A 71,402-nucleotide genomic window follows, 5' to 3' on the forward strand; every position below is an offset into this window, starting at 1 on the left:
GTTGGCCACACCCAGCATGAACTCATTAGCATAATAGGCCACACCCAACAGCAGACACTCATTAGGATTGGCTACATTAGGGGTGTGTGGCCTAACATGCAAAGGAGTTCCTGCTCCAAAAAAAGCCCTGGGTTTTGAAAACAAACAAGGTTAACAGAATAAAAAGCAAAAGGTGGCTGTGGCTGGATAACCATACTTCTGGTAATGTGGGGTGTGGCCTAATATGCTAATGAGCTATGCTGTCAGGGGTGTGGCTGGATATGCTAATGAGTTTCTGCTTTTGGGTGTGGCCTATTATGCTAATGAATTCGCTTTTTCTACAAAAAAGCCCTGATTGTCTGTATCCCGTCCCCCAGTTGTCGGCCTCTCATTCTCACCCGTCCTGAGGTTTATGGATTGTCTGGTTTTACCCTGTATTTCCAGATGTCCAAACTCTCCATTATGGTCTCAAGCTGGAAGGGAAGTCTGAACCTTCCATTCCATTTTCGCTCTATAAAAAAAAATCATACAGAATACGCATAAGAAGATCTCCAGGGTAGGGTCATGAGGCTCTGCTTGTGCGTTTATGTGCTGCAATGTTTTGTTGGGATCGGGAGCCCCCGGAGGGGTTGTTTTTGAGTGACAAATTCAAGAAAAAAAGCCCCTTTCTGTTGTTTCTTGGGGTGGGACGGCAGTGAAAATAATCCCTATCTAGGCTCCCATATTCGTGGCCAGGATTCTGGCCCTGGAACTTTCCTCCAAGGCACTTCATAATATTGCTCTGGTGGGAAAACTCTATGGGGAGAGAAAAAGGGGAAACTTCCCTATGAAATGAATGGGAAAGGGAGTAAGATCGGGCAGGAAAAGGAGTGATTTCTGGCGGAGGAATACAGTTGTATAGGAACCAATGATCACAGCCCTTGGTGGAAGGATCGCGGAGCTGTCAGGAAGGAGCGATGCTTCAAATAAGCACTTCTGCGCATGCCCAGAAAACAAATTTTAAAAAGGATGCTGCCTGAGCACCCGCTCTGTGGTTACCACTCAGCAGTAATCTGAATGGTCAACCACGGGGTGAGCGCACAGTGAGGCGGGATAAGGGTAGTGTGTTTGGACAAAACTCTCCAGAACAAATAACACCAGATAAATTAGAGGCGTGGCCAGACTGCGCTAAGCCTGACATCTGACCACAGCCATGGAGTTGGAAGGGGCACTACAGGCTATCTAGGCCAACCTCCTGCTCAATGCAGGATCAGCCTAGAGCCTCTCTGATGAGTGTTTGTCCAGACACTGCTTAAAGACTGGGGGTGAGGAGGAGCTCACCACCTCCCTCAGCAGTTGATTCCACTGTTGCACAACTCTCCCTGTCAAAACGTTTCTCCTAATATCCAGCTGGAACCTTCCCACCCTTAATTTAAACCCCTTCTTGCGAGTCCTGTCCTCTGCTGCCAACAGGAACAGCTCCCTGCCCTCCTCTAAGCGACAGCCCTTCCAATACTTCAAGAGAGTCATTCTGTCCCCCCCTCGACCTCCTCTTCTCCTAACTGAACATTCCCAAGTCCCTCAGCCTTTCCTCATTGGGCTTGGTCTCCAGGCCCCTGATCGTCTTTGTCGTTCACTTCTGCACTTGCTTCATTCAAGGAGCTGTTCCTGTTGGCAGCAGAGGGCAGGGCTCAAAATAATGGGTTTAAATTAAGGGCGGGAAGGGACCGGCTGTAATTTAAGGAAAACTTTTCGACAGTCAGAGTTGTGCAAGAGTGGAATCAGCTGTCTAGGGAGGTGGCGAACTCTCCCTCCCTGGCAGTCTTTAAGGAGCGGCTGGACAGACACTTGTCGGGGATGCTCTAGGCTGATCCTGCATTGAGCAGGGGGTTGGACTAGATGGCCTCTATGGCCCCTTCCGACTCTGTGATTCCGTGAAAGTGAGCTGTACCTGAAGAAGTAAATGGTGACTCACGAAAGCTCCTCCCCTGCCACCAATTTGGCTAGTCTTCAAGGTGCTGCTGGACTCTTGCTCTTTTCTCCTGCTACAGACAGCCTCACGCGGCTACCTGTCTTGATCTATAAACTGACCTGATGACACTCAGCACACAGAAATACTGAAGGCATGAACCTCATTCCTTAATGTAAAATTGCCTTTTGTTTTTCACGTTCTCCAGAATGATAACAGCACAGGAGCCTTGTTTGGTGTAGTCGTTAAGTGCGTGGACTCTAATCTGGGAGAACCGGGTTTGATTCCTCACTCCTCCACTTGCACCTGGCTGGATGACCTTGGGCAAGCCGTAGTTCTGATAAGAGCTGTTCTTGAAAAAGAGCACTTTCCGTCAAGAGCTTTCTCAGCCCCACCTACCTCACAGGCAGCATTCCCTCTAAGCTGAGTTAGTGTGAGCGAGCTCACAGGTTTTTTAGCCTCTAGCTCACACATTTTTGTCTTAGCTCAGGAAGGAGGGCTCCAGAGCAAACTAATTTATGCAGCAGCCCAATCGCTCGCTCACAACTTTAATGCCAGTAGCTCACAAAGTAGAATTTTTGCTCACAAGACTCCACAGCTTAGAGGGAGCATTGCTCACAGGGTGTCTGTTGTGGGGAGGGGAAGGGAAAGTGCTCTGAGACTTCGTTGGGTAGTGAAGGTGGGGATATAAATCCAATATCTTCTTCTTCTTCTTTTTTAAATTTTTAAATTAATTTTCAAATTCAAATAAACACAAAACATAAATACAGTAACAAGTGTTATACAAGCAAACTCTTCACAACATCTCAGAAATACAAATTAGTGAAATAACAGTAAAGGCCACAAATCAAATCCCTTTATAGACATGACTCTTTAGCTTCCTATACAAAAGTAATGATGTCACGATATATATTGCGCTTAGTAGGCAGTAGTTGAGGGGAGTTTCCGATAACGTATTCCGTAAAAGGAAGCCAATTTTGTTAAAGCATCAGAGGTTGAATTATTGCCTTCAAAAGACCTAATGGAATCTGCAATCTTATCCATTGCTAACAATTCCCAAATCTTTGTAAACCACCTTGTGGTTGATATGGGAGAAGGGTCTTTCCAGCTCGCAGCTATAATCATCTTGGCTGCTAGGAGCAACATCGAAATCAATTCTCTATACATCCAAGGGATGTTCCAGTTTCTACAAAGGTCTAACAAAATTAACTCAGGAGAATTCTTCTTCTTCTTCTTCTTCTTCTTCTTCTTCTTCTTCTTCTTATTCTTCTTCTTCTTCACAGGGTGTCTGTTGTGGGGAGGGGAAGGGAAAGGGATTGTAAACTGCTCTCCTTTGGGTAGGGAAGGGTGGGGTATAAATCCCTCCTCCTCCTCCTCCTCCTCCTGATCTCACGAGGCAGGCCTGGTATTGAGTCAACTAATAATGGAAGGACAAGCAAGGATCCCGCCCCTCCTCCTCCTCCTCCAGGAAACAAATGGAATTGGGTGAGGTTCAAACTGGTTGGGAGAGGAAGAGCCAGAGAAGGCTCGTAGCCCAAGAGTGGCGGCGCAGCACCCGGCTGGGGATGGCGCTTGTGGGTGCGGGCGGGATGCTAGGCAGCAGCTCGGCAGATGGGCGCCCACCCCCTTCTGGCTCAGATCGCCCCTCTCCTCCCCACAACAGCCGGGCTCCCCCTTCGGCACCTCTGGGTGAGTCGCTTTCCCCGCCTCTTGCCGATCGCTGCTTCTTTTAACCTTGAATCCTTTTATTTATTTTTTAAGCCAGGTGTGTGTTCTGTTAGGAGGGGGGTGAGGCTCGAGAGAAACCTGACGATTCTCATCTCCAGATGTGCCTGGGTGGATTATCGGGCAGCCTGGCCGAACCCTTGCCCAGATCTTTGGAAAGGGAACGCTTCAAGTTGCCAGCTCCGTGTTGGGAAATGCTTGGAGATTTGGGAGGTGGAGAACGGTGGGGGTGGACCTCAGAGGGGTATAATGACCCTCCAAAACAGCCATTTTCTCCAGGGGGACTGATCTATGGACCCCGGCTGTTGGTTGTAATTTTGGGAGATCTCCAGGCCCCCCTCCCTGAGCTTGGCAATCCTAGGGACATTGTTGGGCTTAGGGTTGCCAGACCTTTCCCAGTGGAGATGGGGGTCCCACACTGACAGGCCCCACCTCCCTGCCACCAATCAGCTGGCCAACAGGGGTGAACTGTCCCCAGAAAAGAGGGAAATCTATCCAACGTGCAGCGACGTGTCTGCGTCACTGTTCAAATGACCCGGAAGTGATGTCATCACATACGGGATGTTGTGGGGAGACACTCTGGTCTTTGGGCAAAAACTCTATGGTAGAAGCCAAATTTACCATAGAGTTTTTCCCCTGAATACCAGAGCATCACCTGGACATTCCGGACGTGATGATGTCTTTTCTGGGTCACGTGGGTAGAAGAAGAGGAAGAAGAAGAAGAAAAGAAGAGGAGGAGGAGGAGAAGATTGGATTCATACCCCATTCTTTACTACCCAGAGGAGTCTCTGAATAGCTTACGATCTCCTTTCCTTTCCCTTCCCCTGTGAGGTAGGTGGGGCTGAGAGAGCTCTTTTGAGAACCGCCCTTGAGAGAACAGCTCTGAAGGAACTTGTAACTGACCCAAGGTCACACCAGCAGCTGCATGTGGAGGAGTGGGGAATCAAACCCAGTTCTCCCAGATTGGAGTATGCGCTCCTAACCACTACACAAAACTTGCTCTCTGGGTAGTGATGTAGACATGACTCTGTACGTCAGATAGGGACTGGCGACCCTAGTAGAGCTAGATGAATCAAGAGCCTGACTCTCTGTATGTAGCCCATTTCCATGTGGATACGAAGTCTCAGGGGCGTCTAGAAGCAAGCAGGCTCTTTCCAGCAGACAGTACCTGTTATGTATTCTGTATACATAAATGTCAGAGCGTGAATCTCACCCCTATCTAAACATGGCATCCTAAATGGACAAACCTGATTGGTTACTCTGCGCAGTAGGACCAATAAGGATACAGGAAAGATTCCGGAGGGAGATAAAGACCTTGGTTCTTATGTTACTGTTCTGATTGGTTGACAATGCAACAGTGGGTGTGGTTACGCCGGCCCGGACAGTTTAAAAGAGAGCCTGTTGCTCTCCTGTTTTTTGTTCGTTAGTACCTCGTTAAATAAAGCTGATTCACTTGTTCAAGAGCTGCTGCAGTAAGTCTCATACTTAACAGTACCCTTGCTAGTCCAGCATCAGGTTTCTTCAGGGAACAGCTTGGAGCCAAAGGATGCTTCAGTCCCGGCCAGCTCCAGCTAAGCCTCTTGACCCTCTTCCCTCTGTTGGTATCCCAAATCAACCTCCCTACAAATAGTTTCTCAGACCCTCCTACTGGCTGACTGTGTCACCTCCCAATGGGCCTGTAGCCACAGTGGGGGGGGGATTTGGGGCAGAGCCCCACCACGGGCTCGCCCTGCCCCACCCTGGGAGGATTCCAGACCCCCCACCCCCATGCGCCTCTCCCCAGCAAGCAGTTGGGAGGCTGGGGAAGGAAAGGGAAGTCGCCCTGACACTTCTGGTCAGTTTCACTCCGGGACGAACAGCTGCTCGGAGGGGAGTGAACCTGTAATGTATTGAAATGATTACATGAATCACCTCATAGGACTCCCATGTTAAGCTTCGAGCCAGACCAGGGCTCCTCTGAGCGAACTTCCTATTGGTCGCTTCGTAACAGCGACCAATCAGAACGATACCATTCCCTAGGAGGGAAAGACTCCCATTGGTCTTTATTCTAGCAATCTCATTGGTTGTTATTTGTAAATAGGCGTGGCTACATTAGCCCGGTTATGTTTAAAAGGAGCATAAGCTCCCACTGTTTTCTGTCCTGGTTTCTTACTGAGTTAGTGCTTGTTCGTTACTTCAAATAAAGCTGAATCACTTGCTGAATCACTGTACGAGTCCTTTGTTAGCGCGATCTAACAATTGGCGACGAAGGTGGGATGTTAGAGCAGGTAGGCAGCCCTGCGGACATCCACACTTCGGACTCGGAAGAAAGCGGGCAGAGCACAGCAGCCGATCCGGCGGAGGCGCCACCAGCTCCGGTGCCCAAGTCTCCCCCGATGGCTGGAAGCCAGAAGTTCGAGTGCTTCGAACCCTCCTCAGAAGACTGGGACTCCTACCTGTCCAGGTTCGAGTTCCATCTGGAGACCCACGACATCACCGATGAGGCGAAGAAACGAGCATGCCTCCTGAGTTCCTGCGGGAAGGGGACCTTCGACATAGCCAGGTCGTTGGTGGCCCCAACTGATATAAAGACTGTCACCTACGCTGACATCACGGAGAAGCTTAAGGCTCACTATTCTCCACAACCGTCGGAGATCGCCTGCCGGCACGCTTTTTACAAGCGGAACCAGGCCGGAGGCGAGACCATCGCAGATTTCGTGGCGGCCCTTCGCAAAGCCGCACGGCCATGTAATTTCCACAACGTGGAGGAAGCCCTCAGAGACCGTCTCGTCTGCGGTCTCAAAGATGAAAGGCTGCAACAGAGGCTGTTCGCCCGCACCACCCTGACCTGGGCAGTGGCCTACGAAGAGGCCGTGGCCGCGGAAGCAGCGGAGAAGTCCACGAAGGAGGTCCGCCAGCGGGTGGCAGAGCCCAGTATACACGCTCAACGAGACAGCGAGGGCGAAGACGCGGATGATGACGTCAACGCGGTTCGAGGCAAGCGGACCCCAGCGAAGACTACCAACGTCAAGCCTTGCTCCGGTTGTGGCGGGAAACACCAGCGCGACTCCTGTTGGGCTCGTGATGTCGACTGCAGAGCGTGTGGACGGCGTGGTCATCTGGCCAGAGTCTGCAGATCAGCAAAGAAGGATCCCTCAACTAACAACCGGTCAGCGCAGAGGGGCACTCCAGTCAGCACCCAAGGCAAGACCCGTTCCTCAGCATCGGAAGCAAGCTGCCAGTTGACGGCGACCTTGTCGAGCGCATCGGCCGTAAATCGCACCAGCAGCCAGGGCAAGATCACCGTGACTCCACTCCTCGACGGCCGACCCTGTACAATGGAGGTGGACTCAGGATCGTCCGTGACGGTGATTTCTGCCGCGTCCTGGCGCCAGTTGTTCCCGAACCGAAGCCGGCGGCGGCTCCAGCCTGCGGGAACCAGAGTGTCCGACTTCCAGGGCAACCGAATTCCCTTGGCCGGACGGGACTCTGTTACTGTTGAGTATAAGGGGAAATGTGTTAAACTGTCATTCCTGATTGCAGAGGGAGACCGGGTTAACCTGCTAGGGTTAGATTGGTTTGAGCCATTGGGCATTGGTATTTCTGGGATTAACAGGATGTCTGAAAATAAATGGGGCATGCTGTACGACCTGTTCCCTGATGTATTTGCCGAAGGGTTGGGGAGGTACAAGGGCCCCCCGGTTGCGTTTGACTTAGATCCGTCAGTCAAACCTATTAGGTTGAAGTATCGGAAAGTACCTGTGTCTCTCAAACATAAGGTGGAAAAAGAGATTGACAAACTAGTTGAGCAAGGGGTTTTAGAGCCAGTACCATACAGCAAATGGGAGACCCCGATCGTAACCCCTGTCAAATCAGATGGGTCCATACGACTATGCGCCGATTACAAATGTACGATTAACAAGGCGCTGCAGCAACATTCGTACCCGGTCCCGGTAATAAGCCACATTTTGGCTTCCCTGGGGGGTGGCAAGATTTTCGCCAAATTTGACCTGGCCCAGGCATACCAGCAGTTGCCTGTCACCCCGGAGGCTGCCGAGGCCCAAACAATTGTAACCCACCAAGGGGCTTTTAAAGTGAACAGGCTGCAATTCGGGGTCAACGTAGCACCTGGGATTTTTCAGGGCCTCATGGAACGTCTACTAAGGGGGGTACCTGGCACAGTGCCCTATTTTGACGACGTGCTGATTGCGGGCGGGTCTGAACAGGAACTACTGGACCGGGTTAAAGAGGTCCTCAGGCGTTTTCAAAATGCCGGTCTCAGAGTTAAGCGCTCAAAATGCACGCTCGGGGTGGAAAGTGTGGACTTCCTGGGGTTTCGCATTGACGCAGAGGGAGTCCACCCCACGGATGAGAAGGTATCTGCAATCCAAAACGCCCCCAGGCCGGTGAGTAAGAAGGAGCTCCAATCCTTTTTAGGACTCCTGAATTTTTATCATGCGTTTTTACCGCATAAGGCATCAGTGGCGGCCCCTTTGCACGCGCTTTTGCACAAGGAGGCAAAATGGAAGTGGGGGCAGGCCGAGGAAAAGGCTTTTGTGGGAGTCAAGGAGCTGCTGACATCTAATGCCGTACTCACGCATTATGATGAACACAAGCTCCTGGTGTTAGCTGCTGACGCTTCACCTTTTGGAGTAGGCGCAGTTTTAAGCCATCTGATGCCTGATGGGAGCGAAGCGCCTATCGCTTTTTATTCTAGATCACTATCTGCGGCAGAGCGGAACTATGCCCAGATAGACAAGGAGGGTCTGGCGTTGGTAGCGGCTGTCAAAAAGTTCCATGATTTTATTTTTGGCAGACGATTTTTGCTGGTCACTGACCACAAGCCGCTACTGGGGATTTTTGCGCCCGATAAGCAATTGCCAAACATCATGTCCCCACGCATGCTTAGATGGGCGATATTTTTGCAGGCTTATGATTTTGACTTAGAGCACCGGCCTGGGAAAGCGATTGGGCATGCGGATGCCCTCAGCCGGTGCCCGGTGCCGGACATTGGCGCAGACCCTGCCCCCGCCTGTGAGGTCTTGGCAATTGAGGAGCTTCCTCGACCCCCGGTATCATCCAGGGACATTGCAGCACACACGGCCAAGGATAGCGTGCTGTCCCGAGTATTAAACTGGGTTTGGAGGGGGTGGCCGGTTGGAAGCGTTGAACCGGAGTTCGGCCCTTACAAAAGCCGTCAAAATGAACTATCCATTTCTAAGGGCTGTGTATTATGGGGGAACAGGGTGGTGGTTCCTGACAAACTCAGGACGAGAGTGTTAGAGTCGCTGCACGAGGGTCACCCCGGTATGGTACACACCAAAGCGTTGGCCAGAGGGTATGTCTGGTGGCCGGGGCTGGACAAAGAGATCGAAGAATGGGTACGAGGGTGTCCCAAATGCCAGCAAGTCAGACCCGATCCCCCACAAGCTACACCCCAAGGCTGGGAGTCATCTGGTAAACCCTGGGCCAGATTGCATATAGATTTTGCTGGCCCTCTCCAAGGGCAAATGTTCCTAATTGTGGTGGACGCTATGTCCAAATGGCTGGAGGTCGTGCATATGAAATCGACCACATCACTTGCTGTGATCCATGCGCTCCGCCGACTTTTTGCCACCCACGGGTTGCCTGACGTCATCGTCAGTGACAACGGGCCTCAATTTGTGTCTGAGGAATTTAGGCTCTTCCTCACGAGTAATGGCATACGCCAAATGACTTCGGCCCCTTTCCATCCGGCATCTAATGGCCAAGCCGAACGGATGGTCAGGACGGCCAAAGAGGCCCTGGGTAAAATGGACGAAGGGGACTGGAGCCAGAGGCTGGGCTCCTTTCTTTTGCTGCAGCACACCACCCCCTGTAGTGCTACAGGCCGTAGTCCGGCCGAATTGTTAATGGGGCGGAGACTCACGACCCGTTTGAACCGAATGCACCCAGACCTCACTGAAGAGCAATCCGAGCGTACCACGGCGCAACCGAAGGTGCGCATGTTTGAAAAAGGGGACAAGGTTTTCGCACGAAATTATGCAAACGGGCACTTATGGCTTCCTGGGGTTATATCCGACTCTGTGGGTACTCGAATGTATGTGGTGCAGTTAGCTGACGGTCGAATATGGCGGCGCCACATAGATCAGTTAAGGAGACGTTGGGCTAGGGACAGCGCTGACTCTCCGACGGCTGAATCCCCTGATGTCGAGTGGACACCCCCAGAGCAGGCGGTGAGTACCGAAAGGCCCGGTACTGTCCCCGAGTCAGGGCAGAACCCTGTGTGCGGGGCTGAAATCCCAGTCGAGTCTGTGCCTGATCCAGGCTGTAGTGAACCCCACTCTGACCCACAACCTTGTCTGCCCATGGAGCCTGCACCGCTCCGCAGGTCCCAGCGTTCGCGGCAAATGCCGACTTATCTGAAGGACTATGAGTGTAAATACTGTTGGAATAACTGATGTACAAAGGTTGATTGTATGTATGTAAATAATAAAACAATTGGGATGATGGCTTAACTTAGGGGGGAGGAATTGTAATGTATTGAAATGATTACATGAATCACCTCATAGGACTCCCATGTTAAGCTTCGAGCCAGACCAGGGCTCCTCTGAGCGAACTTCCTATTGGTCGCTTCGTAACAGCGACCAATCAGAACGATACCATTCCCTAGGAGGGAAAGACTCCCATTGGTCTTTATTCTAGCAATCTCATTGGTTGTTATTTGTAAATAGGCGTGGCTACATTAGCCCGGTTATGTTTAAAAGGAGCATAAGCTCCCACTGTTTTCTGTCCTGGTTTCTTACTGAGTTAGTGCTTGTTCGTTACTTCAAATAAAGCTGAATCACTTGCTGAATCACTGTACGAGTCCTTTGTTAGCGCGATCTAACAGAACCTGACCGGAAGCTGCCGGGTGGCTTCCCTTCTCTTCCCCAGCCTTCCTGCCGCTGTGGGTAAGGAAAAGAGGGCTACCCCCACCCCACAAGCTGTTGGGGGATCTACCCTGTTTCCCCAAAAATAAGACCTACCCCCAAAATAAGCCCGAGGAGGATTTCTATGCATTTGTGGTATAAGCCCTAGTGTGTCTTCTTGAGAAAAAATAAATATAAGACAGTGTCTTATTTTCAGGGAAACACGGTAATTAAGTTCCCTGCTCCCCGCCCCCCCTATAGCAGCACCTGGTCAACCCTGGAGGGGTGAAGCTAACTGGGCAGGCTCATTCTCCCTCCCTCCTTTGGGGCGGTGCCGTGGAAGAAGAGGGTGGGGCAGAGGCAAACTGGGGAAAGGCCCTTTTCCAGGGCTGGTTTTCCCCCTACTAGTTTGGTATAGAGTGGTTAGGAGCGCGGACTCTAATCTGGGAGAACCGGGTCTGGTTCCCCACTCCTCTACCTGCAGCTGCCGGTGTGACCTTGGGTCAGTCGCAAGTTCTCTCAGAGCTGTTCTCTCAGGAGCAGTCCTCAAAAGAGCTCTCTCAGCCCCACCTGCCTCACAGGGTTTCTGTTGTGCGGAGGGGAAGGGAAAGGTGATTGTAAGCCGCTCTGAGACTCCTTCGGGTAGTGAAGGGCGGGGTATAAATCCAATCTCTCCTCCTCCTCCTCTTCCTCTTCAGGGAAGAGTAAATTCCATGCACCCAGGAACATCGATGTTCTTTTTTCTTTTACCCCTGACAACTCATCAGGCCCACCAATGACATTTCTGTGTTTGGCCAAAAATCTGGATGTGGTCAGGAGAGCCAGTTTGGTGTAGTGGTTAGGAGCGCGGACTCTGATTTGGGAGAACCGGGTTTGATTCCCCACTTCTCCACTCACACCTGGCTGGATGACCTTGGGCAAGCCATTGTTCTGATAAGAGCTGTTCTTTAAAAAGAGCACTTTCCGTCAAGAGCTCTCTCAGCCTCACTTACCTGACAGGGTGTCTGTTGTGGGGAGGGGAAGGGAAAGGAGTTTGTAAGCCGCTCTGAGACACCTTTGGGTAGTGAAGGGCGGGGTGTAAATCCAATCTCTCCTCCTCTTCTTCCTCCTGCCTATTCCATGGAAAGTCCATTCTGAGTCAGGGGACAGACATTGAACTCCATGTGAGGACACTGAGGGTAGAGCCGTTGGATGTAGTCCTGCTCGGATGTAAGCAATTTTGAATAGATGCGCAGCCCTACAGGAACCGGGACATCAAAAACTCATAGCATTATTGAGAGCCAGTGTGGTGTACTAGTTAGAGTGTCAGACTAGGATTGAAGAGACCGGGGTTCGAATCTCTGCCATGAATCTCACTGGTGACCATGGGCCATCCTTGGCCGGGCCTAGCCTACCTCACAGGGTTATTGGGAGAATAAAATAGGGATGAGAGAACCATAGACTCCCATAGTTCCATGGAGGAAAAATTGGATAAACTGTGCTAGACGGACTATTACTGAATTGGTATCATCAATGGATTCAGAGCTCTTTTTATGGGGGAATGTGCCAGAACGGAGTTCCAGAAACAGAAGAGCCAGTTTGGTGTGAGAGCAAGTTTGGTGTAGTGGTTAAGTCCGCGCGCTCTAATCTGGGAGAACCGGGTTTGATTCCCCACTCCTCCACTTGCAGCTGTTGGATGCCGTTGGGGAAGCCACGGTTCTGTCAGAACTGTTCTTGAAAGAGCAGTTCTCTCAGAGTTCTCTCAGCCCCACCTACCTCACAGGGTGGCTTTTGTGGGGCGAGGAAGGGAAAGGAGTTTGTAAGCAGCTCTGATACTTGGAGTGAAGGGCGGGGTATAAATCCAATCTCCTCCTCCTCCTCCTCCTCCTCCTTTGACAAAATTCTTTTAAAATGTTTAAAAGGGCAGATGTACCCTTCATAACTGTGGAATGCTGAGAGTAATTAACTAAGACCCTGCTATCATACTCCATCTGTCTCCTCTCAAGCGTGCACTGTTGCCTTGTGAGGAGAAGATCATGGAATTCACAGCAGGTGGGTGAACAGAACCAAATGCATCTTCCACACTCGAGGGTCTAATCGTACTTCTTTCTTTCTTCTCAGAGCCCAAGATGGAGGCCCCCCTCGAGAAGGCCCTCGAAGTGATGGTAAACACCTTCCACAAATATTCGGGCAAGGACGGCGACAAGTATAAGCTCAGCAAGGCCGAGATGCGGGAACTACTTCTTCAGGAGATGCCTGCTTTTGTCCCGGTGAGGCAGTGTTGGGAGCAGTGGGGAGGTTGGGAGCAGTTGGGAGGTTGTGAGCAGTGTTCCCTCTAAGCTGCGTTAATGTGAGCTAGCTCACAGTTTTTCACCCTCCAGCTCACACATTTTTGTCTTCACTCAGGAAGGATGGCTCCAGTCCAGGGCAAACTAATTTATGCAGTAGCCAAATCACCTGCCTGCTCACAACTTTAATGCTGATAGCTCACAAAATTGAATTTTTGCTCACAGGACTCCACAGCTTAGAGGGAACATTGGTTGGGAGATCTCTTTTCGGGGAGGAAAGATCAGAGAAGCCCCGAAGTAGGAATCAGTGACGTTCCCTATTTGTGTTTTTGTTAATATTCTCCGTATTTTGCTGTTTGTTTTGTAGATTTGGAAGTTGTAGAGTTTTAACTTGGAACTTGTAGAGAGAGACAATTTGGTGTAGTGGTTAAGTGCGCCAACTCTAATATGGGAGAACCAGGTTTGATTCCCTGCACCTCCACTTGCAGCTGCTGGATGACCTTGGGCAAGCCATAGTTCTCTCAGAGCTGTTCTCTCAAGAGCGGGCTTTGCAAATACATGGATATCAGCAGCAAGGACAAGTATGAGTTTTTTGCAGTTACATGAAATGTCTGTGTCATGACCCCTATTGGGTTGCCACCTTCCTCTGCCACCACTATGGACTTAGGGTCCCTTGGGAAGGCCCAGAGGACCCTCCCAAGCCTATTCAAAATGCCCCTTTTAAGCCGAGAAATATAGGCGTGATGACCAGGCAGAGGACATTAAACAAATGGTTTATTAATACAGTAATGGAGCAAGGAAAACAAGACAAGGTGCTTAAAATATATAACAGTGTCTAAAGGCAAAATAAACAAATCTAACATGGCTACCTGTTTCCCTTAACTGGTTACTATTCAAGGCCCGTAGACTTTTATACCAGGCCTGTGCCTGTACTCACTCTGTCCCAAGTGAGGGATCTATCCAGGGGTCATTTTGTAGAAAAAGAGCTAGGGGAACTCATTAGCAAAACTCATTAGCATATGCCACACCCCCTGACATCAGGGGCCCGGCGGTGGACCTGCAAGGCCAGCGGGAGTGTGAGGAAGCCCCGCCAAGGCCCTCCCTGGCCCCAGGCAGGCAGGGGTGGGGAGAAGCGGGGAGGAAGCAACTTACCCTCCCTCTTCTCCTGCCTCCTCCTGGCTGAATGAGGGCCGGAAGCGGGGCGGCCGGAAGTGGGGGGCGGGGCTTCATCATGTGCCCCCCCTGCACCTCACCTGCGGGAACTGCGTTCCCCCGCGATCCCCCCCGAAATGACCTCTGGATCTATCTCTCAGACCAGACTGTCCCCCCAGTTTAACTCTGCGAGAGAGAAAAATGCAGTAGATAAAAGAACCCAGTTCCACAGCCCACAAAGCTTAAGTCACAATCTCCTCATGCAATCGCTGGACACTGATTGGTTACAACCATTGCTAAGCATTGTGGGGATTGTAGGCTGTCTGCTTTCCACTCCCACACAGGTCTCCTGGGCCTGGGCCGCACTAGGCCTTGCCTCCCAGTCCGACACAGATCATGACACTTGCCCTGACGTGGATAGTCCAGGCTAGCCCGATCTAGTCAGATCTCAGAAACTAAGCAGGGGCAGCTCTAGTTAGTATTTGGATGGGAGACCACCAAGGAAGACCAGGATTGCTCCACAGAGACAGGCAATGGCAAGCCACCTCTGTTCATCTCTTGCCTTGAAAAGCCCACAGGATTGCCATAAGCCAGCTGCAACTTGACGGCACTTTCCGTCACCACCATATGGTCTTAATATGTTCAGTGTCTGTCACTGATATGTTTAAAATGTTGTGGTTTGTGGGAAAAATTCAGTGCCAGGAGCAGAAAATGATGCAAAAATTAAGAACCGCAGGCTCGACTCGTACAATGGAGAAACACAATGAGGATTTATTATTTTTTTAAAGGTCGGAACTGTGGGAATGAGGAATTTGAGATCGTATCTGCTTCTTGGCATAATCTGTTTGTATTCCATGACTTGCGGTCTTGTTTCAGAATCTAATGAGAGCAGCTTTGCATGATCAGACCACTTCGCCCTGTCCAGATTCCTATGTGCTTGGTGGTTTCCTAGAAACTGCCCACCTTCACTCAAACCTGGAAGACACCAGTTTTGTGGGTTTTCAGGCTGAACCCAAAAAGTGGCGGGAGCGTTGGAGAGTGGGAAAGATGGCATGTGTGAGATGTCTGAGGCTTCTGGGAAAAACTCGGATTTGCCATAGAGTTTCTGACGTTTCCTAGAGCTACCATATGTCACTGCTGGATTTTCCCCAGGAAATAATAATAATAATAAAAAAACCTCCTCGGCTTCTGCTGCAGGTGGGGGTGGGGGTGGGTGGGCAAAGGGAGCTGTCGGTGAGAGGTCTCCAATCATAGCAGGTAGGGTTGCCAGGTCCCGCCTGGTAACCGGCGGGGGATTGAGAGGAGACTTACCGGGAGCAAGAGAGAGGCTCTTCTGATGTGCAGCAGCGTGCCCAGGGCTATTTTGGGGCAGGAGCGCACAGGAACAGAGTTCCGGCTGGCTTCAGAGTTGGCCACGCCCACTACAGCCAAAACCTCTGTGTGCCTGGCTACACAGGGATGGCCTGGAGAGCGACCCCCCCCCCCGGCAACTCCAAGACGGGTGTCTTCTCGTCCCTTCCGTGGCCTGTCCAAGGGCAATATAAACTGCCTTCCCTTCCAGGGCTGGCTTGCCTGGGTGCCCCGCAGCTACAGGGCATCTGGGCAAGCCAAGAGAAGGCATGGGATGCTAATGAGCTATGCTGTCAGGGGTGTGGCCTAATATGCTAATGAGTTTCTGCTGTTGGGTGTGGCCTAAAATGCTAATGAGTTCCTGCTGGGCTTTTTCTACAAAAAAAGCCCTGAGCGTGCCTACGTCAGTGCTCCCGTGACTCGGAAGAGACACCATCACTTCTGGGATGTTGGGGCGATGCTTGAGTATTTGGGCAAAAAATCGGTGACAAATTTGGCTTCGGCTATAGAGTTTCTGCTCAAATACCAGAGTGTCACCCTGAAATCCCAGGAGTGATGATGTTACTTCCAGGTCATGTGGGCAGCTGTGTGGTTACGTTGCTTTGGCTCGGCAGAGCCTCCCTCTTTTTCGGGGCAAGTTCCTCCCGCTGGCCAGGTGATTGGTGGCTGGACGGTGGGGGTCTGTCAGTGGGGGACCCCCACCTGATTATTGGAAGAGAGAACTCCATGTTATATTTTGGTGCCTAAACCTTCTGATTTCATAGTTGGGACATTTTTGGAGACAATTCTTCTGATGAAAGGAATTCAGAAACAGGATTTAAAGATCACCGGGAACCTGTAGAGAATGCTCTCAGCTGATAAAGAGGACTGTTTCAGCAGATGGAAGAAATCCCATCGCAGGGCAACAAACTTAAATAGAATCATCTCAGTTGACATACATCTGTGTACAGAGAACAGGTTTTGAAAACGTCTCGACGGATATAATCCTGGAGATTTTTAATTATATCATATCATATCATATCATATTATATTTATATTTGAATTTATATCCCACCCTACCCCGAAGGCTCAGGGCGGCTCACAAGGGCACCATGTGCCAGTTAAAACAGTAATACATAATTAAAAACAATAAATTACAATAAAACACAATAAAACATTTCATAAACTATTAGGCCAAGATGGATAGCTCTCACTTCCACAATTACTTTCTCAGGTCTTATCATCTAAAACCGTGCCCAGGCGCCTCGCTCCCCCATTGGGGGCCAGGCAGTCATGATGTTCATACGCAGTGCATAGGGGACAAAGATGGAATAATGGTGGTGGCGGCTCCTACTCAACCTATTAGTGTTACCAACAATTAGAGACTGTGTTATCTTTTGTTTGGTTAGCAGTGGAGGTACATGCTTCTTATTGTGATATTGTGGATTATATGCAATGACTATTTGATATATTATTCTTATGAATATTTTTTGCATCGTTTTAGCCGTTTTCATAGTGATTCTTTGATGTACCCACCAGGGGGTCTGGCAACCCTAATAGCAGGAGATCTGGCAGCTCTACCAGTTTCCCCTTGACACTGGGAATTCTAGCTACATTTGAGACTGCCACCACTGTGTTGTCATTCTTAAATCATCTGAACATTCCGTGCCTTGATCCCAAGCAGTCCAACACCGCAATGCAACCGATAGGCTGAGGTGTTATTGAGCTCTACTCTGCCTCCTTCTTTCCTGTAGGGGAAGATCCATGAACCTGGTTTCGAATACATGATGAAGAAACTAGACAGCAACAAAGACGAGGAGCTCGATTTCCAGGAATACGCCGTCTTCTTAGCTCTCGCTGCTTCTCTCTGTAACGAGTTCTTCCGGGAGTGTGCTGACGAGAGCAACCGGAAGAGATGAGGGTGACGTTTCCAACGGGTGGGGCCTCTTTGGCGTTAAACCCTCTGAATCGGCCCAGCCTGGGGGCAATGATGTACAGTAATAAAGATGAGTGAAAGAAGGTTATGCCTGCGCTAATGGTACTGAAAGGAGATCTTCGTTCTCAGCTAAGCCTGGGTGGGCGATTTCTGTTCGGGATCTGTGACATTCACACCTGCTGGGTCTAGGGTGAGCAACCTCCAGGTGGGGCTTGGGAATCTCTTGGAATTGCAACAGATCTCTGGACTAATGAGATCAGTTCCTCTGGGGAAAATGGCTGCTTTGGAGGGTGGATTTTCTGGCATTATACCACACTGAGGTCCCTCCCCTCCCCAAACCCCGCCCTCCCTGGACTCCAGGCTCAAAATCTCCAATAATTTTCCAGTGCACAGTTAGCAACCATAGCTGTGTCCCTGATCTCCATACCTTCACATTTGCTAAACCCTCAAGTTTCTCTGCTCCTTTTTAGGTCTTCCCAGTTTGTTCTGACACCCGCCTTGTGACTCAATTGAAAAGCCTTAGGTAGGCCCAATTTAGGGTTGCCAGACCCCCCGGTCCAGGTTTCCCCAATTTCTGGGGCTTCAGCCCACCGCTAGCCAACTGGCTGGTAGGGAAGGCCCCACCCCCAAACAGGCATGTCATGTGTTGACGTCACATGGAAGTGATGTCATCACACCAGGGGCACTCTAGCATTTTGGCTAAAACTCTATGGTAACCATAGAGTTTTGCTCAAAAAGCTAGAGTGTCACCACGTGACATCCCCGGCATGATGATGTCACTTCTGTGTGATGTCATCACATGACGTTGCCCCACCCCCTCCCGGAAGCCTCCCTCTCACCACCCCCCGCCAACAGAATAATTGGACCTGGCAACCCTAGCCCAACTACTTATATTTGTCTAGAAAGATACTCTTTTGTGTTTGTGAAGTCAGGTAGGGTTGCCCATCTCCAGGTGGCACCTGGAGATCTCCCGCTATTGCAATCTGTTTCCCTGGAGAAAACGGCTGCTTTGGAGGGTTGACTCTATGCCACTATACCCTGCCGAGGTCCCTCCCCTTCCCAAATGCACCATGCCTAGGCTCTACCCCTAAAATCTCCAGTTATTTCTCAACTCAGAGTTGGCAGCCCAGTGGTGGTTCCCCACAGCCTATGGACCCCAACCAGGTGCACCTGCCAACACCTTTCCGGGCACTTGCCAAATGCTTTCAGAAAGTGGGAGGGGCCAGTAAAGGCTTTTGCCCACCAAGGCTTCTGATTGGCCACTGGAGATTTGGTTGGCCATGCAGTTTTTTAAAAAATGTTACTTCGGCGGCTGCCGCCACCACAGCACGAGGTTCTTCAACGTGTGACAGAAGGTAATCCACGGTAGCCATTTAGAGGCTGGCTCCACCACCTGCAACGTTGCTCCACTTTTTAGTCTACTTTTATCCCTGGGAGTCAAAAACAGATTGTAATCTACCCCCCCCCCCCAATGCAACGTAATAAGAACATACAGCAATCATAACCAGAGGACACTTAAAACATAGAATCATAGAACTGGAAGGGACCTCCAGGGTCATCTAGTCCAACCCCCTGCACAATGCAGGAAACATATCCAACCTGTGCTGAAAGGACTGCACCGGCTGCCTATAGCAGGGGTGGCCAAACTTGCCTAAGGTAAGAGCCACATAGAATAAACGTCAGATGTTTGAGAGTCGCAAGACATGAACCAATATCACACACACATGTTTACTGAAAAATATGCAAATTTGTTTTTATTAACATTAAACGAGACTGCCAAAAATAAAAACAAAAGGGGTAAAAACAGATATTAATAATGATATCTATTTGTCCAATGATATTTATTTGTCACAGAGAGCGAGAGAGACAGAGAGGTGGAAAGAAAGAATGAAAGGTGGAAAGACAGAGAGAAACAAAGGAAGCAGATAGATGAGGGAGGGAGGAAGGGGAAAGAGAGACAGAAAGAAAGGGAGAAAGAGAGAAAGAAAAGGGAAAAGAAAGAGTGGATAGAAAGCAAATAGATGGGGGAGGGAGGAAGGGAAAAAAGAGAAAGGTGTAAAGAAAACAAATAAATGGGGATGCAGGGAAGAAGAGAGAGGTGGAAAGAAAGCAATTTTAAGTTTAAATGCATTCTTCCACACCATCCCCCCATGCCTGCTGGCTTGGCTTGGAGAAAAAAACACCTTGTCCTGCCAGTCGACGGGGGGGCCGGGGGGGGGGGGGAGAATTTGAGAACACATTTAAAGTTGCTTCCTATCTCTGCCTCCCCCCTACCTCAAGCCTATGCAGGAAGGGGAACACTGGCTGGGGAAGGGAAGACCAATTGGGGCAGCATGCTTCCCCTTTGCTTCCCCAGCCGCCCTGCCGGGAACCACACAATATGTGTGAAAGAGCCACATGCGGCTCCTGAGCTACAGTTTGGCCACCCCTGGCCGATAGCATACCGGATTCACTTCAAGGTGCTGGTTCTTACCTATAAAGCCTTATATGTTCAGAGGCCAGGATACCTGATGGATCGCCTTTCCCCACATGTTCCCCAGAGAGAACTGCACTCAGGAACACAAAATATCCTGGATCTCCCTGGCCCTAAAGATGCCAGACTAGCTTCAACTAGAAGAGAAGAAGAGAAGAGATTGGATTTATACCCCACCCTTCACTACCCAAAGGTGTCTCAGAGCGGCTTACAAACTCCTCTCCCTTCCCCTCCCCACAACAGACACGTTGAGAGAGAGAGCTCTGACAGAAACTGCTCTTTTTCAAGAACAGCTCTTATCAGAACTATGGCTTGCCCAAGGTCATCCAGCCAGGGGCAAGTGGAGGAGTGGGGAATCAAACCCGGTTCTCCCAGATTAGAGTCCACGCACTTAACCACTACACCAGACTGGCTCTCTAGGGCCAGGGCTTTTTCTGTGGCACCTCCACGGTGGCGGAGTGAGCTCCCTGAGAATATCAGGGCCCTGTGGAACTCATTACAGCTCCGCAGGGCCTGCAAGACAGAGCTCTTCCACCAGGCGTTTGATTGAGCTGCCATATTTCATAACCATTATAACATCCGAGCCTTGCTCGGGAAGATACCCAATGTTGGGGCCAGATAGTGGTCTGTAACCATTCTGTCCAGACACCTGTATGGTTAATGTTCTAAAAACGGTGTTCCGTCATCCAGTTTGTAATGTTTGTGTAGAATTTTTAAATTGCTTTTAGGATTTTAATTTGCTTTGGAAATTTGTAATGTAGGCCGCCCTGAGGCTGCCTTGGCGGGGAAGGCGGGGTATACATTCAATAAATCAGTAAATAAATAAACTCACAAATATCCCCCCATACCTCCAGTGGCCCCTTTTCTATGCCCTGGAGTAAAATGGCTTCCTGACCCCAAAGTGGCTATCGGCATTTCCCTGGGCATGTAAGAAAGGGCCACGAGAACTAAGCCCGGAAGCGACCCTTCCTGCCCTCTCTCTTGTGATCTGCCTAAGTTCACAGAATACACATTGCTGTCAGATGGCCATCGAGCCTCTGCTTGAAAACCTCCAAAGGAGGAGAGTCCACCACCTCCCGAGGAAGCCTGTTCCACTGAGGAACCGCTCAAACTGTCAGGAAGTTCTTCCTGATCTTTAGCTGAAAACTCCTTTGATTTAACTGCAACCTGTTGGTTCTGGTCTGACCTTCTGGGGCAACAGAAAACAACTCCGCACCATCCTCTATGTGACAGCCCTTCAAGTAGATTCAGGTGGGTAGCTGTGTTAGTCTGAAGCAGGAGAACAAATTTCGAGTCCAGTGGCACCTTTAAGACCACTGGACGGGTTAGAACAGATAAAAGGAAGTCCTTCTTCACCCGAAGAGTGATTTACACATGGAATTCACTTCCACAGGAGGTGGCGATGGCTACAAGCATGGACGGCTTCAAGAGGAAATTGGATAAGCATATGGAGCAGAGGTCCATCAGTGGCTATGAGCCACAAGGTATAGGTAGGAACTCTCAGTCTGGGGCAAGTGATGCTCTGTATTCTTGGTGCTTGGGGGGGGGCAACAGTGGGAGGGCTTCTAGTGTCCTGGCCCCACTACTGGACCTCCTGATGACACCTGGTATTTTTGGCCACTGTGTAACACAGAGTGTTGGACTGGATGGGCCATTGGCCTGATCCAACATTGGCTTCTCTTATGTTCTTATGTTCTTACCAACAAACTTTTATTCAAGGAATAAACTTTTGTGTGCACCTTTTGTGTGTATCTGAAGACGGTGTGCGGGCACACAAAACGTCATCAGTCTTAAAGATGCCACTGCACTTAAGACGCAGTATAATACAGGCAGTGAAGCAGGAATTACAAGACTGGAGAACAATGCAATGAAACATATCGCATACAATTAGCAAGGCAATGAAGCTGGATTCCAAAATTGAGGAAGAACTCAATCAACGTAGCACAATATGTACAATGAAGATTGCCTTTAATTCCCTAGATGTTAATGACTGCCTTATTGCTTTTATAAAAATTCCCTGCTGAAAAATTCTGTTTTACTCGTCATGCAGAAGGACGAAAGTGTGGGAGGCTTCCTGAACTTGTTAGGCAGGACTTTCCACCCGATGCGAGGCACACCAGAGAATGCTTAGGTGTGGGCAGCTGTTGATCTTACCATGTGTAGTCTTGTCAGCCTCCAGGTGGGTTCTGGAGGTCTCCCGGAATTAGAAGGGATCGCCAGACTACAGAGATCAGCTCCCGTGGAGGAAAGGGAAGCTTTGGAGGGTGAACTCTATCATATCCTGCTGAGGTTCTCAACCAAACCCCACCCTCCTCAGACTCCATCCCCAAATCTCCAGGAATTTCCCAACCCTACCCATTTGCAGAGTGGCGCCTTTGCTCCGATGAATGGAACTGCTGCAGTGGAGTGTATCAGGAGAAGCCGTCTGATACACAAATCAGCATACACGTGTCAGGTCCATAACGTTCAAAGGGGGCTTACTCTACCTGCCTGCCAAAGATTTTGTTAGTCTTGAAGGTGCTGCTTGGACTCTGGCTCTTTTCTACTGCTGCGGGCAAATTAACACGGCGAGCCATCTTGATCTGCCTGCCGGTAGTCACTGACCTGCAGCTTTCTCTACTATCTGGAGTTTTGGTATTGCTTCCAAGGGCGGACCCATGCAGAGTGTGCTACAGTAGTCTAGCTGCAGGGTTACCAGCGGGAGACTCACAGCGAGGGTGGGAACCTCTGCAGTGATGTAAAGGCGTCACTGGTGACCTGCTGACATCACCTCCAGTTGCACCAGACGTACAACACCAAATTGGGAGGACAAGCAAACACACCAGAAGATATAGAATTCAACTAGATATGAACACACTGGAGAAGTGGGTGGATGTGAACAAGATGGGATTTAACAAGGATAAGTGCCGAGTTCTACATTTGGGTAACAAAAATGAGGAACACGCATACTGGATGGGGGATACGCTTCTGGGTAGCAGTGTGTGTGAGCAAGATCTTGGGGTATGGGCTGGAGTTCATGAGCTGTTGTAGATTTTCTGGGCTGTATGGCCGTGGTCTTGGGCATTGTAGGACCTGACATTTCACCAGCAACTGTGACTGGTGGCATCCTCAGAGGTATAACACAGAAAGTTGGAGTACTCTCTGTGTCAAGGTGAGAAGAAAAATGGTAGGCAGGTAATTTATATCTACTCAGGAAGGAGGGGTAGGGCTGAGTCATTATCTTGTAGGAGTTCCCCAGGCTGTGAAACATGCTAATGGAGTAGCTTTCTTGAGGAGGTTCTTTTGTATATGGATAGCTTCCTGAGGAGGTTTCCTGTTTCCTGAGGAGGTTCTAATCTTATCTGTAGTGCTATTGTCAGATGTAGAGCCTTTTGTGTTTTTCAGGACAAGGAAACCATGCCCTATTTATTTTTAAACTCCTGTTGAAATTGTGTTTATGTTGATGAATTTCAATGGCTTCCCTGTGTAATTTAACATTGTAGATATAGGGTGCGATCATACGAACCGTAAGCGGTGGCATACACGCGCGATTCCAGCACGGAGCAAAGCGGCGCGATTAGACGAGAACATCTGCTCAGCGTCCCGTAGTAGTCGGCGTGCCGTTCCATAGTGCTGCAAGAGCGTAGTAAAAAACCACAACGAAAAGTCAACTAGCATTCGGAAACCGCGGGGGCGTGTGGGTGTACAATCGCGCAAACACGCTTCCTTTCGGCCCGGGGCAAATAGCCTCGCTTCCCCCCATATTATATCACACGTGTGACTGCAGCTATAAATTACCTGCCTACCATTTTTCTTCTCACCTTGACACAGAGAGTACTCCAACTTTCTGTGTTATACCTCTGAGGATGCCAGTCACAGCTACTGGCGAAACGCCAGGTCCTACAATGCCAGGACCATGGCCATACAACCCAGAAAATCGGCAAGAGCTAAATAATTTTTCCTGTCTTAAAAACAAGCACCCACTTTTTCAATGGGAACAGCCAGGTCACAAATTCAAATTTTGCTCTAAAAAATAAAATAAAGACGGGTCTAAACAGCACTTCCCGCAGGACAAGGTCCCAGCTGGGCACAGAGCTCTGCTGATAAGACAGAATTAAACAATCCTAAAAACGCCCCTTTCTCAACGGAGTAAGCATCCCATTTTGGAGAGATGAGTTCAGTTTTCCTCACTCCTTTTCTTCTCCACATGGTTCCTGTAAAATTCACTGGCTAGCTATGCTGCATTGGAAGGGGTGTTTGTGTTGGAAAGAAGCTATCTTTAACAAAACACACACACACACACAGTTTCCCCCCTTAAAATCGTCTTCCAACCTAATTCTAAGGGCTGCAAAACACCCAACAGAGTAGCCACTGTGCCGCTTTTCATTAAAAACCCCCTGCTTGTTCAAATTTTCCATCACTGCCTCCATTGGCTCCTTCCCGGGCCCTGCCTTTTGCCTCTGCCTTAGTCAACAAGGCAGCCAGTTTCTCAGGTCCACCCCGAAGGGGCCCGATCCACTTTCCCAGGCAGTTAAAAGCAATTACGAGCAGGTTCTGCTTCTTTCTGTAAGTTCTGTCATACTGGTCGGGAAGTAAATGCCAGTAAACTTCAGCGGGATTTTCTTCTGAGTACATGTGTTTAGGAGCAGGCCATACATTCTTAGACTCAGGAATGCAAAGAAAGAGCTGGAGGGAAGGGAGAAGGATATAATTTTCTCTGTCAAATAACACTATTCCCCCCCCTCTTTCTTCCTGGCAGCCCCCGTAGCCTCACCTTTCCCTGCTTCCTTCTCTAGTTCCCACCCACCAGCCATCCTACGTTTATCTGCCCCCCCATCTTCTGCTGTATTTATTATTGACTATATAGCCTACCTTGCTCACCAATGGGGACTGAAAGCAGCTTGCATCATTCTCCTCTCCTACATTTTATCCCCACAATAACCTTCCGAGATAGGTTAGGCTGAGAGTGTGTGGAGGGTTGCCATTCCCCCCAATGGGGGTGGGGTTCCCACCGATTTCGGGCCCCTGAGCCACCTGCTGGCCAGCTGCCAGCAGGGGGAGCCCCGCCCCTGAAGAGGTCCACAGCGCCCACCGTGCCAGGTGCAATGATATCACCCGGAGGTGACGTCATCCCACCGGGCACATTGCGTGGGTAAGGATGCTCTAGGGTTTGGGCAAAAACTCTATGGTAACCATAGAGTTTTTGGCTGAATGCTAGAGTGTCCCCCCGCGACATGCCCAGCATGATGATGTCACTTCCGGAGAAGAGCCTGGAGCCCCCCACTGCGTAAAGGTCGGGACCAATGCTCCCTCTAAGCTATGGAGTTTTGTGAGCAAAAGTTCTACTTTGTGAGCTACCGGCATTAAAGTTGTGAGCAATCAATTTGGCTCCAGCATAAATTAGTTTGCTCTGGAGCTATCGCTTCCTGAGCTAAGACAAAAATCTGTGAGCCGGAGGCTAAAAAACTGTGAGCTAGCTCACACTAACTCAGCTTAGAGGGAACACTGGTCGGGACCTTGACCTAAGTATGTGACAGACCGAACGTCACCCAGTGAGCTTCCATGGCCGAGTGGAGTTGAACCTGAAAGTCCAACTGCTACAACACTTTGGCTATTAGAGGGCGGCTGCTTTAGAATAGTAATGGGTGAGTCATGCAAATTGGTTGGGAACAAGTCGTCTTGTGGTTGCTGTTGGGCCTGGCCCCGATGAGTCCTCCCTCAAGCGCTCAAACAGTGCCGGAAAGAACCCTGCCACTCTCTCCCTGCTTTTGACTGGAAAAAACAACAGCAACCCGAGGCTTCAACAGGCAGTACTGTTGTAGTTGCCGAGCAATGGCCACAGAAGGCGTTTGTTCCTTACAGGTGCTGCTTCGATTATTTTGGGGTTTTTTTTAAAAAAAAACCAGTGTCCCCCCCTCTTTTAAGATCTCAAAATGTTCCGCAAACCCGGGGCTTTTCTCGGACTTGTAGGAAGATCTGTGTTATCTGTTCGTGGCCCCATTCTCCAGATCTAAGTATCCACAGATCTGGCCACATTAGGAATGGGATCTATTGATGAGCTGCTGCTGAATTTGAGGCAAGGTTGGTGAGCCCCTAAATGACGTCCTTTGGGATCATTGCGAAAGGCTGTTCACAGAGCTTAGCATGTTTGGGTAGGCCCCAGGGTTGCCAAACTCCCCAGGTCTGGCAGGGTTTACCTGCTTTCTTTGGGGGGGGGGGTTCAACCCGCCGCCGGCCAGTGGGCTGGTGGGGAAAACCCTGCCCCCAAGCCTGAACACTCGCAGCCATCTCTCTCCCTTCTCTCTTGAGTGCGGGGCCCACTAGCTGCGAGCTCTTAAAGAGACCCTGAGCACCCAGCACCTGCTCTTCCCAAGCGGGAGTGTGATTTTGCCTCTTGCATGGCAGGAGCGCTTGGCCCTCGCTCCCCTCCCCCACAATTTAAAGTCAAGTTTCCCTTTAAATGATAGGGAAAAAGCAGGGATGTGATGACATCATGCAGAGTGACGTCATCACGCTGGGGGTGGGCACGCCCTCTCCTGGAATGGCCCCTAACCCCCCTTGGAGGGAGAAGATCAGACCTGGCAAGACCTGAAGAGCCAGTTTGGTGTAGTGGTTAAGTGCGCGGACTCTAATCTGGGAGAATCGGGTTTGATTCCCCACTCCTCCACTTGCATCTGGCTGGATGACCTTGGGCAAGTCGTAGTTCTGATAAGAGCTGTCCTTGAAAAAAAGCAGTTTGTGTCAGAGTTCTCTCAGCCCCACCCACCTCACAGGGTGTCTGTTGTGGGGAGGGGAAGGGAAAAGGAGTTTGTAAGCCGCTCTGAGACTCCAAGTGAAGGGCGGGGTATAAATCCAATCTCCTCCTCCTCCTCCCCCTCCTCCTCTTCTTCTTCTTCTTCTTCTTCTTCTTTTTCTTCTATGCTCGTAGGCCCTGCAGTCCCAGGAGGGCCCACTTCTGACCCTAACTGATGCACAAAACAGTTGTGCTCCGCTGTTTCCCTGAGCCTACAATGTGCCAGTTATCCCAGGCCTCACACGTTGTAAGTAATCTGTTGTAATCTCCCATAATGTGTTCCTTTAATCTGCGTAGCCAGTCTTCCTTGGCAAAAGCCTCACCTGCTTCCTAAAAACACTTTGTGGGAACCAAGATAGTGTCGGTGGGCATCAAGGTGGGGACCCCTGGCTAGGGGTTACAGTGTGATTTTTTGATAGTTCTCCAGGGCCTGGGCTCTGCCAGTTTGGTGTAGCGGTTAAGAGAGCGGACTCTAATCTGGGAGAACCGGGTCTGATTCCCCCACTCCTCCACATGCAGCAGCTGGAGTGACCTTGGGTCAGTCGCAAGTTCTCTCAGAGCTGTTCTCTCAAGAGCAGTTCTCTCAAGAGCTCCCTCAGCCCCACCTACCTCACCGGGTGTCTGTTGTGGGGAGGGGAAGGGAAAGGAGATTGTAAACCGCTCTGAGACCCCTTCAGGTAGTGAAGGGTGGGATGTAAATCCTCTTCCTCCTCCTCCTCCTCCTCTGTTTCTCTGGATATCACATATGCTAGGGAGACACAGACTTTGTGAGGCCCAATGGCAAACTGACATGTAGCTAAAAGGTGTTGGGATTGTGTTGGCCTATGTGTTGTGTTATACCTCATGTCTCAACAGTCCGACCGATTTTCCAGAAGCCGCTGCTCCGCCCTTGCTCTTCCCTTTCCTTTGATTGTATGCGTCAATTTCCCACTATTTGCTGTGCAGCCGCATCTTGCCCTGCAGCTTTGCTCAATTTCCCCTGCGTCTTCTCAATCCTGTTTTTTGAGGATCGAGAAGATGCGGGGGAAATTGGGTGAAGCTGTGGGTCAAAATGCAGCTGCGCAGCAAATAGTGGGAAACTGACGCATACAATGGGGGGAAAGGGAAGAGTGAGGGCGTAGCAGCAGCTTCTGGGAAATCGGTCTGTTTTATGGCAGCCATTTTGCAGCAATGAATGTTAACAAAGATATATATGCTCCTTTTGAGTGTAGCCAGTTTAAAGCAGGAGCCAGGTCCCAACAACATGCAGGAATACCTTTTTTTTTTTTGCTGAATGCACGAGTTTTAATTTTGCTCTGGATCTTCAAAATTATTTTTATAAATAACAGACGTGTATTTCAGAAGGCAGCTCATTTGCTTGCAAATGAGACACCAGATGGGAGAAAGATGAACCACGAGTTCTGAGGTTTTGTGGGTGGTGAGTGAACAATGTCCTACTCTTGGAACACCCTGGGGTGTGTATTGGTATCAGATGTGATGCAACCGATGGGTGGATAGTTCCCAAGGCCTTTCTGCCCTGTGAATTAACATGCGGGCCTGTCCTAGTTGGAATGTGCCAGCAGCAGCTGCGGAAGACGATCCAAGACAGGTTGGTAGGCGTTGGGGAAGCTGGAAATACAATCTTCTTCCTTCCCGACTTGTTCGCTGGGCTCATATAGAACATTATCGCTGGATGCCTTGGTTGGTATGTTTATATTCTTCCTTTGGAGGTGGGGTCGCCAGTACTTTTCCGGGTGCTTACTCTGGGGGCCTGTGGTGACTCCAAAAATGTGCCAAAAATGTCTTACCCGGAGGGAGTGGTGGTTGGATTGAATTGTAAAGTTCCGTTTCTTGGTGTGTCGGGACTGTTTCTGTTGAAGTGCGTCACAAGAGCCCTGCTGTGTCAGTTCATAGGTGCCTTCTAATATGGAGTCCCACAGAGGTCATCCAGATGTTGGAACATCTTCTGGGCGTGGAGCAGGGGTCAGTGGGGGTATGTGTGGGGGAGGTATTTGTGAATTTCCTGCATTGTGTTGGGGGTTGGACTAGATGACCCTGGAGATCCTTTCCAACTCTGCGGTTCTGTGACTCTATGCCCCGATGCTTATCTGCAGCGTCTGGAGCTCAGTAGTATGCCTGCATGCAATATCAGGGTCAGAAAGCCCTCGGTGAAACATGGCATTTGCGGCTGATCTGTATGACCCCTCCAGTAATGTTGGATGGCATCTCTGTAGTCCAGAAAAATGAGGTGAAGTGGGTATAGAGTGAAAACTGGAGGGGGGAAGGTTCAGGGGGTGCACCACTCGTCTCTACACAACCAAAAACCAAGCTGGTGCAGCCCTGAAGAGAAACAGTGTGAGCCAGGTATCTGGAGTTCAGATCTCACTTCTACCACCAGCTTCTCAAGGTGGCCTTCAGGAAGCCACATTGTTTTTCAGCCTCAGCCCCTGCAGCTGTCGTTATAATTAAGTATTGTCAGGTTGCAGATGACTTATGGTGACCCTCTCATGGGGTTTTCAAGGGAAGATGTGAGCAGAGATAGTTTGCCACTGAAATTCCTCGGGGTAGCAATCTTCGTCTTCTTTGGTGACCATGTACTGACCATGGCCAATCCTAATTACCTTATCTGCTCTGACAAGCTTGGAGGGTGCCTCCAGCGGGGGATGGGGAGACTTACCAGGAATAGCAGAGAGGCCGATCTGACATGCAGCAATGGGTCTGTGTCACCGACCACCTAACCCGGAAGTGATGTCATCACTTCCAGGACATCGGGGCAATACTCTGGTATTTGGGTTAAAATTCTATGGTGAATTTGGCTTTCACCATAGAGTTTATGCCCAAATACCAGAGTATTGCCCCGGTGACCTGGACGTGATGACGTTGCTTCCGGGTCATGTGGGCAGTGATGCAGACACGCCACTGCAGGTTGGATGGATCTCCCTCTTTTTCAGCATAAGTTTTCCCCTGCCGCCGGACAGCAGGCCTGGCAGCAGGGGACCCCCACCTCCACCAGGGAGTTTGGCAACCCTAGTTGAGGCTAGTCAGCAAGTTCCTGCAAGTATAACTGAAGAATAATGTTGGGTTATTTTTAAAGGGTTCCAATAGGTTGCTGTTCCTTCTTAAAAGCACAAACCGGCTAGCTATTTCGCACCACATCTGGCAGCTGTCCTAGTTATATGCCCTTTCCTGTTCTACATAACAAACCTGCAAAATATCGAGGTATCTACGCTACTCGGTTAAGCTCCCCTTCTGATAATTTACAATCCCCAGAATTCTTTTTTTTCCATTGGGGGCGGAGCCATGAGAATGAAAGTGAGATAAAATCAGTATACCTGTTGGATTTCTGGAAGGATGTACAATATTTGACAATACACCTGATGGTGGCGGCCAGAAAGATCTCGGCCCAGAACCGGAAGAAAATTGCACTACAGAGCTGTAGTATAAAAAACAGTGGCCGATTATGCTAATGTACAAGATTTTGATGGAACAGAGTTTGACTCCAGTGGAGCACCTTTAAGACCAACGAAGTCTAATTCTGGATATAAGCTCTTGTGTGCATGCACACTTTTAAAGATTTCGTTTGTATGCTAATTTGCGGCTATTCACAGGTCTCACCAACTGCTTTAATTGAATCTTAGCTATCCTTATTGCTCAGTGACTTGTACATCTTGACCCTAACTAGCCCTTTCTGGCAACTAATCCCCCCATCCTCTCTCTACCTCTATGTGATGGTTGGCGAAGTCTGTTTCAATGAATCTAAAGAAGCATGCATGCACACGAAAACCTATATCCAGAATTAAACTTTGTTGGTCTTAAAGGTGCTACTGGACTCAAACTTTGTTCTAATGCTTTTGACCAACACAGCTACCCAGCTGAAGAATTCTATGCTTATATAAGGCCATCTAAGAACTCACAAGTACAGAGCACCTTTGTACCATAATGCACCATAATGGCTGCCCTTTGTCTATTTTTGGAACATGACTTTTCATAGCCCCTCTGTACACTGCCTTGGTCAGGCTGCACCTTGAGTACTGTGTGCAGTTCTGGAGGCTTCACTTCAAAAAGGATTTGGGCAAAATTGAGAGGGTGCAGAAGAGAGTGCAGGGGGTGATCAGGGGTCTGGAGACTGAGCCCTACGAAGAAAGGCTAAGGGCCTTGGGAATGTTTAGTTTGGAGAAGAGGAGACTGAGGGGGGACATGACTGCTCTCTTTAAATATTTGAAAGGCTGTCATCTGGAGGAGGGCAAGGAGCTGTTCCAGTTGGCAGCAGAGGACAGGACCTGAAGCAACAGGTTTAAATTACACACAGAAAGATATCGGCTGGATATTAGGAAAAACTTGTTCATGGTCAGAGTGGTTCAAAGGTTGAATCAGATGACTAGAGTGGTGGTTAGCTCCCCTTCACTGACAGCTTTTAAGAAGAGGCTGGACGAATAGTTGTCAGAGATGCGCTAGGCTGGTCCTGCGTTGGGCAGGGGGTTGGACTAGATTATGAAGAAGAAGAGATTGGGTATATACTCTGCCCTTCACTACCCAAAGGAGTCTCAGAGCAGCTTACAAACTCCTTTCCCTTCGCTCCCTACAACAGACACCCTGTGAGGTAGGTAGGGCTGAGCTCTTGACAGAAACTGCTCTTTTTCAAGGACAGCTCTTATCTGAACTATGGCTTGCCCAAGGTCATCCAGCCAGGTGCAAGAAGAGGAATGGGGAATCAAACCCGGTTCTCCCAGATTAGAGTCCGTGCACTTAACTTGCTCTGTATGGCCCCTTCCAACTTGATGATTCTATGAATTTGTTAAAAAAAGTGAAGTATTATATTGGATTTGAGAACTGAGTATTGAAATTGCAGGATAAATTACTATACGTACAGAATAATAAACAGTATACATTTTGAGAGTATTGCCATTAAAATGATATGAAACCCCCAACAATGTGCATTGTTCGTGTTCAATGTGAGAAAATCAAACCGTTCTGGAGGATAGTATTGGATCAAATATTCCTTATCACTGGTTATGTTGTCCCCTTTCCCCCAGAAATATTGTTTTTAAATTATTGGCCAGATGTCACAGTCCCACAAATTAGGCAAAGACTCATTTCAAACCTTCTAACAGCAGCAAAAAATGTTCAGATGCATCGACACTTTCACTACGGCACCGTAAGATATGGGAGATGTACGTAACGGAAAAAATTACTTAGGTGAATCAATATGAATCCAGTGCTCTTCGTTAAGATTTTGTTGAAGTGTGCTCTGTTGTATTAGATTATTTGTTGCGGATTGAAGTGGTTCCGAAAAACGGAAAATATTTAACTTTAATATAATATTTGCGATGTGTATAAGTTATAAGCCCTGATGTGTGGTATCTCTTCTTCTCTATAGGTTTTGCATTTGATGAATGTGTTATTCTAGTACTTTCAGTATAGACTTTGGTTAGTTGGTTTATTTTATGGAATTTTATTTGTGGCTTGGTGAATGTCGGTAATTTTGTTGGTTTGTATTAGGTATAAAATGTTAAAGGTAAAGAAAAGAAAGATGCTCATGGTTGAACTTCACTGACTCTCCAAGGCCGAATCTGCACTTGTCTTTCCCACTGGTGTCCCAGCCTTTTGACTCCATCTTCAAAAAAGCTGTCTACATTTGGTGTCGTTTTCACACCTCAACAGTGCTAGCATACTTTTGCATGTCCACATATGTTTATTGTCCTTTTGGAGCGGCTCCACTATCATTGCACCTCTGCACTGCTTTAAGAGTCTTCTCCAAACAACATTCAAACGAGCATAGAGAAAGACGGCGTCACAGCAGCACGAAACTGATTTTAAAATGCAAATACAGATTCGACCCAAGAGTTCCCCGATTGCAGGTTCATTCCATTCAGTCTCTAAGAAGGATCTCTGCTTTACTAATCCAACTGTCTGTTTCCCCCTTGCCTTGCAGAGTCTGTAGTACATGTTCTGCGATGGAGGGAATGTACAATAATCTAGAGCAAGCCCTTGGAGTGGTGGTTTGTATCTTCCAGCGCTACTGCCGGAAGGAAGGCAACAGATACACCCTCAGCAGAGGGGAGCTGCTGGATCTATTGAAAAAAGAGCTCCCCATTTTGAAAACAGTTAAGTATTACACACCCGTTCACGGTGTCCTGGGATTGGGTTGGGTTTGGAGGAGAAGATGGAATTGCTGGAAAGAATTGTTCATTAAACCAGAAGTGCAAGAACGACAGCTTGGATGGAGGCAGAGATAGGAAAAGAACACAGTAAGGTTGCTAGGCTGATGGGAGGGTCAGGTACATGAGAGGCCATGATGTTGTATGCCTAAGTATGCCATCCGTGGGGGGGAAACCTGGAAGTGACATAGGGTAGCTCTAGGAACCACTGGAAACTCTATGGTTGTACCAAAAATAACCATAGTTTTACTATAGAGTCCAGGTGATTCCTAGAACTACCCTATGTTACTTCCAGGTTTTACCATAGATTTTTCTGGCAATTCCCAGAGCTCCCACAAGCTACTTCTGAGGAAATTGGACATAGCAACAGAGATGATGTTGCTGGTTTTAGGTTTTGTGTGTGTTCCTGGCACTACTTGAAGCAGCAGGGGACAACTAGGGCTGCCAGTAGGTGGCCTCACAGCACTAGATTAGAGTAGCACAAAGATGTGGCTGAAAGCCATTTTGTAGGGCAGGAACTGGACCCTGTCCACAACATCTCCGTGGTTGTGTCCCATTTGCCACTCCACTCTGTTCTACATCAGTAGCACTGAACCAGGAAGTACAACAGGATATTGTTCCTAATTTCCTTTCCTTTATTTCAAAGAATCCAATGACCCAACAGTACTGGGGAATGAGTCTTACTTCATGGGATTCGGTAGGATTTTTCTCATCTGCTGGACCAGCAGCAGTTGGCACAAGGACAGGCTCCTTGGATGAGTGGATCGAGGGTGATTGGCAATGCTCCCTCTAAGCTGTGGAGTCTTGTGAGCAAAAATCCCACTTTGTGAGCCACTGGCATCAAAGCGGTGAGCAAGTGACTGGCATTAAAGTTGTGAGCGAGTGATTTGGCTACTGCATCAATTAGTCTACTCGGGAGCCCTCCTTCCTGAGCGAAGACAAAAATGTGTGAGCCAGAGGCTAAAAAACTGTGAGCTAGCTCACACTCACTCAGAGGGAACATTGGTGATTGGTGGTCTACTTCAGAGTAAAAGTCAGTGGCGTAATACTACATTTTGAGGCAACCTCAGGGACTGTAAGCCCCATTATAGAGTTCAAGCTTCCAATAGGGTTGTCAGGTCCCCTTACCTTGCCGGTGGGGGCCTTTTGGAGGGGCTTTCTGGGGTGTGTGTGTGGACAGGGATATCCTGCCGCAATGGCATTTTGGGCCACTTCAGGTAAAACTGGAAGTTGCTACAAACTGGAAGTTCCGTCCCCGACACAGCCATTTGAGTAGTCCCTTTAAGTGAAAAGGGCCACTGAAATGGCTGCCAGCCATCTCACAGCCAGTTTTGCTCCCCGCCGCTTGTATTCGGCGGCGGGGGGGGGGGGGAGGGGGAACGCACTGAAAAGGCTTGCAACTGGCTGCAAGTCTTTTCCATGATCAGTTTCGCTCCCCCCCTATTAGAAGCGGGGATGAGCGAAACTGGCCTTGGAATGGCTGCATTGCGGGCAGCACTTCCGGTTTTCGGGCCACTTCCAGTTTTACCGGTTTTACCGGAAGTGGCCCAAAAAAGTCATTTTGGGGAGGGATTTCCCCCCACCAGCTAGTGGGCCAGCAGCGGGAAAACTTACTCTAAATTGGGGGATCCCCCATCCGGACTGGGCGAGGCTGGGATCCCTAACTCACAAAGGGAAGCCATAAAAGGGAAGCCATGACAGTTCACTCAAGACAGACCTAATAATTCCAGAAGGGCACCAACAACTCACTCATCCTTCTTCCCACTCCTCAATTTCCTCCCTCTCCAGTTAAAAATAAAAGAGGGAGCCTTTGAGGAGTTCATGGCATTACTTGATACGAACAGCGACGGCCAAGTGGACTTCGAGGAGTACATCCGGTTTGTGTCGGTGGCTTGCACCTACTTCCACGACTTCTTCAAGGACTCTCCTCCGGACCATCCACGAGTGCAATAAAACCCAAGCGACGTCCAAGCCTGAAGCACGGTGGACTCTTCATCAAAAGTAGGAATAATTTCAGGGATAGAGAAGAGGACTGTAGGTGCTGAGGAGAGGGTGATACTCAAAGATGTCCAAGCAAGACGTTTGAATGAAGATCTAAGGGGAAAAGGACTTCTCGTAGTCCTGCCATTCTGTTGTTCACATGACCAAATGAGCTCAAGGGCTTATTCAGCGTGAGATGCCTCTTCAGCATCAGGTATATCATAGGAGTATGTCCAGAGTTAGAATCCTCTTTCCCCACAATTCTCCTCTTTTCCCACAATTCCATACAGTGGTTTACCCAATACCGAATGTATTTGAAGTAGTATACGACAAATATGCACAGACTGAATTTATGGTATGACACTGAAAGTTGCCATTGGCCATGGTTTTCTGTGTATGGAGACCAGGAACATCACTTAGAATCATAGAATCATAGAATGGGAAGGGGCCTGCAGGGTCATCTAGCCCAACCCCCTGCACAAGGCAGGAAATTCACAACGTGACCACACAACTTGACGGCTCTTCTGGTACCAGGAGGAATATGGCCATTTTGACACCTCTATGTGATTTGTTTCTTCGGTCACAGTGCAATTCGAAAGGTATTCCCCATTCTTAGTTGAAGGCTGCCCGTTTTATTGGCGCAGATGGCTAGAGATGTGTACAGTGACTTGCCCATCTTAAATGGTACCTTTCAGAGTCAGTTTAGTGTAGTGGTTAGGAGCGTAGACTCTGATCGGGGAGAAATGGTTTGATTCCCCACTCCTCCACATGCTGCTGCTGGTATGATCTTGGGACGGTCACAAGTTCTTTCAGAGCTGTTCTCTCACGAGTTCTCGAAAGAGCTCTCTCAGCCCCACCTACCTCACAGGGTGTCTGTTGTGGGGAGGGGAAGGGAAAGGAGATTGCAAGCTGCTCTGAGACTCTTTTGGGTAGTGAAGGGTGGGGTATAAATCCAATCCCCTCCTCCTCCTCCTCCTCCTCCTCTTCCTTCTTCAAGCCTCTTTCAGATGTTTGATTTTGATGCTCTGTGTGTAATGAGCACAGTTGACCGTGTGTGTGAACAGCTCAATGCATGTATTTTCTGGCTTTGATGTGGGCAAATGGAATGCCAGAGTTTTGAAGGCTCTATGAAGTTTCACATGGCTCTAGGATTGCCATCTGTGCCTCCGAAAATGCTGGGAGATTTTAAGGGTGGGATCTGGGGAAGGATGTCATGTGACTTCCAGGTGACGCTCTAGGAATTCTCCTTCATCTCTGTGGTGAAGAACATACAGACATGGACATTTTTATATAGTGTCCCTTATGGAGGCCATTGTCTGACCATTTTTAGCCCTGCTCCTCAGTTTCTCTTTGTGAAGGTTCGGACTCGACTATGCGACTGAACAACAACCTCAGTTTCTCTTGGGTGGGGTACTGGGGCAAAAGGTAGGTGTTTACCCACTGCAGGTGGGCAAATGGCAAGCTAATGTGGACTGAAGCTGTATCCACATGGGAAAATACATGTATTGCCAGTTTGGTGTAGTGGTTAAGTGCGTGGACTCTAATCTGGGAGAACCAGGTTTGATTCCCCACTCCTCCACTTGCACCTGGCTGGATGACCTTGGGCAAGCCGTAGTTCTGATAAGAGCTGTCCTTGAAAAAGAGCAGTTTCTGTCAAGAGCTCTCTCAGCCCCACCCACCTCACAGGGTGTCTGTTGTGGGGAGGGGAAGGGAAAGGAGTTTGTAAGCCGCTCTGAGACACCTTTGGGTAGTGAAGGGCGGGGTATAAATCCAATCTCTTCTTCTTCTTCTGCTTCTTATTTACGCAAATTGCTCACTATTCGTGTTGGGAGGATCGTGGGTTGAGTGTGCTCCTGTTATGTGTGGGTTGGAGCACCAAAATCCAATGACTTGAGCCGGTTTGTAAATGAAGGCCATGTGCTTTTTACATCTCTTAGCTCTGTGGACCTCATCGAACACCCCCCCCCCCAAAAAAGGTCACAGTCCCGCTGTCCTTATTCTTCATTCCTTTCGGGGAACCAAAGCAGCTGTTTTTGCAGCATGTCCTGACTAGCCTCTGAAAGTCAGAGGCATTTTCGTCCAACTTACATAGTAGCAACCCTTGTAGGTGCTTTCTAGAATTTAGGAGACCTGGCCCATATAAAACCTGAATGATTTTGTACCTGTTAAGAATCTGCTTAGAGACTTACAGTATTGGCTTATAGCTCCTGAGGAAGGACCTGAAGTCCGAAACACTAATTTATACCTAGGAAAAGTGTTGAAAAGTGGTGGACATCTGACTTCGTTGTGGACATCTATTCCAGACTTGATTGTTATGAGAGATTGTTATTCTGGACTTTGTTCTTTCCCTTTGGGATATTATGTATTTGTGTATCATCCTATGATGGATTACATGCATTACTTATTGTATTGAAGTCTCTTTTCTATTGCTCTTGGGTGGGTTGGTCAGTGCACAGTTGTTATTTATTGGTTAGCCTCTGAAAGTGAAATCTACACATGGGGAAATTATAATCATGTCTGCTCAAGCACATGTCCATGTAAACGCATGTGTATGTACGTTAAGGTTTCCCTTGCTAGAAAGCCAGTCGAATCCAACTCTAGGGGGCGGTGCTCATCTCCGTTTCCAAGCTGAAGAGCCAGCGCTGTCCGAAGACGTTTCCATGGTCATGTGGCCAGCATGGCTAGACACCGAGGCACACGGAACGCTGTTACCTTCCCACCAAAGCAGTACCTATTTATCTACTTGCAATTTCTTGCTTTCGAACTGCTAGGTTGGCAGGAGCTGGGGCCAGAGACGGGAGCTTGCTCTGTCATGCGGCACACGGGTCTCGAACTGCTGAGCTACCGACCTTCCGGTCTGCCGTTCAGCGTCTTAACCACTGAGCCACCGCGGCCCCTTTTGTATGAACATTAGGGTAGGGTAATTATGTTTTTCCACTACAGCACCCATTTTGGCTTTTAAGTCACACGATCAGATCCAGGGTTGTGGTTCAGTTGATTCTTTCATGCCTGTCTAGCTATAAAGCATAAGAATGTAAGGCGAGCCCCGGCTGGATCAGACCAAAGGCCCATCAGGCCCAGCATTTTGTTCACACAGCGGCCAATTAGCGAATTCTAGGAATCCTTGCAGGACTGTAAATGCTGCTGGACTGTAACTATTGTACAGTAAATCCAATGCCAGATAAATTATTCTGTGGAATATTCGGTAAAGAAATGAAAACTAATTTAAAAATGGAAACTGTTTGGGTCATTTATTTATTTATATCTATTTTAGAAGTGTCCGGCCACTTTTCTTCTTCCATTTCTGTTGCTCCTGCGTCATTGCAGGTTTGCAGCTTACAGATGCACACCTGAACAGCATTCTCAGGATTGCAATAGCACAGACATTTTGATGCAATGATTCAGAGCAAGAGGTGTCAGTTATCAGACACTAGGGTTACCAAGTCCTACCTTAAGCCGCAGCAGGGGACTCCCGGCTTGCTCCGGGAGCGCACGTGCGCATGCAAAGTGTGTGCGCACCGCGAGCACGTCACCCAGAAGTTTTCCCTCAGATGACCATGGCCCCGCCCCCGGCGTGCCTGGCATGGCTGCGTCACTTCCGGGTGACGTGCTGACACTGGGCACGTCCCGTGCGTTGGGGGTGGGGTTCCCCCCCGGGGCCTGATCCGCCGCCGGCGGGGAACAGGCCTCTGGGGCGGGGACTTGGCAAGCCTATCAGACACTGTTAAATAAACAAAATATTGCAAGAGTGCTGATGTTTTAAGCATGTTTTTTTATTTTAAGTTTTAAAAAACCCTTTGTGTTTGTGTCCTTTATAAAGTTTATATCTCCGCTACCTGGCATTACATTTTATGACACACATGGCCCGTCCCAACAAAGGTCTCATTTATGTCATATCCGGCCCTCATAACAAATGAGTTTGACACCCCTGTTTTAAATTGTTTTAATGATGTGTGTGTTTGTTTGGGGTGTGTGTAATAATGGTTTGATTTTTTTTAACAAAAATATTATATCCTACCTCTCTTTCCAATAGGGACTCAACGTGGCTCACGTCACTCTCCTCTCCGGCATTTTATTCTCACAACAACACTGCGAGGTAGCTTAGGGTGAGAGAGTGTGACTGGCCCAAGGTCACCCACGGCAGAATAAGGATTCGAACCTGGGTCTCCCAGATCCTAATCTTTTAACTACTACACCACACTGGCTCTCAATGTGATTGTATTATGAATTTTATTATGTTTGCTTTAATTTGTTAAAAAGTTAACCAGGACCCAGCAATTTAGATAACGTATACAAACAACATATTGCTGCACAAGTTCATTTGGTTTTAAGCTAACAATAGTGTTCTTTTTAATTCCTTAAACAAGTCAATACATCAAGAGACCGAAGTCTTCAAGAAAGCAGAAACAAGGACGAACTTTCCCGGGCTTGGCAGTCCGTTTCGACCTGCGTCTTTCTCAAACGTCAGTTTGTGGTGTTTTTCTTCCAATCATGACTCTTTTCAATAATACATGCACAGATTCAATAGTGGCTAATCCAAGCTCTATTGCTTAAGGTAAGCAATAGAGCTTGGATTAGCCACTATTGAATCTGTGCATGTATTATTGAAAAGAGTCATGATTGGAAGAAAAACACCACAAACTGACGTTTGAGAAAGACGCAGGTCGAAACGGACTGCCAAGCCCGGGAAAGTTCGTCCTTGTTTCTGCTTTCTTGAAGACTTCGGTCTCTTGATGTATTGACTTGTTTAAGGAATTAAAAAGAACACTATTGTTAGCTTAAAACCAAATGAACTTGTGCAGCAATATGTTGTTTGTATATGCTTTAATTTGTTAGCCACATCGGCTGGCCCTTGTGAGGGCAGAAAGGCAAGCTATCACTTTTGTAGAAAAATAAACACATGAATGAGCGAACACATAAATGGAGCACATAAGAGTCATGCCGTGCTCCCTTCCTCCTAGCAGGAAACTGGAGATTGTCCCAAAGCTTCTGAAAACATCACAGCAAGCTTGAGAGCCAGTTTGGTGTAGTGGTTAAGTGCGCGGACTCTAATCTGGGAGAACCGGGTTTGATTCCCCACTCCTCCACTTGCACCTGCTGGATGACCTTGGGCAAGCCGTAGTTCTGTCAGAGCTGTTCTTGAAAAAAGAACAGTTTCTGTCAAGAGCTCTCTCAGCCCCGCCTACCTCCCAGGGTGCTTGTTGTGGGGAGGGGAAGGGAGAGGAGTTTGTAAGCTGCTCTGAGACTCCTTTGGGTAGTGAAGGGCGGGGTATAAATCCAATCTCTTCTTCTTCTTCTTCTTTACTTCACAGGGTGTCTGTTGTGGGGAGGGGAAGGGAAAGGAGTCTGTAAACCATTCTGAGACTCCGAGTGCATAAATCCAATCTCCTCCTCCTGCTTCTCTTCCTCCTCCTGCTCCTCCTCCTCCTCCTCTTCTTCCATGTGACATCCCCTAGGAGCATGGGAGTGGGGCGGAGACTACTGGGACATCTCTTCCAGTTTCAATACAGGAGGTGACATCAGGCCCCGCTGGTGGACCTCTTTATAGCACCTGGAATTTTTGGCCACTGTGTGGCCCAGAGTGTTGGACTGGGCGGGCCACTGACCTGATCCAACATGGCTTCTTTTATGTTCTTATGACATTGGAATGTTCAATTCTCTAGTCTAAAAGCCATCGTGATTTGGACAGTATTCTGATCTCACATCCGGTTTTGAAACAGGAAGTGACGTCACGGTGCTCTAGGGATTTCCATAGAAATGTGATAGTTCCTGGAACGTCACAACATCACTTCTTGTCCTGAAACCGAAGCGACGTCCTGGCATAGATCAACACTGTTCCCCCCCCCTCCCTGTTTCCCCCCGCTAGTCCACTGAGCAAGGGACGGGGACTGGGAGTGTTGGCATACCTGGTCCCCACTTTCCCACTGTCTTAACATCTGAACTGTGTTGGTTCAAGCCCCGCGCTGGTGTGAGCAGCCAGCCTGTTGTCCCCAGCTCATCGTCCACCCAGCTCATCAAAAGCTTTGGCGAGTAGATAATATGGGAACCACTCCTTAGAGAGAGTGGGCACGCCAATCTCCCTTGTGGGAGGGTGTTAGCTGATGGTCAGACATCCTGGTCGAGGCTTGGAAGGCGAAACAGCTTCTGGGCTGCGAAAGAATACCTGCAATGGATGTTCCAGCCAGGCGGTGGCAGTGTGGTGATTGACATACAGGTCCTGAAGCCTGGCCAGCAAGCAGCCGTGCGGACAATGACGGAGACAAGCCAGAAAGACATCTATACCGGGCAGTGACGGTGCGTGCAATTAAAAATGAATATACGTTGTCTTCCCTATCCCCTACAAACATTGTTAGTCCCCTGTCTATACTGAGTAACTGTACATCGCTTTGAGCCCACTGGGGAAAGCGATTAATTATTATTATTTTTATAACAGCCCTGCAAGGTAAGTTAAGCTGAGAGAGTGTGACGAGCCCAGTGTCACCCGGCTACTTCACAGCATTGTGGTGATTTGAGGCTAGGTCTCCTAGATCCTAGCCTGATGCTCGGGGTTGCCAACCTCTGGGTGGAGCCTGGAGTTCTCCTGGAATTACAACTGATCCCCAGACCATAGAGATCGATTCCCCTGGACAGAAGGGCTGCTTCAGAAGGGTGGACTCTATGACAGTATACCCTGCTGAGGCCCCTCTCCTCCCCAAACCCAGCCCTCCCAAGGTCTGCACCCAAATCAGGAATTTCCCAGCCTGGAGTTGGCATCCCTGCCAGTGCGGGCACCTCAGGGGGTCTTGTGGTCCAGTTTTCTTCTGGCTGCCAGTGGCTCTTCCTTCCACCAGGGAGTAGGGATGTCAACCTCCAGGTGGGGCCTGGGGATCTCCTGGAATTATGGCTCTTCTCCAGACTACAGAGGTCAGTTCCCCTGGAGAAAATGGATGTTTTGGAGGGTGGGCATCATGGCGTTCTACCCCACTGAGGTCTCTGTGCTCCCCAGGTTCTACCCCCAAACTGGAGTGGGCTTCTCTACCTCCTGCCCCCCCCACCAGAGGCCAGGGAAGACCTGGAAGTCCTACTAGGGACTTTCCCACTAAATTAAATATCCGGTCTGCTCCTGTTTGCATGAATACACTCCTTTTCAACACAAGTAGAACCATTGGAAGAAGAAGAGTTGTTTTTTAGCCCAGTTTTCACTCCCGGAAGGAGTCTCAGAGCAGCTTACAATCTCCTTCCCTTCCCCTCCCCACAACAGGCACCCTGTGAGCTAGGTGGGGCTGAGGGAGCTCTGAGAGAACTTGTGACTGACCCCAGGGTCACCCAGCAGGCTTCATGTGGAGGAGGAGTGGGGGATCAAACCTGGCTCTCCAGATTGGAGTCCACCGCTCTTAAGCAAAACACAAAACTGGCTTTTGAAAAAAGTAATGCTGAAAGGCAGGGGTCTTTCATCCAGTGTGGGGGGAGACAAAACTGGAGGGGGGAGTTTGGATTCTGCCTTCCCTCTCTCCTTCTGACGGACTTGTTTTTCCTGCGTAGTTCTTAAAGAAATGGGACTTGCCCCCACCAGAAGCGGTCAGCAGTCTCAAAAGCCACCAGTGGTTTCCTGGAGAACCACAGAGATTCTTTTTCTGGCAAGAAAAATACACTCTGTTTGGGAAACAGACAAATACCTCCCCTGATGAAACCCAAACCCTTCCTCTCATTATCCACATGGCATGTATCCAGTCACGGGTATTTATTCGGGCCCCTTGCCAGCCATAACTCCGTGCCATATGATTTCTACAACGGCAGTCGTTGAGAGGTTCTCTCAAAAGAACCCTTGCCCCTTCGCAGGTGTTCATAAGAATGATGACGAAGGATTCCTTGGGGTTTCTTTGGCTGGTTTTCAAAGCACAGGGCTCATCTGGCAGCCGAACCGGTTTTGTCGCTGCCTTGGTCTCCCTCTCTTAATCCCATACATCCACTCCTATTGCTGGTTTCATTATCTACATTTGAATCTTGCTCTTGTTCCGGACATGAGCAGTTGAGGTTCCAACTAGTTTCCCTGCACTGTGGCAGAACTAGGAGGGCTAGACAGAGGAGGTTGTTAATCTCCACATGGTGCAAACCAAGAGGAGAGAACACAGGATGGAGGTAGAAATGAGCAGAACAACCATGATATATTATGCCAAAAGAGATATTCACAGACTTATAAATTCTTATCCAATATTCAGTTTACTGGAGCTAATCAATACCTCAGGAATCATTCATAATGATGCCATCAACACAACGGGCTATGCATATCAAGTCTCATTTCGTTCACAACTTTGTCAGAGTGTGTAGCATTGAACTTTCAATATCTAATTACAAAGATAAAAATGTTACTATTAGCAAAAAATGCAAGGCCATATATTCAACTGGCTGTTATATATTTTTAACAAAAAATAATGCAAGATTTTATGCTCAACTGGCTATTATATTATACTAGAAATAAGGCCTGTTTATGGAAATAAATACAACGAGCTCTAGAAAGAGGCTCTGGGTGGGTGCCCTGGTCTTGATCACTCAGTGTCAATTTGCTGTGGTGACCTCAGCAGGGTATAATGAAACCGAGTCCACCATTTTTTTCCAGAGGAACTGATCCCTGCTACCTGAAGAACAGTTGTAATTTTGAGTGATCTCCTTCCCTCACCTGGAGATTGGCAACAATGGTTCCCCAGGAGGAAAAGTAGTCTTTCTCTGCAATGGGGATCAAAGCAGCTTACATAATTTCCTTCTCCACCTTTTGACTTGCACAACAACACTGTGAGGTAGGTGAGGCTGAAAGTCTGTGACTGGTCAAAAATCACCCAGTCAGCTTCCACAGAAAGAACCTGGGTCTAGCAGACCCTGCTCTGAAGCACTGATTGCTCTGCCTAGGAAAGCCAACCTCCAGGTGGAGCCTGAAGATCGCCAGGTATCACAACTTAACTCCAGACAACAGATCTCTCTCTCCCCCTGGAGAAAATTAACTGGACGGTGGCCTCTATAGCATTCTGCTCAGCTGAGGCCTCTCCCCTCCCCAGACTCTGGCTCCCTTAGACTGGGTTTCTTAGACACAGAATCTCCCTACCTGGAGCTGGCAACCCTATTCATGACTGGCCTCAATGAGTTTTCTCCCAAAGGCCAAAATAGGTGTGGAAAGGGCCTTTTACTGACAAAACCAAGCTTGGTTGCCTACCAACAGCCACTGAGGGAAAAGTTAGTCCCACAGAGGAGCCAAGCAGGCAAAGTGTCTTCCTCAGGAGAGAGAGCATATTCTGACAGGGAACAGTGGCTGGAGTGGGTGGGGAAGAGGAGCAGACCCAGCACTCAGCCAATGGCACATGAGTACTCTTGAGTGGTAGCTGATGGGCCAATGGCTGATGGAGTGCACTGTGGGCAGGACTCAGGCAACACAGCCAGTGGATAGGGACAGCTTCTGAGTGACACAACATGGAGCCAACTGATTTAGGAGCATGTGGAATGTTCAGAAAGTGCCACCCCACTACTCAAATATAAGGAAAGATACTTACAGTTAATTCATTTAGCAAGCACTATGGCAAAATTTCTTAAAACCATTAATCAATTCACTCAAATCTCAGAGCAGCTTGCAATATTGTTCCCTTCCTCCACCCACAACAGACTCCCTGTGAGGTAGGTGGGGCTGAGAGAGCTCCAGGAGAGCTGCTCTTGAGAGAACCGATCTGGGAGAAGTTGTGACTGACCCAAGGTCACCCAGCTGGCTGCATGTGGAGGAGTGGGGAATCAAACCCGGTTCTCCAGATTAGAGTCTGCTGCTCTAAACCACTACACCAACCTTTGCCATGGATGTGATCTTGTGGTCAGATGGCAGAGCTATGCCCAGAAAGATCTGTGTTCAAACCCACACATGGAGATGCAGCTCACAGTACGACCTTAGGCCACTAACTCTCATTTCAGCCTATCTCACTGGGTTTCAGTGAGGATGAAAAAAATGGAAGGAAGATCCATGTTTTGAATTCCCCGGGGGAATGGCCATGATGAAAATGCCATGACAACAATGCAAGATACAAAGAGGCAGCATGGACCATTCCATTGGAAAGAATATTGAACTGACACTTACAGAGCATTGTATGCAGTGGGCAGAGATGGTTTTGGTCTCTGGCCATTACCAATTCCCTGTAAGGTAGGCTGCCCTTATGACATCCAGATCCCAATTTGGAGGGAGAGGAAAGAGGTGAAATCTGGGAAGTTCTGAGATCAAAGGCATAACAACATTTGCATCTGAGACTGGCCAGGTCCAGTTTCTAGACCTCAGTATATTTTAGGTCCCTAAGCTATATAGGAACATGCAACAATGCTAACAATTGCCAAACATGAATGGGATTGCACCACAGAGAAGGCGTGTGTGATGCAGGAGCCAAGAACTGTTTAAAAATGACGAAAGGATTTCAGCACAAAAGATCTCTTGGCATCTCCTCAATTAAAATCCTGCTGTCACCAAAGATATAAATTGTGTGTCTAGAAGGCTCCCATTGTTACCCAAATTGATCTAATAATGGATTGGGGAAAATTAGCTAGTGAGAGGCAGATCACATGGGAATCTTCACCTTTGTACACGGGAGTCCTTTCCCAGAGAACTCTCAAATAAACCAGCTGTTGTCCAACTGGTAGAGTTTTACTGAAAAATAATAAGAAGCAGAACACATTTAAACAGCACACTCTGCAACAAGCATACAAGGCCTAACTGAGAAAAATGAAGAAGAGGAGGAGGAGGAGGAGATTGGATTTATACCCCGGCCTTCACTCGGCGTCTCAGAGTGGCTTACAAGCTCCTTTCCCTCCCCCTCCCCACAACAGACACCCTGTGAGGTAGATGGGACTGAGAGCTCTTTCAAGAACTGCCCTTTCAAGGACAGCTTTTGTCAGAACTATGGCTTGCCCAAGGTCATCCAGCAGGTGCAAGTGGAGGAGTGGGGAATCAAACCCGGTTCTCCCAGATTAGAGTCCGCGCACTTAACCACGACACCTTAAACACTACACCATAAAAGGAAGTAGCAGGGGAAATAGTGGTTAAGGGGAGGCGATATTTACCAGTCTTGTCGTTTCAGGCCCGTGGAAGAGAGAAGCGACCAGCACTTCAGAGCACCCAATGTGAAGCTGACGTCAAGAAGAAAGCGCCCATAGGCTCATGTATTTATAGCAAAAATATACCTTCAGGCAATATAACAAGTTTGCCCCTAAAACAATAGCTAAATGTGCTTACTGGGAGGTTACCAGAAACTTGGACAAATGGTTAATGGTTTTCCCAGAGGGACCTTGATAGCTCTCCTGGATCTTGGATATGACAGTTGATGTGTGCTGATGCAGGATGTATGACATTTTCAGGTGCTATGGATATGCTAATAATAATAATACCTTTCGATTTATTGATCGCTCAATCCAGCAGAGCTGCTGGCTCTGAGCGATTTACAGTTACACGGTTTCACATAAGGGACTAACAATTTCATAGGGGTAAGGGAGGACAACATATAATTCTTTAAATCGCACACATTTTGCAGCCGATAGGGATTTTTGTTCAGCTGTAGGCTTCAGATGTGTTCCGGAGGCATTCACTTTTCAGCTTGGCTTGATGACGTTGGTTCTTCCTGGGTTGCTTTGAATCGTAGCACCGCACTGCCACCGCCTGGCCGGATTGGCCCATTACAGGCTTCTTAATGCCGAAGAGGTCTTTTTATCAGGCTTCCGAGCTTCTGAGCTGGACATTCCATTCGCCGGCTAAAACCTCCCCTACGGGGGTTTAGTTGTGTAGGTGCCAAGAGGGGAAGCCAGTACTACTGGGGATGAAAGAGGTGCCATTGAAGTAGACTGCTGTTTTCCTGAGAAATCCCTGAGCCTACTTGTGGGATTGGGCGGGGTATAAATTGAATCACCACCACCACCACCACCACCACCACCACTACTACTACTACTACTACTACTATAGATATTTGTTTGCAATTAAGTTCCTGGGTTCACTTCCAGATAGTTCTTTTCTCAGGCTGGTTTTCTGCTTGGCATTTGTTGTGGGGTCACCTTTAGGCCAGGTAGTGTGTTAGATTTAATATCTATATGGAGTGATTTTATATTGAAGAGTGTCTGAGCTTACTTTCTCTCTGGGTGCCAACTACCCACCTTTCGGGGAGAGCTTACTGTGAACACCGTCATCACAGCCCCTTGGACCTCAGCTGGTGAGCTTGGTGAATCTTTCATCAATATGAAATCTAGAAGAAAAGAGTGTCTTGAATGGAAACAGTGTCAACAAGGTGTGTGCCACTTGAACAAATACCAGAAGGCAGCTCTCTGCCCCAAGGAGCATGCACTCTAACATTTAAGGCAAGGAAGCTGGCATAGGGAAAGGGAGGGAAGGCTTGTGTCAACAATGTGCATGCCACTTGAACGAATACCAGAAGGCGGTTCTCTGCCCCAAAGAGCATACACTCTAATACTGCTGGCAAAGGGAAGGGAAGGTTTGTGAGGATAAGTAGGGGAAAGATGCCTCTTCATTCCAATTTCATGGCATGAGGCTGAGAATCAGGAGGGAAGGGGAGCTTGTGGGTGATCTTTAAGGCATCCCAGAAGAAGGGGGTTTTGTGGAGAGACTGCTCCCACGTAGAGTCATGTAGAAGTTGCCATTGCATGTTCATCGTGGGTATCCTGCCTCCGAACACAGAAGCTCAGTCCACAGCTGTGCTGAGAAGGAGCCTATAACACACGCCCCCTTTATATTCACGGTACCGTGAGGGTCTGCGTGAAGTGCCTGGCCAGAGCTGCTTATCATTTTTTTGACCCGTCCGCTATACAAATCTACAGAAGCCTCTTCGGGGTATTTGTTTTACTTCTTTGTCAAGGATATTTGTAAGGACCACTGCTACCTGTATTTGCTTCACCATTAAAGAGTTAGGCACCACAGCTTGTTAACATCACCACAGAAGAGGCTTTATTTACAGAAAACACAACAGGGGGATGGAAGCTTTACACGGAGGATAATTTGTTTCTTTCCAGGCTGAACTCTTGAACTTGGTTTGCACTTAGGCAGAATGTTTGTTGCTTTTACTTTCACACAGATGTTAAGCAGTTCACTACACCCTCTGATGATCACACCCTCCTGCACTGATTCGTGGTTAACTTTTGGCTTTGGTACTCTGGCCCCTCTTGAACCCAACTGGCCACCGACCAGTTGTCCTGACTCGGTCCAGACTGCTTCCTCAGTCCTCACTGAACCACTTCTCTCAGATCCCTTAAGGAGTGATGTAGGGCTAGGGCTTTCTCGGTGGCGGCCCCTACCTGGTGGAATGAGCTCCCGGAGGAGATCCGGGCCCTGTGGGATCTGGCGCAATTCCGCAGGGCCTGTAAGACGGAGCTCTTCCACCAGGCTTTTGATTAGGGGCCGCGGCCGCCCCCCCCCCTGTTTAGGCTTTTAAAATGTATATTATGGTTTTAAAATGTATTATAGTATTTGATGTTTTTATGAGCAAGTTTTTTGCTATGTAAGCCGCCCTGAGCCCTACGGGGGAGGGTGGGATATAAATTTAACAAACAAACAAACAAATAAATAAATAAATAAATCGTTTGTGTATGACACTGTTGTGTTTAGCTTTTAACCATCTGGTTACTGTCTGGGAGAACCGGGTTTGATTCCCCACTCCTCCACATGCAGCTGCTGGTGTGACCTTGTGTCAGTTACAAGTTCTTTCAGAGCTGTTCTCGAGAGAGCTCTCTCAGCCCCACCTATCTCACAGGGTGCCTGTTGTGGGGAGGGGAAGGGAAAGGAGATTGTAAGCTGCTCTGAAACTCTTTCGGGTAGTGAAGGGCGGGGTATAAATCCAATCTCCTGGTAACAGCTTTCTACTGGCTAAATGGCTTTCTTTTTCCTGCACTAACTTCAGCCCCCCCCCAAAAAAATTGGCCCCAGAAGCTGTCTGCAGACCTGCCATTTTGCCACACATCACAATATCTTTTTCTAGTCCAGGGATGAATAACTGGTGTGGTGACCTCCAAAACCCGTTTGATCTCTCCCTGCTACCCCTGGTAAAACTTCGAATCTGACTCTAGGGTTGCGGTGCTCATCTCCGTTTCAAAGCCGAAGAGCCAGCGCTGTCCGAAGAGGTTTCCGTGGTCATGTGGCTGGCATGACTAAACACCAAGGCGCATGGAACGCTGTTACCTTCCCACTGAAGTGGTACCTATTTATCTACTTGCAATTTCTTGCTTTCGAACTGCTAGGTTGGCAGGAGCTGGAACTAGAGATGGGAGCTCACTCCGTCATGCGGCACCCAGGTCTCGAACTGCTGAACTACTGACCTTTCACAGCCTGCAGTTCAGCATCTTAACCACTTGAGCCACCGCAGCTCCATGAAGCTTAGAAGCCAGCAAAATCATAGAGCTAGAATGACAGATATGAGGAGGACATTGCTCCCTCTAAGCTGTGGAGTCCTGTGAGGAAAAATTCTACTTTGTGAGCGACTGGCATTAAAGTTGTGAGCGAGCGATTGGGCTGCTGCATAAATTAGTTTGCTCCAGAGCCCTCCTTCCTGAACTAAGACAAAAAAATTGTGAGCCGGAGGCTAAAAAACTGTGAGCTAGCTTACACTAACTCAGGTTACAGGGAACACTGGACATGTCCACCAAAAGATACTGTTCTTTTCTACCCCTTTTGGAATATGGAATCTTTCAACAAATTGCTTAGAAAAGGGGCAAAATTAATACATCAGCAAGTGCAGGAACAAAGCAGGTGCACTCCAGCAACTCGTGCAGAAGAGCCAAAGTGCTGCAGTATTCAGAGCCTCGTGAAGAAATGGATTCTGTTTGTTTTTAAACATAGCGTACCAGATCACCACACCATCATTTTTAGTTCCTGGAACGCCTAATGGATGGGAGTGGATTGTGTCACTGCACTTTTCATCCAAATCTGCACCATTCCAGTTTCTGGAATAGATGTTGCAGTGGATTGGTAAAAGTGTGTGCCAAGGTAGCACAAATGTATATATTTTTGTTCAGTTCTTAAAAAACTGTTGGTTGTCTGTCAGATCCCCGGTTAAAACACTCTCCGCAACACTTTTGGTAGTGATGCTTTATTAGAGATATGCTTACTACAGGAACTGGATCCTTGTCAGGACCTTGTCAGAGGTTATAGGTAAAACCCAGTGCACCCCCACACCCCATGCATATGTCAGCATTCAGCCCCTAATGTTGCTATGGCAACCCTGACAGATATATGGTGTTTTATCTATTCTAGCCTGGCAGAAGAGTCTCCAAGGCCAAATCCCTTGGGAACAGGCCAAGGAGTACAACTTGAAAGAGGGCTATGGCTGCTACAGGCAGGCACTCGAACAACACACACTCTCCCCTCAGGAATGCTTCCCCCCCTGAATAGAAGGCAAGCAGCGAAGCGTAAGGAAGTGAAGCGAAACAGTGGCACCTTTAAGACCAACAAAGTTTAATTCTAGGTATACGTTTTTGTGGGCATGCACACTGAACCGACCTCCAGCTTCTCTGCAACTGGAGATGCATTCAGGATCCCCCCCTTCCCCCCAACCCCATTCAATGACAAAGCTGCTTCCCCTTTAACACCGGCTGATTACTTACCCTGCTAATGCCCCACGGCCTCTTGGGACTCCCAAATTGGGGGTTGTAGTTCTAATTCCCTTTGCTATGGTTGCAGTAAGGCGGCTTCTGTTTCTGAATTTAGTTTGACGTACTGGTTTTAACCTGTAAAGCCCTTTATGACATGGTACCCTCATATTTGAAGGATCACCTCCTCCCATATGTCCCTGTGCATCAATGATGGTCATCAGATAGCCATCTGTTGGTTCTCCCACCACTTGGGGTGATCCGTCTATGTATAGGATTCCTGCCCTCACGCCTGTCCAGGAATGAGGGGGAAACCTACACTTTACAATAACTTAAACAATAATCCAGAAAGGTATGCTACCCTCTCTGGATTTCAGAACAAAAGCCACCAGAACCTTTTTAAACTAGAGTCCCCTTCCAGCCCAAGAGCAAAGTTCAGACTCTTAACTGGCCTCTGGGACTTAACACATTAGCAACTCTAGCTCAGAGATGCACTTAATCTTACACAGGTAGCATGTGGCCACCTAGACACAGGAGTTTAGCCTTGAGATCCAGTAACAACATCAGACAAGTTAGAAAACCAGGATAAGTTTATTCAGCACAGAACTTAGCAATTAGACTACAAGGATTTCAAAACAAGAAAACTTATGGCTCTTGGCCCTCACTAAACATTAAAGAGATCTACATAATTACCAGAGATGATCTATAGTCCAAGATTGTCCAGTGTTATAGTCCAGGTACCATCTTTGTGCGGGATCAGACAGTTAAAAACCCCAATCTAGTCGCAAATTAGCCCTGGCCAGGAGCCAGTTGGAGTAGACATAGGAGTGTCCAATTGTTGAGTTGCCATGGGTGCAACATCTGAATGGCTAGAGCTCTGAAGGCCACACCTGCAGTCATGTGACCCCCAAATTCCAGCTAGTCCATGGGGTATGTGCCTTCTGACATGCTTTGGCTACGTGAGCTTCTGACATGCTTGGCAGGGCCATCTGGTCTCTGTCAGCATGGAAGTGTGAAGAATGTGGGGTTATATGGCAGGGCTATTGAGGCCATTTGCCTTCAACAGGAACAAGGCACAGCATGGCATCAGCAAGACATTCCAGGGGAAGGCATGAAACCTTTAGAAACCAATATTTCTATACAGTCTGGCATTGGCCAGAGCCTGGGCCGTCTCCATTGTGGCCTGGACTGTAGGTCTTCTCCAATAAAAACAGCCATTGGTCTAGAAACAAGAGGTCTTACTCCAGACATGGGTTGAACATGAAGATGGGACAAACTGCCACTGTGGAGCCCTCTTTGATATGCTTCTCCAAAGAGCTGTGAATCTGCCTTGGAACAAGGTGCCAGGAAGAGAAATTAGCAGGAGCCACAAAAGCCATAAAGAGACCAACTTCTAAATACAAGAAAAGGCTCCATCTTTCAAGTCCTTGTAAATCTTAATAGAGTGGGAAGAATGTTCCACATTATTGGGGAGTGAACTGTCAAGGATTTGTAGGGTTGCTCGTGTCTTCCTCCTGTCGGTGGGGGGATTTGGGGGGGCGTTCTGCAGTGTGGGCAGGGACATTGGTGATGCCCTGATGTCACTTCCGGAAGTGACATCATCACATTGGCACCATTAGGGCCACACTCTACATTTTGGACAAAACTCTATGGTAATATGTAAGGCCCATAAACTGAGACTTCCGGTACGGTGCATCGACGGGTGGGCGGGAGCTTGGCTTGCTCCATCCCCGCCCGAACTGTTTTCGCTCCGTTTGAGCCTCCCAGGTGCTGGGAGAGCTCGACCAGCTCCCCGGAGGTGGGGGTTGGAGCAGGGGGTGTCTTTTTGGCCCTCCCTCGCAATCGGCAGGGTGTGTGTGTGTGTCCAGAACAGCCCCGAAGCCGAAGCAAGCAACAGGAGAACATGGCTGCCATGTTCAATTAGAAGCGACCATCCGTTTTTACTCTTTTTCTTTTGACAATATGGATTATTAAGCAGTAACATGAAGAAGGCGCAGAATATAAAGTGAGTACATCTATTACAAGTCTATTAAAAGAGACAGAATCTTTCATAAACCCCAGTACAAGTGCCCAGATTATAGAGAAGTGCCCGAGAAGAAAAAAAAATGGGCTAAATATTGGACTGTAGCCTTTTTTTTTTGCTGGGGAATTTTTGGTGGCGAGGAAATATATGTTGGGAGGCAAGAACTTACCGTAATTGGACCCATTGAGTGGAAGTAAACGGGAAGAAGCTACGTAGTTGAGCAATAAAATGGCGTCTGCAGAAAATAACGAAGGGGAAGAAAGTGAGGAAGATGTGGAAGTTGGAGTTGGCGGATTCATGTTGGAGCAATTTGGAAAGTATTGGAGGAAAGAATACGAGAAGTGGTACGTAAAGGGATGGAACAAGCGTTGGAGAGTGTATTTGGAAAGTCACAAAACTTGCAGTTGGAGATAGAAAATGGAGAAAAAGGAGATGAAATTGAACAGGATAGACAGAGCATTGGGAGAAATCAGGAGATGCAACAGGAAAGCAGTATACCCGAGACTCTACACGAGACGCTACCCCCATTGATGGCAAATGCGCGTAAGCAAAGTACCAGCCATAAGGACTTAACAAAAGAGTATTACTTAAAGAAAAAGAGAGTAAAGAAAGGGGGGGAAAGGAACAAAAAGGACAAAAAAGGGGGAAAAGTGTGGCATGACGAGACTTGACAGCATCCACAAGTTTGTGAAACCAACCTGGACGAAAGAGAGAGGGGAGAGTGTAGAAAAAGAATCATGTACATACAAACAAGACAGACATTTGGAAATGATTGTCAAAAAGAAAAGACTATTAACCTCAAGGAAAAAAACCAAGATATATGAATATTATATAAATTATGCTATGAGGACTAAATTACAGGGTAAATTATAGGAATGACTTTATGAGGAAAAAACCAAGTTATGTGATTAAAGGATGAAATGTTTTTGGAAGTTTAGGTGTATGTTCAAAGGGGAAAGATGAGTTATAATAATTTAATTGTTAGAAAGAAATAGCCCAAATGAATTAATTTTATGGTTGTGATTCTTTTCTTGGTGTATGATGAGAAATTTATTTATTATTATTATTTTGTTATATGGTAAACTATACGAATGATTCTATGAGGAAAAACTAAGGTATGTGTTTTAAGGATGAAATGTTCTTGGAAGTTTAGGTATATGTTTAAAGGGGAAAGTGGGGTTATAATAATATATTTGATTGAAAGAAGTAGCCAAAATGAATTAATTATATGGTTGTGCCTTCTTCCTGGATGATGAGAAATTTATTTATTATTACTATTTTGTCTTTTGTTATACAAGTATTTATATTAGGTTTTTTTGAGGTAATAATCTGTGCATTTAGCTGTGGAAAAACATGATTATAATAGTATTATTTTATACAAGACTAAAGTATATTAAGAAATAGCAAGGAAAGTGAATGTTGTTTGTGAAAAGAAAAATTGTTGGTGTTGTGGTTGAGAAAAGAATATAGGTTTAATAAACTAATGATAGCTCTCAAATGTGAATAACCTGAGAAGAGTTGGGACATATTTTTGGGGGTGGAAAGGTGAAATGAAAGAGGGTGAGAAAGTTATATCAAATAAGATTATGTGAACGTAAATGTTTTGGTAGAAGGTAGGAAAATAGGAAAAGAGAAAATTAGGAAAAGAAATAATGAAATGGTGGGTAACAAACAGGCTTAAAATTTGTGGGGAGTAAAATAAATACAAGGTAAAGCAGATGAGTTTGAGGATGATGTTAAAATTATAATGATAAAGATTAAACTATTGGGTACGGGAAGTAAAAATTGGTCTAGACAAAAACAATCCCTAAGCTTGCTAGGATAGGATTTAGATGTGTAAGGCAGTAATGTGCAGACACAATAGAATACTATCTTTGAACAAATGGAAAAATGTATAATGATTAAAATGTAAAATCTCGCCTAGAAAAAGAAAACAAACATTAACTTTTTTTTTTGGAATTATTACTTGTAATAGACATGTTAAAAATAAGAAATATGGTCAAGTTGAGATGGATGGATATGCTGGAAAGATGAATAGATATTTGCAAATTCTTAACTGTAATAGTGAGTGATGTATATGTTATTGCAAGGATTGTGTACTTGTGGTGTTTAGGTGGTGGGCATTTCTAATGTTTAAAAACCCAATCAAAATACTATTTTAAAAAAACAACCCATAAACTGTGGAGGAAGAGGCATTCAATGCCGAACATGAATGGGATTGCTCCAAGAAGAAGGTGTGTGTGATGCAGGAGCCAAGCCCCATGATCCTTTGGACTTGCCCAAAACTGTATTTAAAAATAGGAAAGAATTTCAGCATGTTTTGGCATCTCCTCAATTGCATGTCTGGAGGGCTCCTATCATGACAGCCGCTTGGGCCTCAGCTGGTGAGCTTGGCGAGTCTTTCATCCATTGTCGATTTATTGAGCGTGAAAATATGCCCTTTCTTGAAATCTGGGGGGGGGGGAGGAGTCTCTTGAATGGAAACCGTGTTCATGCCACTTGAGCAAATACCAGAAGGCAGTTCTCTGCCCCAAAGAACATGCACTTTAATATTGCTGGCAAAGGGAAGGTAGGGTTTGTGAGGATAAGTAGGGGAAAGAGGCCTCTTCATTCCACTTTCATGGCATGAGGCTGAGAATCAGGAGGGAAGGGGTTTTTGTGGAGAGACTGCTCCCACGTAGAGTCAAGTGGAAGTTGCCGTTGCATGTTCATCGTGGGTATCCCGCCTCCAAACACGAAAGCTCAATCCACAGCTGTGGTGAGAAGGAGCCATTCAATAAGGATGATGAAGTGGATGTCCTCTCCCCACTCACAGACTGAACTGGGTGTTGTCTTTCTAAGTTACCAGGGTGTTCGAGTCGTTTCCGCTTCCGCGTCTATTGGAATCAGCAACACAAACAACCTCTGATGCTGCCGACCAATGCAAGGTGGAAGGGATGAATCCTCCCATGGCCCCCAAGGATGAGTTGCAGGAGTTGGTTGACGAATAGCTCCCAAGCTTGATACAGGTGAGAGGGGTGGGGTGGCTCATAGGGGTGGGTATGAGGAATTGCAGAGCCAAGTTATACATGGGAATTGCATGTTTGGGTCTGGACCCTGACCCCTCAGAGCAATCTTTTTACCTCAGCTGTCTCAAGCCCACACCCGTAGGCAGGGCTCTTTTTGTAGCAGGAACTCCTTTGCATATGAGGCGACACACCCCTAATGTAGCCAATCCTCCAAGAGCTTACAGTAGTCCCTGAATGACATCTTATTGACTCTGCTGTTTCAAATTGTCTGCGTTGCCCAAAAGGGGCTCTCTGTCAAACCTGGATCTCGTTTGCCATGGTTTTCCTGCACTGCCTGTGATTTTGAAATGTGCATCCCATTCGTTCTGGGACAAAGAAGCCGCCCCCATCAAAGTAGCCCTCACTACTTGGTGGCACTGGCTGGAGACAGCTCGGGTGCCTTTTGAGGTCTGGAGCAACCATAAAAATCTAGAGGCGTTATGCACCCCCCCCCCCGGCACCTTAAGACCAAACAGTTGCCCTGGACGGAGTTCTTTTCTAAGTTCCGTTTCACCCTCAAGCACCTCTCAGGGAAGTCAAATTTCCTTGCCAATGCCTTCTCACGACTCCCTCAGCATGCCAACCAATGGGCGGAAATCACTGACTCTATGTTCACCCACACCCAATGGGGGGTCAGTGCTTACATGCAGTCACACCTAGGAAGGGGGGTTCCTGAGTCCCGAGCCATGGGTGGAGAAATTCAAAGCAGCTTTTCCTGACACTGACAAAGAGAAAGTAGACAAGGAAGGCACACGAGTGCAAGGGGGAAATGGATGCCGGTACCGACAATAAAAACTGTTTGTGCCGGGCTCCCTGTGGAGAGAGATCCTATCAATGGGCCATGACAATAAACTAGCTGGACATTACGGGTACCTAAAGACGTTGCATCTCGTAGAAAGACAATTCAGATGGCTGTGAATGTGGGGGGAAATATCTCAATATCTGGCCTCCTGCCAGGTATGCTTAATGGGGAAACAGTGGACTGGGAAACCCCTGAAAGACCATGGGCTGTCATCTCTATGGACATGGACTTATTCCCTAGCAAGGGGAGGATCATGATTTGGGTGGTGGTAGATCTGTGGACAAGCACTTCTCATCTTCCACAGTAAAGACAGAGGGAAAAAAACTGCATTTAGCTTCTCAGCCATTCCCCTATCATCCTTCAGTACTCCTTTTACCCCTTGGTCATCCAAGGACCCCACTGCCTCCCTGGCTGGTTTCCTGCTTCTAATGTATTTGAAGAAAGTTTTATTGTTGGTCTTTACATTTTTTGCTATATGCTCCTCATATTCCCTTTTTGCCTGCCTGACCACAGACTTGCATTTTATTTGCCATAGCCATTTTATCAGTTTCCAGATAACATCTCTCTGTATCAATATTGTTCTAAACACAGTATATTTTGTTTTACATCCCAGTTTTTCTCTAAATAGTCTTTAAGATCATTCCATTCTTCAAAAAATTCTTGATCTTCTTTATTATTCAGTTTTCTTGTTATTTTGTCCATTTCTGCCATAAATAGCACTTTTTGTATCCATTCTGTAGTTTCCGGTATTCTTTCTTGCTTCCAACATTGTGCATACACCATTCTCGCCGTTGTTATCAAATACCAAAACATAGTCTTTTTTGTTACATTTAGTTCTTCCAATTTCAATCCTAACAATAATATCTCTGGTTCTTTCTTAAATGTACATTTAAAATTTTTTTGCATTTCAGTATGAACTTTTGTCCAAAAGTCCATCGCTTTTTCACAAGTCCACCACATATGCTTAAATGAGCCCTCATGTTTCTTACATTTCCAACACTTATTAGACGTATTTTGATTCATATTTGCTATTTTCTTTGGTGTCATGTACCATCTTTACATCATTTTATAACAATTTTCTTTTACATTAGTACACGTTGATATCTTAATAGAATTTTTCCACAAGTATTCCCAAGATGACATAGTCACCTCCTTGTTCATATTAACAGCCCATTTAAGCATTTGTTCTTTTACTGTCTCATCTTCTGTATACCATTTTAACAAAATTTTATACATATTTGAAGTCATTTTTCTCCCTCTACACTCCCATACAGATTCTATTTCATTTTTTTCTTCTCTAAAACCATACTTTTTCTTATCTGTTCTAAACAGGTCTCGAATCTGTAGATAACCCAACCAAACATATTTAAATTGTATCTCCTCCTGTTCTTTTATTACCCATTCTGACCCCTCCTTTTTTATTAAATCTCTGTATGGCAACAACTCTTCCCCTCTTTGTCTCGTATACTGTGTAATTACTTCTGCTGGTACAAACCAAAGTGGTCTTGCTTCATAAAAAATCTTTTATATCTCGCCCATACTCCAAACAATGATCTTCTTACAAAATGATGTTTACAAAATTTATCCATTTTGGTTTTTTCATACCATAAATATGCATGCCATCCAAACCTGCAATCGTGTCCTTCCAAAGCTAATAGCTTTTTATTGTCTAAGTTCACCCATTGCTCAAGCCATGTAAGACAAACCGCTTCATAGTATAGTCGCAGGTTTGGTAGCTGCAGACCTCCCCTTTCTTTGGCATTCTTGGTTTTCTTCCTGCCATGACAAATTTTGACACCTCTCGTTGCCATCTGTTCAATACCTCGATTTCTTTCAATATTGGAATAGTTTGGAACAAAAACATCAACCATGGTAAAACATTCATTTTTACCACTGAGATTCTTCCCAATAAAGATAAGTTCATCTTGTCCCATTTCTTGAGGTCTTGCAGTATTTTGGTCCATAACTTCTCATAGTTATTTTTGTAAAGGTTCGTGTTTCTCATTGTCAGTTTGATTCCGAGATATTTTGTTTTCTTCACTACCTCGCATTGCACCAGTTCTTGTAGATCTGTTTGCTTGACTCTAGTCATGTTTTTACATAACATTTTGGTTTTGTTTTTATTCACATAAAAACCTGCCAGTTCTCCAAAATCTGATATTCTCTTCATCAACAAGGGTAAGTTATCATTTGGGTTTTCCACTATAAACATCACGTCATCTGCAAACGCTCTATATTTATATGTGTAGCCTCTGTGATTAAGACCTTTTATTTCTTTATCTTCTCTCACTTTCCCCAGCAGTAGTTCCAAGACCCAGATGAACAAAAGTGGAGAGAGTGGACAACCTTGCCTGGTCCCTTTCTGTACATTAAAGTGATCAGTTAGTTCCTTGTTTACATTCAATTTTGCTCCTTCTTCTGAATAGATCGCTTCAATTATATTCCTAAAAGGTTGCCCGATCTCCATTTTGTCAAACACTTGAAACATAAAGTCCCAATTCAAATTGTCAAAGGCTTTTTCAGCGTCCACAAACAAAAAGGCTACTTCTTTCTCCGGATGCTTATCATAGTATTCAATCACGTCCATCACTATTCTTAAATTGTCTCTTATTTGTCAAAAATCCAGCTTGTTTCTCAGAGATCACATTCTGTAGATAACTCTTCACCCTCTCCACAATAACTTTGGCAAATATTTTATAGTCATTGTTCAGGAGCGATATCGGTCTGTAATTTTTCACATTAGTTAAGTCTTGGCCTTCTTTTGGAATTAACGTTATGTTTGCTTCTTTCCACGTTTCAGGTATTTTTTTTCTGTCTCTTATCTCATTTGTAAGCCGCTCCAGAGCTGGCACCAACTCTTCTTTTAACTTTTTATAAAATTTTGCGGTAAATACATCCGATCCTGGTGCTTTTCCCAACTTCGTTTCGTCTATTGCTTTAGCTAATTCTTCCTTCTGGATTTTTCCGTTCAAAAGCGTTTTAAATTTGTCTTGGATCTTTGGCAATGGCACATTTTCTTAGTCTCTAATTTTCTCCAAATCTGTTTTTTTTACCCTGAAACAATTTTGCGTAATATTTGAAGAAAGCTCTTTTAATACCATTGGAATCAACATGTTCTTTTCCATCTCCTATTATTTTGTTAATCACTCTCCTTTCTCTCCTATTTTTCAATTGCTATGCCAAAAACTTTCCTGGCTTATTTGCTCCCTCAAAAGACTTTTGTTGCAAATTCCAATACATTTCTTGATTTAATGACACATTTAGTTGTTCTCTTAATGATTGTAGCTCTCTGATGATTTTCTTCTTTCCAGGTTTTTTCTTTAATTCATTTTCTTTTTGGGTTATTTTTTCTAACACTTCTGTTTGTTTTTTAAAGTTTTCTCTTTTCTGCTTTGCATTTTGAGAAATGAGTATTCCTCTCATTTGGGACGCGTACTGCTTTGTACGCGTCCCATACCACCTGTATGGACGTTCCTTGATCCAAATTCTGTTGAAAATTTTTTTGAGTCTCTTTCCTTAATATGTCCATGGTCTCTTTCTTATCCAACAAGTCTTCATTTATTCTCCATAAAAATTGTTTATCCTTTTCCTTCAATTTCCATATTAACGGGTTATGGTCTGAAATGCTCCTTAGCAGTATTTCTATTTTCTGTGTTTTTAATACCATTTCTTCTGTCATCCAAATCATGTCAATCCTGGAAAAAGAACTGTGCCTGCTGGAGTAAAAAGTAAAGTCTTTGGCAGTTGAATTCCATTTTCTCCATACATCTTCCAATTTTTCTTGCTCTGCCAAAGTAATTTTTTTTTGGCAGTTTATCACTCTTTTCATCTCCTCTACTAGACTGTCTGTCCATTTTGTTATTCACTGTGCCATTAAAATCTCCTGCCAATATTGTCTGCTCATAGTTCAATTGATCTAATTGATCTAATTGTCCCGCCAAGTCTTAAAATTTTTTTCTTTCGCTCCATTGGGCGCATATAAATTCACAATTAAAGTTTTCTTTTGGTGCAATATAACTTCCACACCTATGTATCTTCCTTCTGAATCCTTAAAAATTTCTTTTGGTTGAAATTCTTTTTTTACATAAGTTACTACTCCTTTTTTCTTTTTTGAAGACAGGGAATAAAACTCTTCGCCAATTGATTTATTTATCAAAAATCCTGATTTTTAATATGGGTTTCTTGTAGACAAATCATGTTACATTTTTGCTTTTCTATCCAATGATTGACTCTTTTTCTCTTTTTTGGAGAATTTAGTCCGTTCACATTCCACGATAAAAATTTGTACTCCATTATGTTTTATTATAATTCACCAAAATCTTCAATATTGTCCGCCTTGAACCTATAAAGGTCTTCTACTGATTTAATTACATGTCTTCCACCTTTGTAGTTGAAGGTCAATCCTTGTGGTATTTCCCAACGAAATCTAATATTTACTTGTTTCAATTTATCTGCTAGTTTTCTGTATTTCCTTCTGTCTTATAAAATTGTTCTTGGGAGCTCTCTCATTATCATTATTTTCTTTCCTTCAATTTCCAGTGGGTGCGTAAATTGTTTCTTGAAGATATCCTCTTTCATTTTTGTTGTTACGAATTGCACAATTACATCTCTTGGTAAGTTCCTCTTCTCAGCTACTCTTGAATTTACTCTGTATATCAAATCAAATTCATGGTCTATTTCCCCATCTTCTTCTTCTAGGTATTCAGTCAGAGCCTTCATTAATACTTCTCTTATACTTTCACTCAATTTCTCTTCTATTCCTCTGAATCTTAGGTGGTTCTGCATCCATCTATATTCCATCATAGCTTCTATTCTTCTTAATTCTTGAGTCATTGAGTCACATTTCTTGTCAGTTTTTTGTACTTTTTCTTCCATTTCAGTCATCTTTGTTGCCATACCTTGCCCTTCTTTTTTGACTTCTTCCACTTCTTGTTTTACCAAAGCTATTTCAGATGTCACCAGATCCTTTATTGCTGTCACATTCTTCTCTTGCACTTCCTCCAGTTGCTCCAGGTGTCTCTGTGTCTGCTTTTCCATTTGTTTCTCCAGCTGCTTCCCTAGTGCTTGTATCGCCTCTGTCATTCTTTTCTCCATTGCTTCGATTGCTGCCTGCCATTCTTCTCTTTCTCCTTTCCTGCCATCCTTGGACTCGATGTTGAAGCTGCTCTGGGCCTTTTTGGTTCCGTTTTGAAGTTTAAAATTTGAGCGTCAAAAAGTCAAAAATTTCTTACTTTGTCCAATGCTTTTATATGCACTGTAGACAAACGCCTTATTTTCGCATTTCTTTTGCCTGTCTTAAAGTTCCAAAAAACTAATTAAAGTTTGAGTCCTCCTCAAAATGTCGGGTGCATCGCCTCTATGATTTTCCGGCTAGAGTAGGCTGTTTTCTGACCTGTCGAGTCCTGTCTATCCACTTCTTTGAACTTCCGGTCCTTCGCTCTACTTTTGCCGATCTGCTTCCGGTCTTCCGAGTCCTCTCTAGGCACTGCGTTATGTAGAAATACTTCCTGTCGAAGTTTGATCGCCGCAACACCAACCTCCCAGCTCTTGCGATAATTAACGGCAGTTTCGGTTACAGACAGCAGCCTTATCTTGCTCTCACCACAGGAATGTTCAACAAAGTTAGTTTTTTTGCTTTAAATGGCCAAATTCAAGTCTTTTTCTCCGGAAAAAAAACCTACTGGGTTTTAAAATTTCTTTTTCGCTCATCCGCTGAGATCGTCTCTCGCTACAGCTTGGTTTCGGTAAGCAATCAGTCTTTGTTATCTAGCAAGTTTATACTGGGTTTTGCACTGCTTCTTTTCCAAAAACTCACTGTTCCTCCTCTTCAAGAGATTGGGTGATGACGGATTTATGCTGGAAATCCAGCTCGATCGGCTCCTGTAGTGCTGCTTCGCATTCACCCGCGTTGCAGAAGGAGTTCAAAGCGTGACACAAGCCTCCTCCGAGGCCTGATCATGCTGATCTCGATTTCTACTTGGGCACCGCTGCTTGCTTGCCATCCCCCCTTACTGGGGGCTGCTGTGCTGGGCTATAACTAGCCCAAATTGTCAAAAGGAGCCGTCGCCCACCCTGCACATTCACGAGATGCGTTAATTCGCCATCTTGACCCGACCGGAAGCCACCTGTGGAATATATTTTTTGAGCTTCTAGGATCATAGTTTTAAATAGTTTCCAAGCTTCCCCAATGGTTTTGACCCTTTCTACTTTTCCTTTCAGTTTCCTCCCCAACATGTCCCCTCATATCAGAGAAGTTACCTCTTTTAAAGTTAAAAGTGGTTGTGTCAGTTTTTTTGGCCAATTCCCTATTTGAACCCAGGACTGGCCACCACACATTCCCATCAGCTACTCTAAACCAGCCCAGACATTGCGGGGAAAGGTTGTGGAATTGCCAACCATTTCCAAAAACTAATGCATCAGGCAACGAGTGTGTTAAACAAGTGCCAAGTCCCATGATCCTTTGGAACATGCCCGTAAACGTTTTCCATAATCTGGGAAGTACTTTATCATAACCTGTGTCTGTGTTGAAACCCGGCTCACTCAAAGGGTATAAATTGTGTCGCTATGAGCCTTCTCATCATTGGATCCACCTGGTCTTCTTCTAGGAATCAGCGAGAGAACCGGGTGAGCCTTTTCTTTACGAATCGTCTCCTTCTACGGAGTGTATAGATAGCCTTCCTAGATTTGGGTAAGTATGAAAAGCCATGCGTGTTGTGCTTCAGGTGGATAGCTGTGTTTCTTTATAGTACTAAAAGAAAATTCAAGTCTAGAAGCAGTTGAAAGACTAATTTTTTTTGCCTCAGGATATTAGATTTCATTAATCAAAGATGACTTTCTCTGAAAAATATTTCTTCGGTACTGTACTATGCTGTACTGTAAAGAAAGTTGGGACACATCAAGAGAAACTTTAGAAATCCATTCAATCTTACCCAAGTGTTACATAAGTGTACACTAATGGATTGCACAGTCTCTCTCGCTCTGTGTGGGAACTGCGTTCCAGTAGGAAGAGGAGCTGAGGGGTTGTGTCAACACAGAAAAGGTGGATCTTGTGGAACCATCTTGAAGAAGCGATTGGGAGATCATCAAAGGGTTCTTCTGAGAGGCACCTCCAGGCTTACAGGACAGCGAGGGAAGAAGACCAGAGTCCTTTGGACCAGACATGGTGAAGAAGCTTCAAGAAGGGATGGCAATCATGACTGGGGATGTATCAAATAGTGAGAGAAGAAGGGCTAAGGATATAAAAGCTTTGAAGAGAAGATACTGAACTTGTGGTACATCCAGGCACAGATAGAAATGTAGCACAAGAATTTAATGGCAGGCTTTAAATTGCTGTCTCTATCCACTTTCCAGTACGGAGGATATGTAGGTTTTCCATCACTGGGGAAGGCACCGAACCTGAGATTTTGCCTTTATTTACATCTAGTACTGCAGCCATTCCAAATCACCTGTTAGTGCATGCAAATTCTTTACATAAGAACATAAGAAGAGCCCTGCTGGATCAGACCAATAGTCCATCTAGTCCAGCATCCTTTCTCATGCAGTGGCCTCAACCAGTTCCTCTGGAGGCCCAACAACAGGGCAGAGAGGCCGAGGCCTTCCCCTCATAAGAACACAAGGAGAGCCCTGCTGGGTCAGACCAGTTAGGGTCCATCTAGTCCAGCATCCTGTCTCACGCAGTGGCCTCAACCAGTTCCTCTGGAGGGCCAACAACAGGGCAGAGAGGCCGAGGCCTTCCCCTCATAAGGACATCAGAAGAGCCCTGCTGGGTCAGACCAGTGAGGGTCCCTCTAGTCCAGCATTCTGCCTCACACAGTGGCCTCAACCAGCTCCTCTGGAGGGCCAGGAGCAGGGCAGAGAGGCCGAGGCCTTTCCCTCACAAGAACATCAGAAGAGCCCTGCTGGATCAGATCAGTTAGGGTCCATCTAGTTCAGCATCCTGCCTCACACAATGGCCCCAACCAGTTCCTCTACAGCAGGGATGGCCAAACTGTGGCTTGGGAGCCACAGGCGGCACTTTCACACGTGTTGTGTGGCTCCCGGCAGGGCGGCTGGGGAAGCAAAATATCATTAGGAAACAAATATCATCGGGCAAATAAATATCATTATCAATATCTGCTTTTACCCCCTTTGTTATTATTTTGGCAGTCTCATTTCATGTTAGTAAAAACCAAATTTGCATATTTTCCAATTAAAACGTGCGTATGATATTTGTTCATGTTTTGCGGCTCTCAGACATCTGATGTTTATTCTATGTGGCTCTTACAGTAAGCAAGTTTGGCCACCTGTGTTCTAGACGGCCAAGAACTGGGCATGGAGGCCGAGGCCTTTCCCTTATGTTGCCTCCTGGCTCTGGGATTCAAAGGCTTAATGTCACTGAATGAGGAGGTTCCCCTCAGTCCCCCTGGCTAGCACACATTGATAGACTTATCCTGCATGAATCTATCTAATCCCCTTTTAAAGCTATTAATTCCTGTGGCCATGATTATATCGTCTGGCAGCAAATTCCACATTTGAATCACTCTCTGTGTAAAGTAGTATTTCCTTTTGACTATTTTGAACCTACTGCCCATCAGCTTCACTGGATGCCATTGAGTTCTAGTAATTTGAGAAAGGGAGAAAAAGTTATCTTTGTCAATTCTCTCCATCCCACTCATAATTTTAGACATCTCTTTCATGTCCCCTATTAGCTGTCTCTTTTCTAAACTGAAAAATCCCAGACTCTTCAGCCTTTCCTCATAGGAATGGTGCTCCAACCCCTTAATCATCTTAGTTGCCCTCTATACTTTCCCCAGCTCTGCAATATCTGTTTTGAGATATGGTGACAAGAACTGGAAACAGTATCCCAAGTGAGGCCACACCATAGATATATGCAGGGGCATTACAATATTGGCTGTTTTCTTCTCAGCCCCTTTACTAATAGTCCCTACCATAGTTTACCTTTTTCACTCCTGCAGCAGACTGGGTTGACGTTTACATTGGGCTATCCACCACGACCCTGATATCTTTATACTTCCCAAAAATGAGCTTCATGTGCTACATTGTTGCCCACTCTTCCTGTTTGTGGAGGTCCTTTTGGAGCCCTTCACAGCCTTGGTTTCCACCATCCTGAATAATCGGGTGTCACCTGCAAACTTTCCACCGACACTACTAATCCCTCATTCCAGATCATTTATGAATGAATTAAATAGTACCGGCCTCAATACCGATCCTCGTGGGACCCCAGTGCTTACTTCCTTCCATTGTGAGAACTCTCCGTTAGGAGTGCGCATTCACCTCTATCTGAGCAGACAGAATAGCTGGAAAATATGTATTGATTTATTTATGCACACCGGGATGTTCTGTCAAACTGTGTAGGAGAATAAAGCAAAATGTCGCTTTTGAGTTTAGTCTAATCCCCAGAAAGATTGAGCCCCTAAAAAAGAAGATTGTGTGCATGGCTAGAAACTGGACTGGTGAGTGGAGAAAGCACTGGCAGGACACTTGTGAGTTTGTGTTTCCTTGGGTGATACTTGCATGCAATGTTCCCTCTAAGCTGTGGTGTCCTGTGAGCAAAAATTCTACTTTGTGGGCTACTGGCATTAGAGTTCTGAGCAATTGATTGGGCTACTGCATAAATTAGCTTGCCCTGGAGCCATCCTTCCTGAGCTAAGACAAAAATGTGTGAGCTGGAGGCTAAAAAACTGTGAGCTAGCTCACACTAACTCAGCTTAGAGGGAACACTGCTTGCATGCAGAACAACACTTAGTGAGCCACATTCTGTTGATGGTCCTTAGCATCCAGGATATGCTGCCTCTGAATATGGAGGCTCACTCCACACCTCCAAAGAGAAGTAGGAATACCTTTCCCCCTACAAAGACATGTGCATATTCATCCACAAACAACCTGTGAAGAAAAGCAGTTGAAAGGAGCCAAACCTTAACTCAGAGTTTTAAAAGATTTCTTTCCCTCTCTGTGCGGAGAACAGGCAGGAAGGGGGGGGGGAGAGTCTGTTCAATGGCTTCCAAGGCTTCCCTCAGCCCACCATTATACAAATGGTAATAGTTCTGGACAATGGAATGGTGAAGTCCCCCCCCCCCAAGCAGGGAACAGAGATTTGGAGGAACTGAATGCTAGAGAGACTTCAGGAAGGAACTCCTGGAGATCGCCAGTGAAAGCCTCCTTGACCTGGCCTGGTTGGATCAGGGGGAGTGGAAAGAGAGAAGATAGAACTCAGGGGAGCGAGGAGGAAGTTCTCTTTCCTTGGGTGCTGAGTCCATGAGAGCATACAGACCTCTCCAAGGCAGTATTTGGCCACGGCCTTGCCTGGAGAGCTAAGAGAAGTAATTGAAACCCTATAGGTAATTGAAACCCTATAGAGAGCTATAACATCCTAAGCTAAAGAGCCTGTCCTATAATGGTAACATCTGAGAGGGCATGTATAGAGAGGGGGACAGAAGATTTGTTTTTTACCCATTTCTTTTGAAACCCTTGCTCAGTCTGGTGCTGTGCTAAAAGTATGTCGCTGAACATTTTCTTTTTAATGAATACTTTATAACTTTTGATGCTGGTAGTGGTTCTCTGCACCACATAGACCTCCACCGTCTTGGACATGCTATTTTAAAAGGAGCGCCAGAAGGGGGAAGGCAGGCAGTTGGCAAGTGGCTATTCCTCCAGGGGTCCACAATGTGGTAAACAGTCCCCACGGTGCAGCGGGAGACAGCGGGAGACACAGAGGCAAGGCCTCAGAACTTGGAAGGATCCTACATAGGTCAGGTGGCGGCGGCAAGTTACTGGAGAGAGAGAAAAGCTTCTCCAGGTGTTAGGAGAAACTTGGAGAGCAGGATGTAATAGGGCCTGCAGACCAAAGCTGGCCCGTTTCACCACACAGCCATATACACACTGTACCGGGTGTTGTCTTTCTAGAACGGCAGCCAACCCAAGATGCCCCTGTCTTCATTCGAAGTGGCCATGAATACTATGGCCTCTGTTGTCAGTGACTACCTGGAGGAAAAGAAGAGAGTTCCCAAGATTACTAAGGATGGGCTGAATCAGCTGGTGAAAGAGCAGTTCCCACACTGCGAGAAGGTGAGGAGGGACACATTGGGTTTTTGTTTAGGAAGAAGTGAATTCCGTAACTGGGCTGGTTGATGGGGGTGGTCGGATGGAGAAAGATGATGCCAGGTGGATAGGCAGCTATTTGCGCAAGTTCTGGAGAAGTTGACAAGAGGCCTGCCTGATGAGAACAGGGATGGGGCAAGGTCATTGGATGCTGGACGGATTGGAGGGAGGCTTTCGATCCCTCTCCAGCTGTATCCCCCTCTGAAAAGCCTCAAGAGAAACAGGAGACAGAGGGTCCTTTCAGTGTCATTGTGCATTTTGTTGTGAGCCTGTTTGTGTCGCATGGTTGATGATTCACTGATTTGGGAGTTGCAACTGTGAAGCAATGCTACTGTGAAGGCCATCCTTTAGAGGGGCCTCCTCTGATCTTAATTAGCCCAGAGAATCAACGTCATCTGTTCATTTGAGAAGAAGACCCAAGCACGTTTTACAGTAACTGGCGTCAATTCACAACCACATGGAAAAGGCATATTTAGAAACTTCTTAGCAGACCCATCAGACTCTGGGACCACCAGACTATCCCCGAGACCCCGAGGAGAAACTGGGAGCTATCAAAGAATCCTAGCCTAGACTAGGCAATAAATTATATCTCTAATGGGCTTCCCAAGTTATAGCTTTCCACACTGTAGATCCACCCATTATAAAAGCATCGGACTTTGGAGATGGGCAGGATTGGAGGCCTCACTACAGGAAAAGGTTGGACCATCCCTCTCCCACATAACATCTCAGCTCTTACTTTTGCTAGTCCAGAATGCCCACACAAACCAGTATGTGGTTTTATGCCTTCATAGACTGGTACCCAGTACAGAAATTATTAACCAAGATTCAGTACAGCTTGATCAAGACTAATAAGCAGCTCTTTTGCTACCCTTCTTAATCTAGAATTCCCCCCTGAACTGCATTCCATTCAGTATCGCCAAACTGGGTTGCATTTCCACGCTCAGCAAAACAAGCCTTCTGCGGTCTCTGGTGCTGATTCTTTATTAGCAGAGGTCCGATTTTGTTTGTGTATTGTATGAGGTGTGTGTTTTAGGGTTCAGCAAAAGGAATGCCAGTTTTGGAAGCACGTGCTGGAAAGCAGGCATGATAGGCTGGCAGGATGATACCACTCACCGCCCGAGAAATTTCCTTGTTTATCCATTCGACCTGTTTTGCAGACTCTGTGTTGGGAGGAGGGAGAGGCCGACAGGGAGGCGATGGGTGGCTGATGCCACAGACTGACGCCCATTAGCATTATACAGAGACTGCAGAAGAACTGATCTCTTCATACCCTCCATGAGGATCTCAGTTTATGGGTCCTTATAACCCCTGTGAGGGAGGGAAGGCAATATGGTCAGACCGATCCTCTCAGGTCTCGGAAGATGTGCAGGGTCGGTACTTGGAAAGGAGGCCACCAAGGAAGACCCTGCAGGGGAAGACAATGGCAAACCTCCTGTGCTTCTCACTTGCCTTGAAAGTTCCATGCTGGGGTCCCTGGAAAATACAGTAATGCTAGGAAAAGTTGAAGGCAGGAAGAAAAGAGGAAAACCCAACATGAGATCGATTGAGCCGATAAAGGAAGCCACGGTGCTCAGTATCCAAGAGCTGAGCAAGGCTGTTAACCAAAGATCCTTTGGAGGTCATTAATTCATAAGGTTGCCATAAGTCAAAAGACAGTTAATGGCATCACACACATTACGTGCACACACACAAGTAGTGGATCTTGCTGTCAGACTAGGCGTATTTTAATTCACAGGAGATTGCTTATTTCTACCTTGAAAATGTGACTCAGCATCTTTTGGGTTTCTCTAACCCTCCTTTAATGTTCACTGTTCACCCACAGAAAGAAATCAGCCCGGGAACTTACGAGATCAGAATCCCGCTGGTAGGTAACGTGAATGAACTTTGTATAAGAACCTAAGAGTACTGTTGGATGAGGCCAATGGTCCATCTTGTCTAGCCCCCAATAATAAAGAAAGAAACGAAGCCCTAACCAGAAGAGTCTCTGACCATACAAAAAGAATATATTGGGGGTTGAAAACCCCCCAGAATAATAAAATAAGGGCCTGTAGCTTCAACAAAGGTATTCCCCCCATGGCTGTTGCTAGGCAACCACAGCCTTCCATGCTGGTTTTGAAGGAGATGAAGGCAGAGGGAGGGGGCAGGGTCCTTTCCAGTGCCTTTAAGGGAGGAGTCATGGGGGCTCTTGGCCTTTAAGGGAGGAGTTGTGGGGGCTAGGCCTGGCTAGAGATGCCAACTCCAGGTTGGGAAATTCTTGGAGATCCGGGGGAGGAGTCTGATGAGGACAGGGATAGGGAGTGTAGAGGCCTCAGCCAAATATAATGCCATAGGGTCCACCCTCTAAAGCAGCCATTTCCCCCCCAGGGAGACAGATCTGTGTTGTCTGGAGATCATTTGTAATTCTGAAAGATCTCCACGTTCTACCTGGAGGTTGGCAAACCTAGGCATGGCCGCAAACTCTGGGTGATATGACGCCACCCGATCTGCATGACTGAACTAGGCCTAGTTGCTTGCTACCATTCCACGAAGGATGTAAAACGAAAATTATGGAGAAACCAAAAGTGTTATCTGTTATTATAATATGAAAATCTTAAAGTGCTAAATACATATACAAAGATAGCTGTATGTAGAAAGAATTGTGTACAAATCATACATACAAATTATCATAAGAGAGATCACTTCATAATGAATATGGAATTGTATTGTTCTCATGAATGAATAAACTCCTATGATCCAAACATTAATATATTTATGAATCGTCCAATCTAAGTCTCTTGTAGGCAACCAGATGAGTAGGGATGAGATATGCAGATAACTCGTAGCTCGTTTCAAGTAGTAGAACTTTTCTTCAGCCAAAATTCCAGGGTGGACTGTTGTATAAGGTTAGGGGTGTTTTTGTTGTTGTTCAGTCGCACAGTCGAGTCCGACTCTTTGCGACCCCATGGACCAGCTCCCTCCAGGCCCTCCGGTCTTCCGCCATCCTCTGAAGTTTGCTCAACTTCATGTTCGTTGCATCGATGACACTGTCTAACCATCTCATCCTTTGCCGTCCCCTCCTTATAAGAAATCTACAGAACATTATAAAAACAACACTAAGAGGCTGGTCTTATATATTACACATGAAATCAATACCAAATAAAGACAAGCAGGTCACTCACCGATATGTTGTCACAAGAAATCTAACGGGGTCACCATGAAGAATACTACGAACCAAAGTACATCTTTTTCTCTAGTTTACCATGAATGTATGAAAAAAGCATGTTGATTATGTATTTTTTTGGGGGGGAGGGTAAAGAAAACGACTTACACCTGTTGCTGCTCGAGTACGGGCATTACTACTGGAAATGTCATTTAAAGGGGACACGTTCATTTCCCTGATCGTTCCCTTGAAGAAACAATGAAACATAAAAACATATCAAAGTTACAACATTTCTACACCTATTATTATTAAACGTGATTAGGGAATCACAAATAAGAAGTCTGAATATCCAAAAGATTTCTCTCTGTAAAAGTTCCTTCTGCATGTTTACTCTGGAGTAATGTCAGGTTTCTAATTTCTCCAGTATAAGGAACTTAAAATGATCTGGTTCATGCCCCTTCTCTATAAAATGATTGACAAGAGGAGCATCCTTTACACAATGTTTTATACGAGATTTGTGCTCTATGATCCTAGTTCTAGATGAATAGAAAATCTATGTATAAGAGATGACACACGTATTGTACTAAATATACTACTCCTGATGCGGCCCAATTAGTGTAAGAGGAAACTATTTTTTCACAATGTGGGAGGAGCAGGATTTTGGTCTCACAAGATAGTGAACACATGGAATGTGAACCACAACAGTAGTTTCCAGTAATAAACTTAATGTTTTTCGAAGGTGGTAAAATATCAGATTGTGTAGGAATATTCCTGATTTAAAAAATATATTTTACCATTTAAGTAGAATATTCCAAAAGCTCCTTGATCTTCTAAAGCCTAAAAATGGTAAGTTACTATATCCTGGAACATCTTGTAAAATACGCCAGTTCTTAAAAATAATTTTTCTGATCCGATCTGATAAGGAAGAAAAATTAAAGGCACAAGCTATTCTACTCTCCCTAGACTTTACCCATATGGTACTATTTTAAAAAACCTTTTCCTTCCCCCAAGGAGTTCAGGGTAGCATACCTGGTTCCCACTTCCCCATTTTATCCCCGCAACACCTCTGTGGGGTAGGTTAAGGTGAGAGAGTGTCACACTCCGGATGTCACCCAGCTGCTTTGCAGCATTGTGGTGATTTAAAGCTGGTT

At 46.7% G+C, this 71,402-nt stretch overlaps 2 protein-coding genes across 2 annotated transcripts; both read left to right on the plus strand.

The window, feature by feature from the left end:
• Nucleotides 1–3,392: 3,392 nt before the first annotated feature.
• LOC107110896 (protein S100-A2-like) lies at nt 3,393–17,294 on the plus strand. Its single transcript, XM_015411739.1, has 3 exons — nt 3,393–3,616; nt 12,622–12,770; nt 17,024–17,294. Exons 1-3 carry the CDS (start codon nt 3,403–3,405, stop codon nt 17,186–17,188), a joined length of 528 nt encoding a protein of 175 aa, XP_015267225.1. The 5' UTR covers nt 3,393–3,402; the 3' UTR covers nt 17,189–17,294.
• Nucleotides 17,295–28,007: 10,713 nt separating this feature from the next.
• On the plus strand, nt 28,008–35,326 carry LOC107110884 (protein S100-A3-like). Its single transcript, XM_015411724.1, has 3 exons — nt 28,008–28,038; nt 32,362–32,533; nt 34,376–35,326. The coding sequence occupies exons 2-3, from the start codon at nt 32,384–32,386 to the stop codon at nt 34,538–34,540; spliced, it is 315 nt and encodes a 104-aa protein (XP_015267210.1). The 5' UTR covers nt 28,008–28,038; nt 32,362–32,383; the 3' UTR covers nt 34,541–35,326.
• Nucleotides 35,327–71,402: the final 36,076 nt, after the last annotated feature.

The sequence above is a fragment of the Gekko japonicus genome, unplaced genomic scaffold (assembly GCF_001447785.1).
Source record: "Gekko japonicus isolate JY-2015 unplaced genomic scaffold, Gekko_japonicus_V1.1 scaffold175, whole genome shotgun sequence".
NCBI lineage: Eukaryota > Metazoa > Chordata > Lepidosauria > Squamata > Gekkonidae > Gekko > Gekko japonicus.

Bases quoted from the DNA above. Each gene is read 5' to 3' on its own strand.
- LOC107110884 (XM_015411724.1), top strand. From the start codon at position 32,384: ATGGAGGGAATGTACAATAATCTAGAGCAAGCCCTTGGAGTGGTGGTT. The intron at 32,534-34,375 runs GTTAAGTATTAC...CTCCCTCTCCAG, and splicing joins AGCTCCCCATTTTGAAAACA to TTAAAAATAAAAGAGGGAGC.
- LOC107110896 (XM_015411739.1), top strand. From the start codon at position 3,403: ATGGAATTGGGTGAGGTTCAAACTGGTTGGGAGAGGAAGAGCCAGAGA. The intron at 3,617-12,621 runs GTGAGTCGCTTT...CTTTCTTCTCAG, and splicing joins TCCCCCTTCGGCACCTCTGG to AGCCCAAGATGGAGGCCCCC. The intron at 12,771-17,023 runs GTGAGGCAGTGT...TCTTTCCTGTAG, and splicing joins AGATGCCTGCTTTTGTCCCG to GGGAAGATCCATGAACCTGG.